General features: G+C 35.6%; 5 protein-coding genes across 5 annotated transcripts; 2 read left to right on the top strand and 3 right to left on the bottom strand.

Moving 5' to 3' along the window:
• The first annotated feature begins 13,569 nt into the window (after positions 1 to 13,569).
• LOC122303217 lies at positions 13,570 to 15,270 on the top strand. The gene has a single exon (XM_043114866.1). The coding sequence runs from the start codon at positions 13,730 to 13,732 to the stop codon at positions 15,131 to 15,133; it is 1,404 nt and encodes a 467-aa protein (XP_042970800.1). The 5' UTR covers positions 13,570 to 13,729; the 3' UTR covers positions 15,134 to 15,270.
• A 4,463-nt stretch (positions 15,271 to 19,733) lies between these two features.
• On the bottom strand, positions 19,734 to 20,730 carry LOC122304467 (protein FAR1-RELATED SEQUENCE 9-like). The gene is made up of 2 exons (XM_043116741.1): positions 19,865 to 20,730; positions 19,734 to 19,779 (listed from the first exon to the last, which is right to left on the bottom strand). The coding sequence occupies exons 1-2, from the start codon at positions 20,728 to 20,730 to the stop codon at positions 19,734 to 19,736; spliced, it is 912 nt and encodes a 303-aa protein (XP_042972675.1).
• A 177-nt stretch (positions 20,731 to 20,907) lies between these two features.
• Positions 20,908 to 22,725, bottom strand: LOC122304466 (protein FAR1-RELATED SEQUENCE 5-like). Its single transcript, XM_043116739.1, has 2 exons — positions 22,714 to 22,725; positions 20,908 to 22,179 (listed from the first exon to the last, which is right to left on the bottom strand). Exons 1-2 carry the CDS (start codon positions 22,723 to 22,725, stop codon positions 20,908 to 20,910), a joined length of 1,284 nt encoding a protein of 427 aa, XP_042972673.1.
• Positions 22,726 to 33,603: 10,878 nt separating this feature from the next.
• On the top strand, positions 33,604 to 35,185 carry LOC122303216 (heat stress transcription factor B-2a-like). Its single transcript, XM_043114865.1, has 2 exons — positions 33,604 to 34,128; positions 34,257 to 35,185. Exons 1-2 carry the CDS (start codon positions 33,883 to 33,885, stop codon positions 34,911 to 34,913), a joined length of 903 nt encoding a protein of 300 aa, XP_042970799.1. The 5' UTR covers positions 33,604 to 33,882; the 3' UTR covers positions 34,914 to 35,185.
• Positions 35,186 to 48,496: 13,311 nt separating this feature from the next.
• On the bottom strand, positions 48,497 to 52,806 carry LOC122303215 (leucine-rich repeat receptor protein kinase EMS1-like). Its single transcript, XM_043114864.1, has one exon. The coding sequence runs from the start codon at positions 52,621 to 52,623 to the stop codon at positions 48,736 to 48,738; it is 3,888 nt and encodes a 1,295-aa protein (XP_042970798.1). The 5' UTR covers positions 52,624 to 52,806; the 3' UTR covers positions 48,497 to 48,735.
• Between the last annotated feature and the right edge of the window lie 8,142 nt (positions 52,807 to 60,948).

Here is a 60,948-nt window from a genome sequence, read left to right as displayed (position 1 = left end):
TGCAGTTTTGACTTTTGTGACGTAATATTCGTCTTACAGAAGTGGTAGATTACAAAATCTTGGCTCAGTCAAAAGATGGATGCAATCAGCTTGGAAGTTTCTTCGAGATCAATCACCTTGCTTCTCCTTTGCTGCTTGGAAGTTTCTTCCCTCTAGCTCTTTAATCATCATGTTGCTTGCAAGATTACACCTATGTATAGGGAAGATGTTAGTGAAATACACAATAATATAATAAAAATTATAATAAAATTAACATTTAAATGAAATCAATTTAGATTGAAATACGGAAATATCATTCTCTTTAAGAAATTTTTTTAAACTTTTTCAAATATTTAAATTTTTTATATAATCATTATAACTTTTCTAAACTTTCAAATAAAACATAAAAGTTAATTCAACTTTTTGAAATTTAAAAATAAAAATAATATTAAAATTTGAATAATATTTTAAATTTATAATATTTTTATTTATTTTTTTCTCTTCTTTTTCAAAATCTTATAAAATATATTAATTTAAATAATTTTATTATTATTTACAGATGATATCTTCAAATCTCATTTTCCAAACGAAATGTTAGATTTAACTGATTTTTTAATCATTGTTACCGCCAAAATCTCTAATTGTAAACTACTTCTTCAGCTCTTCACATAAAAATGAGTGTATATTAATAAAAGGGAGTGCCTGATAACAAGATTAGGTGTTTAATCATGAGATGACGCGTATGAGTTTCTTGTGAAATAGAATTGATTCCAAGAAAATAATTGATTTGGTAGCGACTTTCACCCCTCTCCTCACCCCTTTCGCCTCTCTCTCTCTCTCTCTCTCATTCGAATATGAAACAATTTAAGCACTGCATTACACTGTAAAGTTTTCCATTTGTCAAGTCCTATACCCTAGTCCGATTTCTGGGGGAAAAAAAAAAAAATTCTTCATCTTTAGATGACCATGAGCTACCTAGATCCATTGCTGTACTCTGTCGCCGATGTCAAACCCATTGTCGGAACTTTTTGATATTGTTTATGAGGACCTAGATACTACTTACTTTTCACATTGATTTTTCTAGCACATTCCGATAAAAATCACAGGTTTCTTGGGTTTTGATTTTTTATGAGAACAAGAAGTTTTTCAGTCTAGTGAATCTAGATCTAGTTGATTACACTTTTGCTAGAGATCAATCCCTTGAGCTTTAGCAGGTGCTAAACTTTTGGGTTGCAACAAAGTTTTGTTCCTTGTGTGAAAGTGAATAAAAAAGGTTTTAACTTCTCTTTCCCCTCTTCTCTCTCGCTCTATGCGTGGTTGTCGATGTAGATCATTAAGAGAGAGAAGCTTCACAAGATGATACAGAGAATGGAAGTAAGAGAAAAACCCAAAGGAAGAAAATCGAACGGAGAAAACCCTTCCTCCAGGAGAATGAGACGGAAACAGGAGTACTAATCTAAAGTTGCACCCACGGTAAACAAAGTGAACTTCTTACGTGTTCCCTTTCTATTGGATGGTGTAAAATAGAAATTTACACCATCACCGATTTGAAGCTTTCCTCTTAAAAGGAATTTGGAATATAGCCTACTTCTAAAACTAAAATAAAAAAGGACGTTGCTACGTCCACGGATAAGTTTTACAGAAGATTTTTACCGATCATTTAAAATTTTTTTTTTCTTTCACTATTTTTTAAAATTATTTAGATATTTTTTAAAAATAAAAAAATTATATATTCATTTAAAAATGATTACTTAATCACTAAATAAATAAATAAATAATCGATCTAGTGTTTTCCATGAAAAAAATAAATGAAAAAAAAAAGAGGTTTTGGCATTTTACACTCGAGAACTATTACTTATTAAATTGAGGAATATTCAATTATCCTTAGATGGGTCACATGTCCTAATTTACTAACAGAGAAGTGCTAGTGTCATGGTCGCAATGAAATTTTATAAGAGTATATTAAAATATTGACATAAATTTATGTGATGCGTTATATTTATTTTATAATAAAAATATTTTTATAATCCGATGTATTCCATTAATTTACGTCAATTTATAAATTTATTTTTATTAAATTACTTTGTAGTTAAAGAATTTCTTTTACTTATAATATTTTCTTTAGATTTTTAAACAAACTTACATCCTACTCTTTTCAACAATTAATTTTGACGTGTTTGACATGCGATGCCATAAAATCTCATACACAACCCTGTTTTAAGGCTCGGTTTTTTAAGGTTTGGGTTAGATATAAAAAGTGTTTTATTTTATTTTATTAAAATAATTTTTTTAAATTTTTACGTAAAATATAATAAATAATTTATTTTTTTAAAATTTTTAAATAATAATAATAATAAATAATATTTTATTTAACTTTTATTTCAACTCAACTCACTATTTAAATGGCACTTAAATTCATTATCTTTGATCATATTAATTGGTTTAATTTATAATACACGTGTAATCGATTTGTAAAAATTTTTCATTTCATTACATCTCATATCATTTATAAACATCAATTAAATTAAAAAATTTTAAAACTAATCATTACAACCTTTTCAAACCTTAAAATAAAAATTATATTATAGAAATATTTTAATTTCTTAATATTTTTTATTCAATTTTTTATTTTTTATTTTTTAAATTTTAATAAATACTTAACTCAAATTATCTTATTATTATTCACAAATTTTCTTATAACTATTCATTAAATTCTCGTATCATTCTCGGGTAATCCTAAATGCACGAGAATTTTTACAATCAATTCCAATCCCCTTCCACCCAAAATCCTCGTATATTAGTGAAAACGAAAAGAATTATAATTTCTTTTCTTTTCTGTGCAGTCGATAAAAATAAAAGAGCGGCTGTAACAGCCCGCTAGAAATTCAATTGTAGAATTTCTATTGACTTTAGGAATCTCGTGAAGATTCTATAAGTTTTCACGAATCCATTAATCATATAGGTTTTAGTCTAACCACATAGTTAGTGTTATTATTTACTATGGTATCCGAAGTGTGTCTTTAATTATTGGAGATAATCAGAAGTGTCAAAATGTATTATGGCTTATGCCATTAGACTCGGAGGGTTATTTAAGGTCTTATGGCGCAATAACACTTTTTCATATTTTCGAACGAAACGTCTACTCAAAACTATAGATATTATTAGATAAAAATATCTTGAGCTAATTTTTGTAGATATTATTGGATAAAAATATTTTAAACTAATTTTGTGGATATTATTGGATAAAAATATTTTAAGTTAATTTTGTGGATATTATTGGGTAAAAATATCTTGAGTTGATTTTTATAGATATTATTAGGTAAGAGAGTCCTACACTCCACTCTCACTTCGGGTAAGAGAGTCCTACACTTAACTCTCACTTCGGGTAAGAGAGTCCTATACTTAACTCTCACTCCAGCCTCATCTCTTCCATATCTCATCCATAAGTATCTCCAGCCACCCCTCCCCACGAAATTATCTCATTTACACTTTCCATTAAAAGAATATCAAACACTCTCTCTCGGACAGCTTTTAGGAGTTCTATTGCACATCCATTTCGAAGCTCTTGTAAGTGTTTTATCATAAAGTCTCCTTCATATAAGTTGTTCCTTTTTTAGTCTAGTTTATGTGGATATCTTATTTGTCCAATTTGAAGATCATTTGGTCGGTCAAATATTATGTAAACTATAGAAAGGTCATTCTAGAAGATAAACTGGAGAATATGTTATAGTTTGGAGTTTTTGACCAAGCTAATGGATAGATATTGGTCCGAAATTTTTATGGAGTATTGTTAACATGTATATATGACTATTGGTTGAGGATTTTTGCATGATTAAAGGTTTTTATGAAAGATTTCTTAGATTTAAAAACTTAGAAACTGGAAAAGGAAAAACAGTTTCTGTTTTGAGAAAGTTTAACTCTTTGGTGGTCTAAACCTATTCCAATGACTTTGATAATTATATTGGAGGATCATAAGCATTTTATATATATGTTATATTATTATTTTGAAGATATTTGATATTAGTTTCAAAGATATGAAATTTTATGTAAAGAGATATTCAGATAAGCCAAAGTGTGGATGTTCTTGGCTAAATTTATGTTTTGGTTAATTTTTAACCATGTGATCTTGAATTAGAAGCTTATATATGTTTTAGGACATCTTTTTAAACCATGTGATGGTTTGATTTGAAGATCACATATTTATAAGTCATAGATCAAAAGGTTGATCAAAACAAGTTGGAAACAAAAATCAATAGAAATAGCATATGAGAATTTCGGCCCTATGGAGTTTTAATAGTTGTGATTAGTTTTAAATTTTTCTAAATTGATATTTGAATTGAGGATAAAATTTACATGAGGCATGTAAATTTTGGTGACTTTTGGAGTTAGTATGCAAAATCCTTAAGTTATGGGTAAAACGATCATTTTCCTACATGCAGAGAGTAAAATAGAAATTTTACTCTTTAAGTTAGTATTTTCTATATTTCAATTTATTAGTGATTTAGTGCTAACTTTTAGAATCACTAATTACAGTTCCTTGCGATCGCGCTTAAGGTTTTGTAAGAAACGCGGAGATCGAGGTAAGTTAGCTTTTAACTTACTAGCAGTCTACTGTGTATGTGTGCTAAGTAAAGGAACTACAGTGTATGTATGTGTGTTATCATATATGTCATGCCATCCCAAATTATCATGTAATTGTCTATTATACAGAATTTATTCTGTCATCAATTTTTATCTGTTACATAATATATTCTGTCATGTATTACTGTACCTTACAAGTACGTCATGCTAAATATGTCATCTATTACATATATGTCAAGTCATGTAATATTCACTGTTGCAAGCATGTCATGTTAAATATGTTGTCTATTATATATTATGCCATGTTAAGAAATGTTTCTATCTCAAGTTGGTCATGTATTTCAAGTTATGTTCAAGTCACGTTATGTTACGTCAGGGCTTCAGTCATTTCGTATTCCAATCACGTTTCATCTTGATTACTTATGTATGGGGTCACAGCAATTGTGACGTATACACTACGTGAGACACAGCAATTGTGACACGTAGAATACATGGGGCTACAACAACTGTGGAGTATGTATTTAAGCAGTTAAAGAATAAGTTTTCGTAGAATACATGAGGCCACAACAACTGTGGAGTATGTATTTACACGTAGAATACATGGGGCCACAACAACTGTGGAATATGTATTTTTCATGTTAAGTCAAGTTTGTGTAGAATACATGGGGCCACAACAATTGTGGAGTATGTATTTACACGTAGAATACATGGGGCCACAACAACTGTGGAGTATGTATTTACACGTAGAATACATGGAGCCACAACAACTGTGGAGTATGGATTTTTCATGTTAAATCAAGTTTCATAACAAGTTCATGATAAGTCAAGTTTCATATCACGTTCATGTTAAGTCAAGTTTCAGAACAAGTTCATGATAAGTTAAGTTTCATATCATGTTCATGTTAATTCAAGTTTCAGAGCAAGTTCATGCTAAGTCAAGTTTCAAATCAAGTTCATGTCAAGTCCAGTTCAATTCATGTTTCAATTTAAGTTATGTCAATTATGCTATGTTGTACGCCAAGTTATACTTTAATTACTTATGAATTTGATTATGCATTTATGCTTTTACTGTCATCCATGCATCATTAGCTTGTGTGGAAGTTTTTTTGTTAACTTGCTGAGATTTGTAATCAAATCTCACTTTGGTAGTCCCAACTACCATTCCCCCCGAATGGTAGATCTTGTTACAGGACCTGAAAGAGAATCAGGAGCTGATCAACTAGACACAGTTGACTAAGCGACGGTGCGACATCAATGTTAATATAGTAATTAACGTAAATTACTACTTGTACGATTGAGTTGCATCTCTAGTACTTTTTGGATCATAACCATTTTGGACTAGTGTTATGTTCTTAGTTGTTCAATGGGTTTTTATATATGAAGTATGTTTTAAGCATTTAGGATATTTTCAATTCGGTGTATAGTATTGCTAAAAAAAAAATTTATCCGCTTCGAATATTGCATATTGTTATATGCATGTTAGGAACATTGTATCTTATATGTCATAAACGAGGGCATGGAACCTTGTGTTGCATGTCTCGATGCTTCAAATGTCCGTCCGATCCCAAATGAAATTTGGGGGCGTCACAAGGTGGTATCAGAGCAATACATCTCTGGGCAATAAATCCACATGTCCTTAAGAAATGCACCAAATATTAGGCTTGAAATTTTTAGTCGTCAGTAGGCTTGAATTTCTTAAGGTATGAAAAGTAGTATGTGGTTTTAATACATATACTCGTGTGTTTTAAGAAGGAACACATGACTCATGGTAGAAAACCTCGGAATCTTAAGGGAGATAACAATCAAGAGGATCAAAATTCTCCGATGGATGAAGGATTAGCTAAGGTGGTAAGTTTGCTGACCAACGTGTTTAGACATCCACAACTACGGCAAGTGCACATATCCATTGGAGTATATGCTGTCACTCAGAGAGATGTAGATGCTGGCGCTCCAGGAACTGCAGGAGCTGGTATCGTCACTGGTATTTTACTAGGACCTATGTGTGGTTAAACATAGTTAAGGTTGATCTTATTGCAATTGATGGTAGTATTGCATTATTGTTATTTTGGAGTAGGTCAAGTCATTGGGATTGGTAAATTGTACATTGTTTGATTCAAACGAGTCATTGTTTCTATTAATTGTGGTAGTGCTTGAGAATTCAGTTTGGAAGCTGAATTGTTACCCTAGTGGTAAGAGTAACAATTTTCATTAGAAGTGTTATTGTTCATACCAATGTAGATATAGAATATCTTTTAGTAATATGAGAAATGATATGTAGGATTGATGAATGGTATTCCACATATTTGGAGAATTGTTTTAATTCTGAGAATACGATAGAAATTGTGTTTGGAAGAGTAATTTAATTAGGAGAAGCTTTAGCTTTAGTAGGATTCATTTATAATAATAGTATTACCACGCCGCCAGTAAATGATTTCTGGCAAATCACTATCTTTATGGATACATAGATCGATCTTCTTTTGAAGACTATTATATGGGGAGTAAAATCTTGGTCTTGAAGATTTATGTGAACATTAGGAACAAATCATTTAGAGTTAGAATAATTGATAACTCATGATGGATAGAAGAGTTATGACAATCATAAGAGAGAAAGTTTCAAGTTTAAGTTATTAACTGGTCAGTTATTGAAATACCACCTAGGAAGATGACTGATTGTTGCGATTATAAAAAAGTAAGTTAGTCTTAGACCAGTAGAACTCCTTGAAGTTTTTATTAACTTGAAGATTACTGAGAGTTTGGATATGTATGATTAAATGCATATTTATATGAGTCATTGGATCATGTCATATATATGAAAATCCCTGAAAGAAATAAAATGGAGCACATAAAATATCTACCAGAAGATAGAAACACAAATATGAATATTTGTAAAGTATTATTTTATTATCATAAAGTAAAATTACAGAAATTTGAGACTCTTTGCCTTAATCTTTAAACGCTCTTACTCTTCAAAAATCTGCATGCCTTTCCTATCTAAAGGAGTAGCCACTCGAAAAGAAGAGTTAAGCAAAGATTTTAAATCTCTGTTCTCTCGCTTTACTGCTTCTATCTTCATGTTAGATTCCATAAGAAGCCTCTGAAAGATAGAAATATTCTCGTGGAGTTTGTCAACCCCACCAGTCCTGGATTGCAGTCGCTGAGAATATGTGACAATGGCTGATGAGTATTGAGTACCGAGACTCACAAGCTCGTAGATAAGTTCATTATCCGACTTATTAGTCAGATCATTATTGGATTACATTATAGCACCTACGGAAGAAGTATAAACAACTGGTGAACGAGGTGCAGAATACCTCATGTTTTAGTAATGAGAAGATTGCTGAGCCATTGCAAAGTGAGTAAGCAGAAATAGATTGCAGAGTAAGAATGCAGATTAATTTCAGAAAAGTGGAGAAGATGAGATGTGAAAGAAGATGAACTGAATAATTCTTTTATGGAGAAAATTATGACGAATCATCTCTCGTGAAGCATTTCTCTACAAGAGACAAGAGCAATATAGTATCATAACTGCGGTGCCTGACAACTACTGAAGAACAAAGTAGTGTCATAGCTATGCGGCGCCTGACAGCTACAGAAGACCTATAAAAATCATGCGGATCAGAGTTGTCTGGTCTAAAACAGAGGGCCACAGATTTTGTTAAAAAAAAAAAACAAAATGAGAGAGAGAGAGGTTAACGGCTTAATTTTGATGAATTCTCTACTAATTATAGTATATATAAGAACACTTAAAGTATATCGCCTATGTTTTTCTAAAGAAGAGTTTCGGAAGATTATTTACTTGAAGTTTTTGGTTTGGAGAGTGTGTCGATACAATTTGGCCAACCTTGTGGAAAGAAGTATAATATCATTGTTGATTAAAGTAAGAGAGTTAAAAAAAAAATGGCATAATCTCAAAGGTAGATATATACGGGACAGACAGCAGGTTGGTAAGCAATACATATTCCTTAACTTGTTATTTCTTACTTACTTCGATTTCGAGGACGAAATCTTTTTTTTAGGAGGAGAGATTGTAACAGCCCGCTAGAAATTCAATTGTGGAATTTCTATTGACTTTAAGAACCTCGTGAAGATTCTATAAGTTTTCACGAATCCATTAATCATATAGGTTTTAGTCTAACCACATAGTTAGTGTTATTATTTACTATGGTATCCGAAGTGTGTTTTTGATTATTGGAGATAGTTAGAAGTGTCAAAATGTATTATGGTTTGTGCCATTAGACTCGGAGGGTTATTTAAGGTCTTATGGCGCAATAACACTTTTTCATATTTTCGGACGAAATGTTTGCTCAAAACTGTAGATATTATTGGATAAAAATATCTTGAGCTAATTTTTGTAGATATTATTGGATAAAAATATTTTAAACTAATTTTGTGGATATTATTGGATAAAAATATTTTAAGTTAATTTCGTGGATATTATTGGGTAAAAATATCTTGAGTTGATTTTTGTAGATATTATTAGGTAAGAGAGTCCTACACTCCACTCTCACTTCAGGTAAGAGAGTCCTACACTTAACTCTCACTCCAGCTTCATCTCTTCCATATCTCATCCATAAGTATCTCCAGCCACCCCTCCCCATGAAATTATCTCATTTACACTTTCCATTAAAAGAATATCAAACACTCTCTCTCGGACAGCTTTTAGGAGTTCTATTGCACACCCATTTCAAAGCTCTTGTAAGTATTTTATCATAAAGTCTCCTTCATATAAGTTGTTTCTTTTTTAGTCTAGTTTATGTAGATATCTTATTTGTCCAATTTGAAGATCATTTGGTTGGTCAAATATTATGTAAACTATAGAAAGGTCATTCTGGAAGATAAACTGGAGAATATGTTATAGTTTGGAGTTTTTGACCAAGCTAATGGATAGATATTGGTCCGAAATTTTTATGGAATATTGTTAACATGTATATATGACTATTGGTTTAGGATTTTTGCATGATTAAAGGTTTTTATGAAAGATTTCTTAGATTTAGAAACTTAAAAACTGGAAGAGGAAAAACAGTTTCTGTTTTGAGAAAGTTTAACTCTTTGGTGGTCTAAACCTATTCCAATGACTTTGATAATTTTATTGGAGGATCATAAGCATCTTATATATATGCTATATTATTATTTTGAAGATATTTGATGTTAGTTTCAAAGATATGAAATTTTATGTAAAGAGATATTCAGATAAGCCAAAGTGTGGATGTTCTTGGCTAAATTTATGTTTTGGTTAATTTTTAACCATGTGATCTTGAATTAGAAGCTTATATATGTTTTAGAACATCTTTTTAAACCATGTGATGGTTTGGTTTGAAGATCACATATTTATAAGTCATAGATCAAAAGGTTGATCAAAACAAGTTGGAAACAAAAATCAATAGAAATAGCATATGAGAATTTCGGCCCTATGGAGTTTTAATAGTTGTAATTAGTTTTAAATTTTTCTAAATTGATATTTGAATTGAGGATAAAATTTACATGAGGCATGTAAATTTTGGTGACTTTTGGAGTTAGTATGCAAAATCCTTAAGTTATGGGTAAAACGGTCATTTTCCTACATGCAGAGAGTAAAATAGAAATTTTACTCTTTAAGTTAGTATTTTCCATATTTCAATTTATTAGTGATTTAGTGCTAACTTTTAGAATCACTAATTACAGTTCCTTGCGATCGCGCTTAAGGTTTTGTAAGAAACACGGAGATCGAGGTAAGTTAGCTTTTAACTTACTAGCAGTCTACTGTGTATGTGTGCTAAGTAAAGGAACTACAGTGTATGTATGTGTGTTATCATATATGTCATGTCATGCCAAGTTATCATGTAATTGTCTATTATACAGAATTTATTCTGTCATCAATTTTTATCTGTTACATAATATATTATGTCATGTATTACTGTACCTTACAAGTACGTCATGCTAAGTATGCCATCTATTACATATATGTCAAGTCATGTAATATTCACTGTTGCAAGTATGTCATGTTAAATATGTTGTCTATTATATGTTATGTCATGTTACGAAATGTTTCTATCTTAAGTTAGTCATGTATTTCAAGTTATGTTCAAGTCACGTTATGTTACGTCAGGGCTTTAGTCATTTCGTATTCCAGTCACGTTTCATGTTGATTACTTATGTATGGGGTCACAGCAATTGTGACGTATACACTACGTGAGACACAGCAATTGTGACACGTAGAATACATGGGGCCACAACAACTGTGGAGTATGTATTTAAGCAGTTAAAGAATAAGTTTTCGTATAATATATGAGGCCACAACAACTGTGGAGTATATATTTACACGTAGAATACGTGGGGCCACAACAACTGTGGAGTATGTATTTTTCATGTTAAGTCAAGTTTGTATAGAATACATGGGGCCACAACAACTGTGGAGTATGTATTTACACGTAGAATACATGGGGCCACAACAACTGTGGAGTATGTATTTTACATGTTAAGTCAAGTTTCGAAACAAGTTCATGATAAGTCAAATTTCATATCACGTTCATGTTAAGTCAAGTTTCAGAACAAGTTCATGATAAGTTAAGTTTCATATCATGTTCATGTTAATTCAAGTTTCAGAGCAAGTTCATGCTAAGTCAAGTTTCAGATCAAGTTCATGTCAAGTCAAGTTCAATTCATGTTTCAATTTAAGTTATGTCAATTATGCTATGTTGTACGCCAAGTTATACTTTAATTACTTATGAATTTGATTATGCATTTATACTTTTACTGTCATTCATGCATCATTAGTTTGTGTATAAGTTTTTTTGTTAACTTACTGAGATTTGTAATCAAATCTCACTTTGGTAGTCCCAACTACCATTCCCCAAATGGTAGATCTTGTTACAGGACCTGAAGGAGAATCAGGAGCTGATCAACTAGACACAGTTGACTAAGCGACGGTGCGACATCAATGTTAATATAGTAATTAACGTAAATTACTACTTGTACGATTGAGTTGCATCTTTAGTACTTTTTGGATCATAACTATTTTGGACTAGTGTTATGTTCTTAGTTGTTCAATGTGTTTTTATGTATGAAGTATGTTTTAAGCATTTGAGATATTTTCAATTTGGTGTATAGTATTGCTAAAGAAAAAATTTATCCGCTGCGAATATTGCATATTGTTAGATGCATGTTAGGAACATTGCATCTTATATGTCATGAACGGGGGCATGTAACCTTGTGTTGCATGTCTCGACGCTTCAAATGTCCGTCCGATCCCAAACGGAATTTGGAGGCGTCACAACGGCTCTCATGACCACTAGTCAATTTTTTTTTTATATTGTTTTAATAGAACTGCTACATACTCCCGAGGAATAACCCTGCCGCGGCCCCGGGGCTGACGTGCCAATTAAAATATTAATAAAAAAAATAATAATTAAAGAAAAAAAAACTGGAAGTTTCTCAACTTCTCACTGCATCTATCTCTCCAGCCATACGATTTTTCTGCTCCTCATCTCCTCAAGCGATTTTCGTGCATATGAGAAAGGGGATCACTCAGATTCATTTATTTGCCTACACTTTCTTGAGAAATAAACATATATTTTCCAAACTTTTCAATTCTTTTCTGATGGAGTATACATTCGTTTCCCCACTGTTTCTCACATATTTGATTGTCACTCGATATTTCCTTACGGCCATGTCCAGTGAGCTCTGCAAAAGCATCAATTTTGATGAGGACGTTGCAGACATCATGTCCTAATGTTTTTTTCTTTTTGGGTCTCATTTTTTTTCTTTCTGTTTGTCATTAAACCCAAGCTTACGTTCTCCCTTCTATTTGACTGCTTTTATTTCATCCATTTGTTTCCGATCTAATTTTCAACAAATGAAGCAATCAAAGTAATAGATAATCAACAAAACTCAGTAACGTTAATCACTTTTTTGCCAAACCACAACTATTTTTTTCCAACCACATGCACACGGAGACACCACACGAAGCCGATGAACGCACGAGATCTACCAGTTGTTGTCTCAAAATCTCATATTTGTAGGATATGCGTGATTTTCCTCTATTTTCTCAGCAACCAAACATACTGTTATGGACCATTGCAAACTATAGCGTGATTTTTTTCTGTTTTCTCGGCAACCAAATAGGCTATTACAAACTATTTTCAGATTTTTCTCTGTTTTCTCGGCAACCAAACAGATTTTCCTTTGCTTTCCTCTGTTTTTCTCAAGGTTTTTTTGTCAGGCTTCGAGCTTGTCTTTGAGCTTGATGGGATGAGAATGCAGTGGAAATTCGAAGGGAATGAGAGGTTACAGAGGTAAAGAAGGAGAGGGAAAGAAATAAAGAGAAAAGAAAAGGCAGAGGAACTCGAGGGAGGCAGATGATAGAAGAGAGAGATGAGGGAAGACGGGGATGATGCCAACATTGAATGCGAGAGAGGAGAGAGATTTAGCCAAAATCAAAACGACACCGTTTTGATTATTATGCCACGTAGGCCACGAGGCCGCGGCGGGGTTACTCCCCGGGGGCATACAGACTTTTCCTTGTTTTAATAGATTTAAATATTTTTAAAAAATAAAATTAATATATTAATATATTTAAAATCATTTATTTAATTATTAAGTAAATTTTTTTTTTTTTGCTTTAAATGAGCGGTCAACTACAGCGATCAAGTGAGACGGTGAGACGGCATACAAATGTTTCTGAAAACAAAATAAAAAGGACGCTGCTACGTCCACAGAAAAACGCCACCGAAGGTGGCCACCGAAAAGGCAAAACAATTTTTTTTTTTTGTTTTTCATTTTTTATATGTATTTTTTTAATATATTTAAATATTTTTTAAAAATAAATAAAAATCACAACATCATTTAAAAACACTTCCTTAATCACTAAGTTAAAAAATATATATTAAAAAAATTAAAAAGTACAATCGGTGGCCACATTCGGTGGCCACCTTCTGTGGATAAAGCATTATCCAAATAAAAATCCATGAGACGTATTGCAGACTTTTTCCTAATGGAACGATCCAAATACCGGATGGGTCCGGTGTAAATTGGTGGGTCTGACCCAAGCACGCAAACCAACAAACAACGCATCCATTGTCGTTGACGACTCCCCAAAATTCCATTTCAAAACCTTTTGAGATCTCATCTCATCTCTTGAAGTAACCCTACACAGTGTTTGTACCCCTCCCCGAACCAGAAACCTTAAAAAACAATGCTCCAGTTCCTTCTAACCTACAAGAACCCAATCCTCCACACCTCTCTCTCCCTTTCCCTCACTTTCCTCCTCTCCTTCTTCAAGATCCCCTCCCTTTTCCTCCATGGCCTCCACACCTACATCCAACCCGAAAACCTCCACCAAGACGCCAGCCGCGCCGCCATTAGACGACCCGAGAGCACCAATCCAAGCTCCACTCTCCAGGGCTACCAGCACTTGTCTTCCAAACCCAACATTGAACCCCGGAAGAGGAACAAGTCCAAGGAAAAGTCCGAATTCGATGAGAATAACGCCCAGATCTTCCGGATAACGCTCGACCACAGTCGCATTCAATCCCGGCTCTATTTCCACGAGTATCGCAGAGTTTTTACTCTCTCATTTGTGGCTCTTTCTTCTTTACTGCTTCAATTTTACTTGGGGGTTTCTGAGAGCTCTGGATCCTTTATAAACGGGACTTTTGTTCCCCTTCTGTTTGGATTTATCCTTCTTTGCAATCTAGTTTTATTGCTTGCTAAGGTTTCGTTCGAGAAATCTGCGTCGAGGAAGTCGGAGAAGCAACTGAGTGTGCTTCTTGGGGTTTTGGGGTTTACGCTGGGGCTATTGATTTGCTTTGAGATTGTTCCTTGGGTTTTGGATTTCCGTTTTGAATCAATTAATGGGGTTTTGAGGGTTTTTCTTGCTGTTTTAATGGGCTTCATCGCTGGTTTTCTGCTTATGCCGGCATTAAAAATTGCAAGGTCTTTTTGGCTTGGAACTGATCAGCTTCGAAGCAATTTATCGATGATTCATTGTGGATGGTTTTCTAGAATGATTCTTTATGCGAATACAACGTTGAGTATGCTCACGGCATTGCTTTGGATTAATCCATTCGTTGAGATTCTTGTTAATAAGAACATTGATAATGCTAAAGGAGCGCGTTTAGCTAGTGAAATTGGGGATGCTGAGAGGTTGGTTGGCAATGTGGGCATGTCCCTTTCCGATTTTAACAAGCTCAGGGTTTGGTGCTTGTTGCTTTTGGGTTTATTGCAAGTTGTGGCTTTAAGACCGAACTTGCAAATGTATCTGAATGAAGCATTGTTGTCTTGGTACCAACGGTTGCACGCCAGCAAGATTCCGGATTTGGACTTTAGCAGGGCGAAGGTCTTTTTGCACAACCACTACTTATGTCTTGTAGTTTTGCAGTTTCTTGCACCTCCGATTCTTGTGCTTCTCTTTGTTGGCTTATCTCAGATTGATGGTAACTCCTTTTTGAGTTCCCAATCGATATGTAGTCTACAGCCATGTTCTTCTTTTGTTAAGGAAGTGGCGTTGTTTTTGGCTTGGTGGGTTGTCTTTGTTTGGGCTGTTTTCAGTTCAGGAAGCCTTGTATTGTATCGTCGTGGCATTTTGTATATGTCTTGATGACTGATTTTTGGTTTTGGCCTCCTACCCCTGTTGGATTTTTGGGTGAAGAGTGTCATGCTTGCAATGCGATTTTTCAGAACGGTGATGTTCACAATTCGCCAAACCACAATATTATTTCGGTACTGTATTTTTCACCCCATCTGTCCAGATAGGTATGCATTTTATATTTATAGTGACTAAAGTGACTTGAAACGTTTCTGCAGTTAATTTAACTTCCTTGATTTCATCATTTACTAAAGTGTCAGTGGTTTAGTCAAGACAAGCTATAGGCATAATCAAGCACAAAAGCGAGTCTTTCCCCTTTCATTTTCTGTTCTTCAACTGGAGAAGTATGGCATCTAATGGGAGCAACAAAGCCTTATCATCAGATTAAGCAAGCGTATGGTCTATTTCCCCATTGGATTCAGGTCTTGTCTAAATGTCATATTCATATTGACATCGTACGCTGCAATATTAAATGTAAATCTTATGTTATCATTGTCCTTATGATATACTTTCATGCAAGACTATGCAGAGTCTAAAACATGACTGCTTCTCTTAGGTGTATGATTAATCACATTTTGAATCCACACTGTTAAGCAAATGTTGGTCCCTCCGTATCCGTTTCTTATATGGCACATGAAAATTCATCTTCACAATATTCTAATCATCACATTTTGGCGTTATTAGCATTCTACGATTGTCAAATGCAAATTAGATACTTGCATACATATTCTCGTTTTCTGCATCTTCTTGATTTGTTCCTCCCCCCTTCAGTCAATTTGTTTTATGGGAATGGAATGTTTTATGCATAAGATAAATTGCTCATGGTTTTGTGTCTATATAATACTTTTTGCTACAATAAAGATAACGACTGCGTGTATGTACAAACAAAGACCAACTTGATTCTCTAGGCCTGTCCAATTTTCTCTCCCTTCCTAGCTAACTCCGATCTTAGCTGAGAATTCAGATAACTTCTTTTAGTTACGTGATATTTAATGTATTCTATTTTTCTTATGATCATCCTCAGGGTTTAAAATACAGAGAGAACTTGTTTTGTGTTAATATAGATGCCTATTTCATAACCCCTTTTAAGAAGCTGATATGTAACTGTACATTTTTCTGTTTGTTGCTGTTATCTATTTTTAGAGATATTCTCTATTAAAATCATTTTGATTATATCAATAAAATGCAGTGCATTCTCTTACAATAGTGGTATTATCAGTGCGTTTTTTGTTGGGGCATCGCCATTGTTGTGAAAACTATTACATAGATATTTTTATTTGAGATTCATGGACTTAACATGCTGCTTGCATCTCAGACGCTCATTCAAATATATGTGCGCTCGGCCTCTATACATAGGACCAATCACCATTTGCTGCTTTCAAGTGAATTGTGACGTAATCTTAGTAGGATTGGCACTCTTGTGGTGCATAATGATTAGAAGGTTCTTGCTTTTAGATGAGTCATATGGTTATTTTCTTTTGGCTGGGTATCAACATATTGGAAAGTATATGTACTTCTGGTTTAGAATTTGTACCCGTTGCTTCAACCTGAAGGTAACCTACTCGTGTTCAGGTTGGATCTAGGTTGATCAGGTGAAGCTTAATCTGACTTTTTTCCTGTGATAATACAATAGGGTTAGCTCGTGTCGGCCGATCCTCCAAAAAAAAAAAAAAAAACTCTTGGTGCTAAAATATAAGGGTGGCACTACAGCACCGAGTAATCCTCCAGATAAGTGCACTCTCATTTTTTTATGTATTTTTTTAATCCACTTAAACAATTTTTTTAAGGAAAAAAATCACATCATCAAAAAACAATTCTTTAATCATTAAGAAAAATAAAATAAAAAATAAAAACTATCTAGACCCATGTTGGGACCCATTATCGAGATCCCTAGAATTTTCCAAAATATAATCTGTTGTTTCCCACCCTTCTACTTTCATTGAGCAGCTTTTCGTGCTAATAAGCTTTCTGAAACGAGGGGATGGGCCTCCTGCGATTTTTATTTTGTTTGATTGTGGAGGAGAGGTTGGAACTTGAATCTATCTATTACAATGGGGGAAATCCTTAAGACCGGTCGGGCTGTTTATACTCAAATAACAGCCCGTCAATCATCTTATGCCACGTAGGACTTCCACCGAGTAACTCGTGGACCAGCATCTGATGGAAGCCCCCTGCCCTCATTTGTAACTAAGGCTGGTCTCCTCGTTCACCCTGAAGCCCTTCTCCCGAACGTGGAAGTCCCCTCCCCTCGTTCACGTTGAAGCCCTAAGCTTCTCCCGAACGCGGTTGAGTCCCCTGCCCTCCCTCACGCTGAAGCCCTAACCTAACGCGATTCCCGAACGTGGTTGAGTCCCCTGCCCTAACGTGATCTCAGCTTGTGATTTCTCCAATATTTATCTTCGATCTCAGCCTGTGAAACCACGAAGCAATCCCTCACGTTGGCACGACCGGACCGATTAACAGCCTGCCATCGCTCGCCATTTCAGATCGATTTCTCAGCCCTCGTGATTCGGAAGATTTTCGGTGATGTTATTTACTTAAATGATTTTAACTTCATATTCATAGCAATGATTTTCTATTCTTTTGGTTTCAAACAAAATACATACTGAAAATATTGGATTTGTTTGATGGTATTCATGGCAATGAAATATATCTCGCCCAAGTTTGAGTGGATTTGTTTGATGGTATTGGTAGGAAATCTACATTCTACATTCTAAATAACTGGATTTGTTTGTTGTAATTAAGGGTAAAAGTAACTAGTACATATATAGGTTTTGTTTGATGTCCATCTGCTTGCCAACTGTTTGTGTATATGACTAAAAGAGGTTGGATTTGTCCACATTCAGTTACAAATAAAAATGCTAGCAGATACATAATCTGTGACCCTAAAAATGTTCTAAAGAGCAGAAGGTTGGGCTTTAGAAATCATTCTTTGTGCTAAAGGTAAGCTTGTCATGAATGCTTTTCCATTGATTCTGATTGTATGATGCAATCCTTTAGTTGAGCAGATTCTGTTTGAGGACTTGATGTGCATGTTTTTCCAGATAGGATTGTTCACTGGAGTTTTCTTGTCTGCAATTCTTGGTGTATCTTTTGGTTCTTTGGCCACCTTGTTCACCAAGTATTCCTGAAGTCTTAGGAATTGTTAAAACTGGGGTATTGGTACGTAACCACACTTATGTTTTAAAATTTGTTCAAAATACTTTTTTAGCTTTGAAAGTTGATGCAACTACCAGTGCCCTTTTGATATTTCTAATGATTTTATCTAAAACTTGTCACAGTTTGTCAGTGCTAGTCAACCTTTGAGAAATCACTTGCTTGCCTGACAACTTAGAAGGCCTCCCTAAACCCTAAACCCCCTAAACCCCATAAACCCCTAAACCCATAAACCCCTAAACCCCAAACCCCAAACCCCATAAACCCCATAAACCCCTAAACCCCTAACCTCTAAACCCTAAACCCCATAAACCCCTAACCCCCAAACCCCCAAACCCCTAACCCCATAAACCCCTAAACCCCGAACCCCAAACCCCAAACCCCATAAACCCCTAAACCCCTAACCCCTAAACCCTAAACCCTAAACCCTAAAACCCTAAAACCCTAAACCCTAAACCGAAAACCCTAAACCCTAAACCCTAAAACCCTAAAACCCTAAAACCCTAAACCCTAAACCGAAAACTCTAAACCCTAAGCCCTAAGCCCTAAACCCTAAACCCTAAACCCATGTGATTCTTTTAGTTCTTTTATTTCTTTTAGTTCTTTTGACTAAATTTAGTTCATGTAGTTCTTTTAGTTCTTTTTACTAACTTAGAATTCCTCTTAATTATTGTCTAATATATGCTGATCTGATTATGTCCTTTTTAGCAAATGAGTTCTGCTTCTCATTCTTGCACAAGTTTGGAGAGACCACTTTGTTATTGTGGCTGCCAAGCAAAGTTACGGATTTCTAGAAAAGCAAATACTTTTGGTAGAAGATTTTTCAATTGTCCAAACTATAAGATGAATAAACAATGTGGTTTTTTTGAGTGGATTGATCTTCAAAGTTAGCAAAACAATTGCTGTAAGATGACATTGGAGTTAGCTGAACGGAAGCACGAGAGGGTACTTCATGAGCGTCTACGCATCGAAGAATCCAAATTTAAAGCATTGGAGAAGAAATACATGAGAGTGTTAAAAGTATTAATCTTGACATGGTTTTTTTTAATAATAGCTTGTAGTGTACTTTTTATGAATCCGCTAAATTATAGTGTATCTCGGCCACTGCTACGACTCATGTAAGCCGTTGTAGTAAATGTAGTAAATGTCTCTTATGTAATGAGAACATCCTATGATATATGATGCTTTTGAAATTTCCGGACCTTATTCTGAGATCAATTGTAGAATGAATTTGGAATGTATTTTGACTTTGGTATAGTTTTTTTTTTTTTTTTTTTTCCGTTGTCCAAAACATGCTATAAAGGGCTATCATTTGGAAGGCATAATTGAAGAAATTATGAAAAAAGGTAAAAACCTTCTATCAAAATCCCATTACAATAATTTCAAACAAAAATCTTCAAACAAAAATCCGAAAACCAATAAAGTGCCACAAAATCTTCACATGGGAAGCCATCAATCATTCTAAATGTATCGATGTGTTGTCAGTTGCTTGCCCAAAATACCTACATAAACAACAACAAAACATAAACAAAACTAATTTCATATCATGATAATAAATTGATAAAATACAACTAAACAGGAATATACCTCACTGAAGGACAATTATTTTTAACATGTCTCTCATTCTTGCAAATGCTACAACGTCTTTTCTTTGTTGTCTGTGTTTCTTTTGGGTTTTTCGATCTTAACGATTTTGGCCGTCCTTTTGTTGGCACCCTTGGAGGATCTTGGACTGTTTGTGAAAAATTCGATACAACTTGACTTCTTTCGTTTTGGATAATATTGGTTGACTCCCCTCTTTGAGAGCATGCTACATGATCTTCCATTGCAAGTAACTCTTTATGAACCTTCTCCAATGCAAGACATAGATGATTGTGTTTTTCAGCTGACTGTGAGCCAAGTTCAACAATGTCATAAAGTTGAATCATCAACTTGCTTTTTCTCATCATAGGATCATCTTGTCCTACCTGAACTTGCCCTTCCATTAATGGTATGTCAGGAATGGGTCGAGCCTTAGCATTAATAGTCCATCTTTCTTTCACCCAATGCTGTGGCAATTTATCTAACATCGATTTCTTGCCAAAAACACACAAGATATGCCGACAAAGAAGCCCCATAAACTCCCACAGATGGCATGTACATGTTGTCTGTTCTTCACCATTCTCCAATGTCACATGATAAAGTGGTTTCTCTTGACCACTTATTACCACTCCATATGTCTTTCTTTCACCCTCTTTGGATAATTTTGTAACTTTGTACCGTAAACTATTGAACAGTTCATCTTGGAAGATCATGAAAGACTTTCTTGTATAAACCATTGACGCCTCCTCTTCAATTTTAAGAGGTGTCTTCAATATAGCCCGCGTAGATCTTGTCCGCACATCCTTCTCTTTTTCTTTAAAGTAACGTGCATCTATTGCCTTTTCATACTGATACACAAAGTCACTTACCATAGTGCTTGAACGAACGTAATCTTTGAAAAATTTGTTCATGCTTTCGCTCCTTTGAGTTGTTGACATGCCAGCACAAAATGTCGAACGCAAGTAAGTCGAAACCCATTTATCCCGTCGGCTATAAAGATTCTGCAACCAATTATTTTCTTCTAGTTCATACTTCTCTAATATACAGCCTCATTCTTGCTCGAACTCATCAGTTGTAATTGTCTCATGGATGCAATGACGGAAATCTTTGCCAAAGTCCGGGAATTTGTTATAAACATGGGCCAAGTGTTCAGGAAACTTTTGTAAAATATGCCACAAACATAACCTATGAGTTGTATTCGGGAGTACCTCTGCAATTGCCTTCGCCATTGCCTTGTCATCGTTGGTAATAATAGTTGCAGGAGCTTTACCAAGCATTGCCTCTTGCCATGTCCTCAATAACGATGTATATGATTCAGCTGTTTCATTAACCAATAACGCACAACCAAACATTATGGTCTGATGATGATGGTTAACTCCAGAAAATGGCACAAATGGCATCTTATACACATTGGTCAGGTATGTGGCATCAAATGTAACAACATCTCCAAAATACTGATATGCAGCTCTTGATCGCGCATCAGCCCAAAAACAACTTCCCATACACCCATCCTTATCAACTTGCATGGAGTACACAAACCCAGGTTCTGTGAGTTGTCGCTCAAGAAAATAAGAATATAACCTTTGTGCATCCCCCTCTTCAAATACTTTTCTCCTCTTGTTTCCTAAGTAGTTTTCAACATCCTTACCAATACAGCCAACATTGAAGTCACCACCTGATTCTTTACTCAACACTGACATAATCTTTCTTGTCGGTACATCGGACTCATTCAAAGTCATGATAAGTTTTTTTTGGACTTTAGTAACCTTTCTATTTCCGCAGAGCAAACTAGCACTCCTTGGTGTAAGTAGAATGTGGTTATGTCCAACCACAAACTTGTTCACCATCCACTTTTCACCATCTTTTTTTACTCCCATAATTACTTTACATCCAATCTTTGTCTCAGCAATCTCAGGAACTGTTCTTTCTTTTTCTTTTCGACTTACCCGTCGAAATCCTTCCCTTGTGCAAACATAGTCTACTACACAAAGTTTTTTGTCATCTTTCGACAATCGAGTATGATTTGTCCGAATTGCAAAACCTTTCCGTCTTGCATAAGCTTTGTAAAATGATTGGGCGTCTTCCACATCGTCAAATATCCTACCAATAAATGGCTCCAAAGCCCCACTACTCGAATCTTCCACATTCACTTGTTCTTGAAGATTGACTCCTTCTTCAACATTCAACCCATCTTCGACATTCACACAATCTTCAAGAGTCACATTACGCTCATCATCCACCCCATCTTCAGCATTGACATCAAATTGTGCATCTACACTATCATCATCGACTTCATCACTATTAACCAAATAACTTTGTTCCTTTCATAAAAAAAAAAAACCACATCGTAAATTCAATAGTTATTAAAAAACAACCACAACCAAATTATAAATCTATCTAACATGGCTCAACACCACCATGTTTGAGAAAAAAATTAAAATCCTCAAAAAGAGTGGAATGTAATATATGATCTAATGACTAACAAAAAGTTGAATAAATTTTTCTGATAAATAATTATGAAGATATATGCACATGATTGTTGCTTATATAACATATGGCTTTAGAATTGATATTCCCTAGTGGTTTTCCAGCTACTTATCACAACGTCATTAATTTGTTGGTATTATAAATAGGAACCCACAATGGTTGGAATATCATTGGCCAATGAAAAAGGGCAAAACAAAAAGCAAATCAAGATTCAAAAAAAAAAAAAAAAAAAGAATCCAAATTTAGAAACTTCGAGTACGGCTAGAATGGGTCATACAGAATGGGTCATACATAACAACTTCCCATGTCTACTTGTTTCAAATTCTTTCTTTTAAGAGGCGCAGGATGTTTCCTTTCCATCTACTAACCAATTTGTCCATGTTGCCAGAGTTGAGTGGTAGTATGCTTTAGTTTTTTTTTTTTTTTTATCTAACATTACAGACATGATGCCTTTTTTTTGGGTGATAAGGGATCAATCAATACATGGCTAAATTGTTCTTCATCTTCCAAGTTTGATGATGTGCTTAAGCCATGCGAAGATCCAGATTTAGTAAGAGCTTTATTGTAACAGCCCGTTAGAAATTCAATTGTGAAATTTCTATTAACTTTAGGAACCTCGTAAAAACCTCATAAGTTTTCACGAATCCATTAATCGTATAGGTTTTTGTTTAAGTATATAGTTAGTGTTATTATTTACTATGATATCATAAGTGTATTTTTGATTATTGGAGATAGTTAGAAGTGTCAAAATGTATTATGGCTTGTGCCATTAGACTCGGAGGATTATTTAAAGTCTTATGGCGCAATAACATTTTTTCATATTTTCGGACAAAACGTCTGTTCAAAACTGTAGATATTATTGGATAAAAAGAAATATCTTGAGGTAATTTTCGTGAATATTATTGGATAAAAATATTTTGAGTTGATAGATATTATTAGATAAAAATATCTTAAGTTGATTTTTTTTTAGATATTATTGGATAGAATATTATAAGATAATCATTTATAGATTTTTTTTGGGTAGGAGAAAACTACACTCAACTCTCAACTCCAGCCTCATCTCTTCCATATCTCATCCATAAGTATCTCCAGCCACCTCTCCCCACGAAATTATCTTCATTTACACTTTCCATTAAAAGAATATCAAACACTCTCTCTCGGACAGCTTTTAGGAGGTCTTTTGTACACCCATTTCGAAGCTTTTGTAAGTGTTTTATCATAAAGTCTCCTTCATATAAGTTGTTCTTTTTTGAGTCTAGTTTACATGGATATCTTATTTGCCCCATTTGAAGATCATTTGGTCAGTCAAATATTGTGTAAACTATAGAAAGGTCATTCTGGGAGATAAACTGGAGAATATGTTATAGTTTGGAGTTTTTGACCAAGCTAATGGATAGATATTGGTCCGAAAGTTTTATGGAGTATTGTTAACATGTATATATGACTATTGGTTGAGGATTTTTGCATGATTAAAGGTTTTGATGAAAGATTTTCTTAGATTTAGAAACTTAGAAACTGGAAGAGGAAAACAGTTTCTGTTTTGAGAAAGTTTAACTCTTTGGTGGTCTAAACCTATTCTAATGACTTTGATAATTTTATTGGAGGATCCTAAACATCTTATATACATGTTATATTATTATTTTGAAGATATTTGATGTTAGTTTCAAAGATATGAAATTTTATGCAAAGAGATATTCAGATAAGCCAAAGTGTGGATATTCTTGGCTAAATTTATGTTTTGGTTAATTTCTAACCATGTGATCTTGAATTAGAAGCTTGTATATGTTTTAGGACATCTTTTTAAACCATGTAATGGTTTGGTTTGAAGATCATATATTTATAAGTCATAGATCAAGAGATTTATCAAAACTAGTTGAGGAAAAAGTTTTTGTTTTTGGACTAAGTGTAAAACCAAAAACTTCAAATGTTATTTTGTGATTTTGGTGACTTTAGTTTGATGATTTAAAGCATGGTTGATGTTAGGATGATATTATGAATATGTTAGAAGTAAGATTTGATTTTTGAAATTCTTGGAGATGTTTTGATTTAAGGTCAAAACTTGTGATTCAAGTGTTTGGATCTTTTTACAAAAAACATTTGGTGTTGATTATTAGCTTTTTCTAAATGGATGTTTGTTGCAAAATTTTGGTTTAAGCATGAGTTTTGAAGTTGGAAGGAATTGCAACAAAAATAAAGGGAAATGGCCTATGGATGTTTCGACCATAGTGTGTTCTTCATAGTTGTGTTTTGTTTTAAATTTTTCTGAATTGATATTTAAATTTAGGAAAAAATTTACATGAGAAATGTAAATTTTGGAAACTTTTGGAGTTAGTATGCAAAATCCTTAAGTTATGGGTAAAACGGTCATTTTCCCACATGTAAAGAGTAAAATAAAAATTTTACTCTTTAAGTTAGTATTTTTCATATTTCAAATTTTTAGTGATTTAGTTCTAACTTTTAGAATCACTAATTACAGTTCCTCGTGATCGCACTTGAAGTTTTATAAGAAACGCGGAGATCGAGGTAAGTTAGTTTTTAACTTACTAGCAGTCTACTGTGTATGTGTGCTAAGTAAAAGAACTACAGTGTATGTATGTATGTTATCATATATGTCATGCCATGCCAAGTTATCACGTAATTGTCTGTTATACAGAATTTATTCTGTCATCAGTTTTTATCTGTTACATAATATATTCTGTCATGTATTATTATACGTTACAAGTACGTCATGCTAAGTATGCCATCTATTACATGTATGTCAAGTCATGTAATATTCATTGTTGCAAGTATGTCATGTTAAATATGTTGTTTATTATATGTTATGCCATGTTACGAAATGTTTCTCTCTCAAGTTGGTCATGTATTTCAAGTTATGTTCAAGTCAACTTTATGTAGAATACATGGGGCCACAACAACTGTGGAGTATGTATTTAACTGCATTGAGTTTGTGTAGAATACATGGGGCCACAACAACTGTGGAGTATGTATTTACACGTAGAATACATGGGGCCACAACAACTGTGGAGTATGTATTTTTCATGTTAAGTCAAGTTTATGTAGAATACATGGGGCCACAACAACTGTGGAGTATGTATTTAACTGCATAGTGATGTGTAGAATACATAGGGCCACAACAACTGTGGAGTATGTATTTTTAATGTTAAGTCAAGTTTGTGTAGAATACATGGGGCCACAACAACTGTGGAGTATGTATTTTTCATGTTAATTCAAGTTTCAGAGCAAGTTCATGCTAAGTCAAGTTTCAGATCAAGTTCATGTCAAGTCAAGTTCAGTTCATGTTTCAATTTAAGTTATGTCAATTATGCTATATTGTACGCTAAGTTATTCTTCAATTACTTATGAATTTGATTATGCATTTATGCTTTTACTGTCATCCATGCATCATTAGTCTATGTGGAAGTTTTTTGTTAACTTGCTGAGATTTGTAATCAAATCTCACTGTGGTAGTCCCAACTACCATTCCCCCCGAATGGTAGATCTTGTTACAGGACCTGAAGGAGGATCAGGAGCTAACCAACTAGACACAGTCGACTGAACGACGGTGCGTCGTTAATGTTAATATAGTAGTTAAATTACTACTTGTACGATGGAGTTGCATCTCCAGTACTTTTGGATCATAACTATTTTGGAATAGTGCTGTGATCTTAGTTATTCAATGGATCTTTATGTATGAAGTATGTTTTAAGTATTTGGGATATTTTCAGTTTGGTGAATAGTATTGGTAAAGAAAAAAATTATCCGCTGCGAATATTGCATAATGTTAGATGCATGTTAGGATTATTGCATCTTATATGTTATGAACGGGGGCAGGTAACCTTGTGTTGCATGTCTCAACGCTTCAAATGTCCGTCCAATCCCAAACGGAATTTGGGGGCGTCACATTTATACCCCTAAGAAATAACAAGATTTTTTATATTAATATTCGCCACTTTTTACGTATCTATGGAAATTCATATTTCAAATGTTTATTCTTTTCTGTCTATCTCAAATATTTCAAATGTTTAGCCAAAAATCCAACCGGAATATGTGAATATAACATAACAGAGGCCTTTGTGACATTTAATCAAATACATACCGTGTCAGCCATGACAACTCCTTCTGGGCAACCGGTTGTGTCGGCCAATAATATCCTAAGCTGCGTCAGCGTTGGACTGATATACAGGCGGTGCGAACAACGGTAGCTGAGCTGGTTTCGAACTGAGAAGGGCAGCCCGATTCGGAAGGGTGAATGGTTTCAGACTCAAATGGTTCAGTCCCCGATTTACTTCGGCGTCGGTTTCGGACTGCGATGATTGAGTCGGCGTCGGGCTGAGATACTTTCGTCGGCGACGGGCTGCGATTTTGGTCATCCGTCGGCGTCGGGCTGAGGCAAATGGCAGAAGGGAGAAAACCCGTGGCTCGCGATTGTGGGAAGGGCAGACGAAAATGCCAAGCTGAAGCCTTCTGATTCCCTGCTTCACGGTCTACGAGCTGTTTACAGCTTTCTCCTATGTGGCATCAGATGATTGGCGGGCTGTTATTTGAGTATAAATAGCCCGACCGGTCTGAAGCGTTTTCCTACAATGGTTCTCATGAGATCAGGCATATTCACTGTGACTATATCCTGTGAGCTCCATGGCTCAAGATCATGCAACTCTAAAACCAATTGGGCAATACTTCAGCCACCATTTGATTATCAAGTTTGAGAGAAATTGACTAAAGAACATCTAGTCTGTCAAGCCAATCAATTCAATTTTCTTTTTCTTTTTTGGCTTGGACAATAAAAATGATATCGTTAATCAAGAAGAAGGGAAATAAGAAAATACAGAAGTTTGTAAAAGAAGGGACATACATTGAGCTAACTTTCACAGAAACACACTATTCCACTAGTAATAACAATAGCCCTGTATTAGAGCATTGACATTGGTTTAGTCAAATTTATCTTTAAATTTGGTCAATATCAACACTTTTTTACATTTGTCTATTCTATCAAAATTCAATCTCCACATTGGATTAACCATTAATTCTCTATATAATAATAAAATATTATTAAATTAATAAATTTTTTATTTAATTTATTTTCTCACATTTTTTAATTCTACCAATTAAATGTTAATAATAATTATATTCTAATTAAATTAATATTACAAAAAATTATTATTAAATGTTAATAATAATTATATTCTATTAAATTAATATTACAAAAAGTATTATTAAATTTTAATAATAATAATAATATTATATTATATTAATGTTAAAAAAATTATTATTAAATGTTAATAATAATTATATTCTAATTAAATTAATATTACAAAATTATTATTAAATGTTAATAATAATAAAAATTATATTATATTATATTAATATTAAAAAAAGTATTATTAAATGCTAATAATAATTATATTATATTCAATTAATATTAAAAAATATTATTAAATGTTAATAATAATTATATTCTAAATGTTAAATGTTAATTATATTCTAATTAATTTAATTTATTTGTTTGGAATGAAAAATTAATATTTTAATGTTGATGAATGAATAGTAGTCTTCCATCTTTAGCCAACTATTGTAGCTAAAGTCTAAATTATTTTAAATTTACCCAATCCAATGTGAAAGATTTTTGAGCCAAATTTTGTAAAATTTGGTCAAGCATCTCATTTGGCTAAGCCAATGTGGATGTCCTCATCAATCAATCGATTGTGTTAGGCTCTATTTGAATAGTGAAAGTATTCTATTTCATATTATCTTATCATTACAATTTTTTTAAATTTTCACATAATATATTATAAATAATTAAATCTTTTTGAATTTTAAACTAATAATAATATTAAAAATAATATTTTATTTAATTTTTAATTTTAATTTAAAATGATCTCATTTTACTACTCAAACTGTACTTTAGCTGATCTTACGTTGGGTTCATAGAAAGAAAAAGGATAGTAGAATGATATTTTCTTCCATTTTGAGAAATAATTGTAACAAAATAACAAAAGAGCAGGTTTCCTTTGCAGGATAAAAACTAATATTTTCTTCTTCTTTTTTCCTCCAATAATCTTAGGATAATGCAAGCATTGTGAGGGCAAAACTTCGTATTCGAAAATGCAGACATGGTTCTAGGCGTTATGGGGGACCGACTAGGAATGATCCGCCCCCGAAACAACTGGATGCCAGGAAAGTAAATTTTTTTTTTTTTTTTTTCCCTTGCAGATTTGGCCTTTCTCTAACAAGGTTAGAAGGCAGAAACTAACCACCGGCACCCAGGTCCCAAGCACATAGTTCCAGATAAAGAAAGGTTTGGCCGTTTTGGCACGGATGGGAACCCAAATCAAATTACTGGAATTATCTAGCCAGAAGCCAGGATAATAATAATAATAATAATAACAATAACAATAATAATAATAATAATAATAAGATAACAGAAAAAGAAAAAAAAATGTAGCCTGCATAAACATAAACTAAACTAAAAATATGTAGTCTGTGATGCCTCATGAGACCAGGTTTGCTTATTGATTTTATTGGCTAAAAAAGATAGATATTTGATTAATAGTAATACTATTCTTCATCTTGAATTTTATTACTCTTAATCATACTGATTGATATGACACATTTGTTAGCTTTTACTCCTTTTCTTTGATTCCACATGGATTAGAAGTGAATGAGAGCAAATGCATTCTGCTTATATAAGGAGGTTAAGCCTCTTTGATTTAAACATATTAGTTGATAAATTATCTAGTAATTTTTTATTTTAATTAAATTTATCTGTTGACCTATTTGTGCAAAAAAGAAAAACGTAAAAGTTAAAGTTTTGTTAGTGTAGAAGTTTTGTGAGTGTATTTGGGTGAAGAGAAAAATTATATAATTATAACAATTTTTTACATAGTGAATTTTTCTCCTCTGAGTTTGGTATTTTTTCCTGTTTAGGTATTTTCACATAAAATTTTGTTGTTATTATTTATCTAGTTTTCTTATTATTCCTATAAAGAATAGATACTAGGAGGGTGAATTTGGAAGGTCTGAATTCCCATCAAGTGGTATCATAGCTATTAGATTCTTTTTGTAGGGTGAAGTTTTAGTGCGGTAGTGTAGATGCGTATAGTCTAATGAAGTTTTGTCTAGAAGATTGAAAATTTTAAGTATGTCCATTATAATCCTTAATCTTTAATAGGAATTTACTTAGTGAGGTACTATTTATTTTTACGGTACATTCATCAAAGCAATATCAGAAAGTAAGGTTTCAAATCCTATCAGATTTGAGGTGGATAAATTTGATGGAAGAATCAATTTTGACTTGTGGCAAGTACAAGTTAAGGATGTCTTGATTCAATCAAAATTACACAAAGTATTGAAGGGCAAACCAACACCTAAAGTCAGTAGTGATACTAGTGTAACTGGTGAAAAAAGCAGATCTGGAATGAGCAATGAAGATTGAGAGAATCTGGATTTGAGAGCAGCAAATGCAATACGTCTGTACCTGGCCAAGAATGTTTTTGTAAATATGTATGGAATATTTACGACAAATGAATTCTGAGAAAAGTTCGAAAAGTTGTATCAAACGAATGGTATCTCAAATAGGATGTACATGAAAAAGTAGTTTCATACATTGCAAATGAATGAAGGTACAACTATTTTAGATCATTTAAGTGTTGTCAATGGCATTGTCTCTAAGTTGGAATCTATTGAAGTTAAAATTGATGATGAGGATCAAGCCTAGAGACTCATCTGGTCTGTTTTATCTTCCTATGAGCATATAAAATCTATTTTGATACATAGAATGAGAAAATAATTTTTTTAGATATTATCAGTAAACTCTTTTATGAAGAGAGAAGACTAGGTGGTGGAAGAAATTGTCCACCTGAAAACTTAATAATGGTAGCAGCTGAAAATGAGAAGATGAAGAACTCCATGAAGAAGAAAGTAGTTTGCTAGGGGTGTGGATAATCTGGGCACGTTAAGAAAAATTATGCAAGAACTTGAGCAGGTTCTGCAAGTGGCTCTAAGTCAATAAATGAAGATACTAGTAATGATGCTGACAATGTGTTTCTCTCCATAAAAGATGATTTCTTATAAAAAAAAAAAAAAAAGACATGTACATCTTAATGGCATCTTGCTAATTTTTAAAGTTGCCATGATAGATGATGTGTTAATATTAGCCAGTTCACAATTTTGCACATAGACATTGGTTTGGCATTGATACAGGGTGTATGGTGTCAATTTCTATCGATGACTAATGAATTTCTAGGAAAGGTAAACGTGAAAGTTATCCCATAATTTTCAGTAAGGCTGTTTTCGACATGGACTGAAGTAAAATACTTGGAATTGATTTATTTTGAGTGGGTATGCTTTTATAGTGAAACATAATAGCAAAAGTTATGAAAATATTCATTGAAGTGTAACTTGACTGTGGGACCAGTCAAAGTCGTATAGTGGAGATTATTGACTTTTGCTCATTTTCTTTAATCCCACATGGATGGAAAGTGAATGAGAGCAAAGGCCTGGAGCCTATATAAGGAGGTTAAGCCTCCTTGATTTAAACACACAAGTTGATAGTTTATCTAGTAATTTTTTAGTACTTTAGTTAAATTCTTCTATTGACCTTTTTGTGTAAAAAAAAGAAAAATGTGAATATTATAGTTTTGCTAGTGTTGAAGCTTTGTAGGTATATTTGGAATGATGCGAACAATTACATGATTGTAACAATATTTTACATGGTGATTTTTCTCCTATTTAGGAGTTTCCACATAAAATTTTGTTGTTATTATTAATATTTTTTTGTTATTCCTGCAAAGCATAGATTCTAAGAGGGTGAATTTGAGAGGTCTAAATTTTCAACAATATTTTAAGTGTTTCGTAGATCAATTATTTTAATAAAAGACAACTAATAAAGATAGATAGTTGATCAATATGACTGTAGATAACAAAACCTACGATAAAATTTAAGAGAGAGAGAGAGAGAGAGAGAGAGAGATATCTTGTCGATTAAACCTTCAGAAAATATACATAAGGACGAAGACACTCATTCAACTAATATTCACCAAAAAAAATCCAAAATTCTTCTTCGTATTCATCACTACAAGAGCTGTGCAGGAATAGAGGAAGTACTTCGACTTTACTTGGACCAAAAAATGGAATTAGGAATTTTCAAAGGGGCCAAGACGCAAGATGTAACAATATTCCTTCTAATCACCTAGCTTTTTTTCAATATAGGCTGCAAAACTGATGACAAATCTACAAGCTTGGCCCAAGAGGCAAGTTTAAAGGAGTAGCTGTCATGACTCTTGAGGATTTTCCTCAAGGTAGGGAAAAGTTTACAGGAAAGTAGCCCAAAATTTGGACCTAAAAGAAAAAGTGGAACATAAAAGAGCCTTTGACTCTGTAGATAGATATTATATATGTATATTGGGTTAGGAGTTGGGGAGAATTGGAGAAACAAGAAAGCTGCATGTAGGACATACAACTTAGATTATTCACAAGAACACATGCAATTACGAATGGTATTAAGTATGTTCATAGAAAAAACTTGAGATAGCCACTGAAAGAGCCAGAAAGAGCCAAGTATTTATATAGGAAAAGGAAGAGAAAAATGCGAAAACGCTTTTCCAGTATATAATATGGCCCCCCGAGAAAGAACTTTAATAATGAGAGCAACTTTAGCAAAACAAAACAAACGGCGGTACCTGCGAATCACTGTATTCGGCAGTGGTCGCATGCAGATTGGAAGGGTTGAAAATAAACACAAAACCACATACGTACGTACCATTGATGTCCCACTATTATTAATATTCATGTCCTTCCTGTTAATATATAATAAACTGAATAACCAGAACACAATGTGTCGGCCAACCTTGATTTACCTAAAAATGGTATTCATCGTTTTTTTAATAATTATTTTTTCAACATCTTATAAAATTATCTCGAGTAATGAAACACGATAAATAATTTTTTTAATAATTTAATACTACATGAGATGATAAATCTATATATATATAAGAATAATAAATATCGTTACTTTTATTCGCCTTGCTGTTGGTGCAATATTTGCAAAGAAAAATTTAATTACAAGTATAATTGTGCACTAATATGTGCACTAATCTAATGTGATTGGTCAAAAAATAGATTTTATTGAAAATAATATTAATTTAAATTTTAAATATGAAAAAATTAGTATTGATATGCAGATTATATAGCATGTGACTTTACTTAAATGCAACAAAACTCTCTTTGCAAATACCAGCCACGCAACAAAATAGCTTTGGGGTAGAACAAATATTAAGAGCATGCATTGCAAGAGATCTCGTAAAGATGTTTAAGGTGGGTTTGTGTCTGTAAGTTAGGAAAATGATAGTTAAACGATTTTGTAAAAGTCACTTAGATCTATTAATAATCAGAAGAAATAACATTTTGAGAGTATAAGTAGAATATGTATGTAAAAAGAAAATAAATTGGTATATATATTATTACTTTTTATCCATAAATTTAGAGAAGTGTTATAGCTTTAAAGAAATTTAACAAAAATAAATTTATAAATTGATGTAATTTTATATAATACATATGTCATATTATAAAGTTGTTTTATTATAAAATAAATTTAATAAGTCATATAAAAATGATTTGTGAGTTTAATTTTAAGAAATCTATTTGTGAATATTACATTTCTAGTAATTTTATTGGTTTTGTGTGGAAATTCCAAATAACGAAAAGTGGAAAAGGAAAAAAAAAAAAACGTTGTGCATATATATTGTTTGACACGTAAATACCTAATTAAATATGATATTTGGCTATTGACGATAATGCAACTTAATCTTTTCGTTTTTATTGGTATAAATTTGAATAATGAGTCTAATGCGAAGAATAAAAATAATTAAAAATGGGAGTAAGAAAATGTTAGTTTTTAAAAATAAATACATAATCTCTTTATAGGTCATAAACAAGTTTTATAAAAATAAATTTATAGATAATTTAATAAGATAAATTAAATTGTAAAATTATTTAGATCTAATATATTATATAAAAATATGTCAATTTAAAAATTTATTTTTATAAAAAAATTTTATAATAAAAATATTTATCAATTTTAGTATATAATCTTTATCCTTTTAGTTTTTTTTTTTTTTAAGAGAATCTTTATCCTTCTAGTTTTAAGAAGAAGGTAAATATAGCGCATTCAGTCAGACCCACCAAGTGCCACAGTCGCACACCCACACGCACAGAATACGGGTAAAGAGAAGGCTGCACACGGAACGAAGCTTCCCGAGATAAGACGTAGCCTAGTAGCTTCTCGTTCTTTCCTCTCTTTTCGCTCTCCCTCTCTGTCTCTGTCTCTCTCTCTCTCTCTCATTCTATCTTCCTTCGGTTTCATCGTTGCTTCTCTCCCATGCTCCTCTCCTCTCACCATTAAAACCCACCCCTTCGAACTTTCTAGAACTAGATCCTCTCTCTCCATATTCTCAGGCTAAAAACATTCTCTAGTTTCTTTCTCTGTTTCTTTCTTTTTTTTTAGGTTTTAGTTTTGGCTTGTCTAATTAGGTGGCTTTCATATGTCTCTGCCGGTGGAGCAAAACGGTGAGTCCACCAGCAGCGACTCTCAGAGATCTCTACCTACGCCGTTTTTGACCAAAACGTATCAGCTGGTCGACGATCACACCATAAACGATGTTATCTCATGGAACGATGACGGATCCACCTTCATCGTCTGGAACCCGACCGTTTTCGCCAAAGACTTGCTCCCTAAATATTTCAAGCACAACAATTTCTCCAGTTTCGTCCGCCAGCTCAACACTTATGTAATATCTCTCTCTCTCTCTCTCTCTCTCTCTCTCTCTCTCTCTCTCTCTCTCTCTATTTATTATCGATTATAAAGGTTTTTTTTTTTTTCCCAAGTTTTTGACGTTTTATTTTCCTTTTTTCGTAGGGATTTAGAAAAGTAGTTCCCGATCGGTGGGAATTCTCAAACGAATGCTTTCGCCGTGGTGAGAAGCACCTTCTGCGCGAAATTCAGCGCCGAAAGATTACATCACCTGCCGTCGCAGCTCCGGCGCCGTTGACGATAGCTGCAGTTCTGACCGCGAAGCCGTTAACATCGCCGTCAAATTCCGGAGAAGATCAAGTGATGTCCACTAACTCCTCCTCAACAACGGCACCGGCCGATCTCATAGACGAGAACGAGAGGCTGAGGAAAGAGAACTTGCAGCTGAGCAAAGAGTTGGCGGGAGTGAAATCGCTCTGCAACAATATCTTCTCTCTGATGTCGAACTTCGCGAATAATAACCCATCAGAGAGTGCCGAAAAACAGCTCGATTTGCTGCCGGCTAAACGTTTCGCCGGCGAGGGGGTTACGGACGCTGAGACGAGCGCAAGGCTTTTCGGCGTGGCGATCGGTGGGAAGAGAGCGAGGGAAAGCGACGGTGTTGCGGCTGAGCGCGAGACGGAGTTGAGGCTTCAGCAGCCTGGAGCCGGGGTGGCGAAACCAGAACCGGTTGATTGTCAGAACGATGTTGATGATCGAAAGTCAACCTGGATGAACCACTGCCACTGGGATAATCGTAACAATCAGAGCGTGTGTAATTGATTAGTTGTTGGCGGAGGTTGGGAGTTGTTAGATTGGATTAGCGGTGAAGCACTGGATCCGAGTCTCTACGGAACAGGCATGTGACGAAATGGATCACGTGCGTTGTCAACCCAATGGGACCCATTTCAAGAAGTTTCTTAGAACTTTTCTGCTCCACTCTTTTAAGATTTTGTTTTTTGCACCCCCCCCCCCCCCCTTTTTTTAATTTAAAATGGAAATAATGCCTTAATTTATCCCCTGTTATTTTAGACTTTTTAGTTGTTGCTCCGAAAGTCCAACTCATTATCTATTTTTTGTGTGTTCTTCTACAAATACACGTTGTTGTACTCATGATAAGCGGTTTTTAATTAAATATTTGACATAATTAATTGTAAAACATATATTATATTATTTTTTGTATTTTTAGGAATTCTGTAGCCTTATTTAAATAATAAAAATATTTCATTTTATTTTATTATTATAATTTTTTTAAATTTTCATATAAAATATGATGAATAATTTAAAATTTTAAAATAATAATAATATTAAAAAATAAAAATTTAACAATATTTTTATTCAAATTTTAATTTTAATTTAAAATTATTTTATTTCACTATCCAAATTCTACCTAAATCTTGAAGAAAATATATATTGTATTATCCAAGAAAGAATAGAAATTAGTCCTGAGCTTGCTATGTTAAGTAAAATTAGTTTTACATGTGGTTCATATAATTGTTATCTATTTAATGTTTTTTTTTAGTGTATGGTTTTATTATTAATTAAATTGTGGCAATTGGGTTACTTGGAGGTATTTATCAAGTTGTAGAAAAAAGAATTAGAATTAAAGTAATATGTTATGCAATTTTAAAGGAATGATAAAATCTTTATAAGTTCCTAATATGTTGTTAAAAAATTTCATTATCAATATTTATTTTTAATAATAAGACAATTATAAATAGTAAATAAGAAAATATTCTAGTTATATAGAAATTATACAAAATAATTTTATAAACTGACGTGAATTTGACTCTTCAAATAACAGTACGACTCTTAAAATAATGAAGGTAAAGTTTATTTCGTTTTGTAATAAAATGATGTTATGTAAGGCCTTATAAACGTTGTTATTTCATGGGATGGTAAACAACTAAAAAAATATTAACTTTTAAAAATTTATCCATCAACCATTTATGTCGTTGAAATAATAATTAAATATAAGAAATAATATAATTTTTTTTAGAAAAAAAAATACTCACAATAGTTTATATGGTATGTTAAATTATAAAAGTATGCAAAATTATGTGAATAACTGTTTCTCTTTTTTATACGACAGCGTTAGCGACAGCTTTGGTCCATCACGTTGAAAACGTTGGTAGCTTGTTGGTTGTATAGTTTCAATAGGAGTGGATTTCGTTGATGCAGCTGGAAAAAAGACTGCATCTGTTACTCCGAAGGTAGTCATAGAATAAAAGTCTAATTAGTCGACTGTGATTTACCTTTTGGTTTTGTCAAAGGAAAAACAAAAAGAAAAAGGAAAAAAAGGAAGGTTGGTCCCCGCCATGCAAATTGCAATTGCAACATGAAAGCTAACTTTCGGATTGCTCGCTGACATACATACATGCATAGTACTGTTGCAGGTGCAGAGTCTTTTCTTACTTAATTTGCATTCATTTCCGGATGTATTACGTCAGTTCCATAAAAGGATAACTTATTTTCTTGCCTTGTTTCCTTTCTTCCTTTAGAAACAAGGAAAACAATTGAAATTTGAGTTGTTGTATATTTATTGCAACAGCCTTTGTTGAATCCATTGTTTTTTCTTTATATCAGGATGTTTAGATTTCAAAAGTTGGTTAGAAGAAACTCTCTCTCTTTTATCACTTGCAAAAGAAGAAGGCCATCATTTTACCTTTTAGCTTTTACATTCCTCTCACTGAAACATTTTACCTAATTTTACATCTTTCTTTTCAATAATCAAAATTTTCATCGCATTTGTCTCTCCAAAATGAAGATCATTTTTAGCGTTAATTTCTCGTTTTTTATTCAAAGTAAATAATTAAAAGGAAATCTCTTACAGTTTTCATTCTAAGCACTGTTTACAATGCGAAGAGATAAGCACAAATATATGAATCTCGTAGTATTAAATTAGCATGCAGACATTGTTGAACTTAACATTAACTATTGTGGAATCCATAGAATGTATTTATCACTCATAGAATTATAAAAAGAAAAATGGGTCAGAAAATTAATAACCAAACACTACATTTGAGAGAGGGACAGGGATGCTCAGCTCTGAATTACGAACATGGGATAAAGGCTTTCTCATGCAGGGCTGAAAGGTATTAATGGACCTGGCCCCTATTACTATTAGTTCAACCAATGCAGCCTGATATCTAAACCAGCACCTTCGACTGCATAGACTACACATATATAGACATGTATAGATAGACAGGTAGATAGAGAATAACATCAATTTGTATGACTTTTTAAACCTGTGCAGGTCTAAACCAATCCATCGAGGTGCAGTAGAGAATTAAATCGATCGGTGATGAGAGAGCAAACATGGAGACTTGAATGAATCACGTTATTGCCTAGCTTATCCCAATCCATCGAGGAGATGGTGGTTAGGAATGTGGAAGAACAAGTCAACATGACCAGTTTAACTGAAAATACAAAAGCTTAAAACTTCTGCAACAAACCTCTTATCTGTAAAATCTATTAGTTAGGCTTGTAATCTATTTTTGAATTCAAATCAAATGATGTATAGGCTACTGAGTTAAAAGTTGTTATTATGTAACAGAGCTAGTTGATCTGAACTCTTTTGAAATACTTTTGTAATTCACAAATGATCAAGAGTTTTCCAAAACAGAGCATTATTCTATAGGGTATCAATAAGCCCGAAAAAAACCAACGTCTTATCCTCCTCTTTTTTTTTCTTTTTTCTTTTTTTTTTTTTCTCTTGACATCTGATAGCCTCCTCTCCCCCTATTCCCTCTCTCTCAAATTTCCCTCTTGCCCTCAGTATCAAACTCAACCACTCCAATTTTCTTGTGAGGAAAGCTTAGGCCCTCCCATATTTCCATGGTCAAGCTGTCTTTGGCTATCTCGATGGCACCATTCAACCCCATCCACAAGAGATCGATGCCCCTCATCCCACCACAGGTGCCCTTACTAACATACCCAATCCTCAATATGACTATTGGCTTCGTTAGGATTCTTTAATCCTTGCCACCATCAATACTTCTTTTGCTGAGGATGTTCTCTCTCAAGTCATGTCCTATACCACCTCTCGTGATGTATGGCTTGCCCTTGAACGAAAATTTTCCTCCATTTCCTGTGCTAAAGCCGTTCAACTTCGTACTCAGCTTGCCACTGCACGTAAAGGAGCTATGACTGCCAAGGATTATTTTCTTTCCATCAAACGCATGGCTAATGAACTTGCGCTTGCTGGACAACTTGTCAAGTCTGATGAAATTCTCACTTATGTTCTTGCTGATCTTGGTCCAGAGTATGACTCCTTGGCCTCTACCATTACCTCTCTTTCTGATGCTGTCACCTCGGAAGAGCTTTATTCCCTTCTTCTAGTTGCTTAGTCAAGGATCAATCAGCATCATGACACCATTCAGGTGTTATGAGTGGAGACAAAACGGTGAACAATGAGTCATGCACCGTTTCTTTCCTTAGCATATTAGGCACTGTGCGTGTCTGCAGCAAGTGACACCTTAGACTCTTGCATAAATCACTGCACCGAAAAAAATTGTAGGCGGCTTTCTCCTATAAATAGGAGAGAGCTCAATTGTGTGTCTGCGAACAGAGTGCAGCAGAGAGAAAACAGAGAGTGCTGCGTGTGTGCAGATAAAGTGTGGGAGAGTTTACAAGAGAGAAAGAAAGTGGGTGAGAAGAGAGAGTTTTTTGAAAAAATTATTTCATAGTGAAATTACAGTAGCTGTGGACGTAGGCAATTGCCGAACCACGTTAAATTTCGTCTCTCCTTTATTTATAATCATCTCTATGTCAGAACAGCTCCCAACAACTGGTATCAGAGCTCTGGTTCGAGCTGTCTGAAAATTCAAGTTGTTCAAAATCAATTTTTGACAACTCCACAGTGTTCCTCACGTGGAGACGAATCCGTTGCCGCAAACGGAATCGAAAACGAAGGTCGTACAAGCCTACACGCGCCCCTAGAAGATCGGCGCATGCATCTGCTGCAACCCACACGCCCCCACGCGCTCCAAAGGTTGAAGACGCGTGATCCACACGCGCCCACCCAGCCTCACGCGCTCCAGAGGTTGAAGATGTGTGACGGACACGCGCCCTACAGAGGTTCGGCGCGTGTGTCACACATGCCTCACTCTCTCCCACGCGCACACAGTGCTAGCGCGTGTAATACAAGCGCCCACGCGCCGCCCACTCGCACTGTGCAGCTCGTGTATCCCACGCGCCAGACAGATCAGAACTGTCCGTTTTTCAGATTTGTTTTGTGCTAGATCTAAACCATTCGGTGTCCGATTTCAACGATCAAATAGTGCTTTCCAACTATTTGGATCATTCCGGACTCATCCGTACGGTCGAAATTTTGAGATTCGGCATTAGTACATTAGATCTGAACCATCCACGTGTTGCAGATCATTTTGGGCTAGATCACGCCAGTTAGAGTTCTATCGCGACGATCAAATAGTGCTGACAAACTATTTGGATCATTCCGGACTCGTTTCCAGCTAATTCGAGTCTTTCGGACGTAACGGTGATCTTTGTTTGTTTAAATTTGAACTTATTTGTAAAGTTATGGCTGGAGAAGAAGCTAAAGGTGTTGGTATCGAGAAATTTGATGGTAAAGACTTTGCCTACTGGAGAATGCAGATAGAGGATTATCTCTATAGGAAGAAACTACATCTTCCACTCCTAGGAAGAAAGCCAGATGACATGAGTAATGAAGATTGACGTTTCCTTGATAGACAAGTGTTGGGAGTCATTCGACTAACACTGTCAAGATCAGTTGCACACAATGTGGGAAAGGAAAAGACCACAGCGGATTTGATGAAAGCTCTATCAGACATGTACGAGCAGCCATCAGCCAATAACAAAGTGCATTTAATGTACAAACTATTCTACTTGAGAATGGCAGAAGGAACTCCAGTTATTCTGCATCTGAATGAGTTCAATACCATCATCAATCAATTAGCTTCAGTGGGGATTGAATTTGATGATAAAGTACGTGCACTAATTGCTCTAGCTCAATTGCCAAAAAGCTGGGAGGCCATGAGAACAGCTGTTAGTAATTCTTATGGCAAAACAAAGATGAAGTATCAAGATATCTGGGACTATATTCTTACTGAGGAAGTTCGCAAAAGAGATACAGGAGAAGCATCAACTTCCAGTTCTGCCTTAAACCTCGAGACGAGAGATAGAGGAGCTAGTAGAAGTTCAAATCGGGGAAGATCGTAGTCCCGAAGAGGCAGAAGTAAATCTAGATCCGGAAAACAAGTACAGTGCTGGAATTGTGGCAAGATTGGCCACTTCAAAAATAATTGCAAGGAAGCAAAGAAGAAGAATGAGCATGACTCTGCTAATGCCACAACAGAAGATCTCCGAGATGCCTTACTCCTTTCAGTCGACAACCAAATTGAATCTTGGGTGTTAGATTCAGGAGCTTCATTCCACACTACGGCACACCGAGAAATCATGCAGAATTATGTCACTGGTGATTTCGGGAAGGTGTACTTAGCAGATGGTGAAGCGTTGGAAATCGAAGGCATGGGAGATGTACCAATCAATCTGTCCAATGGAAGTGCATGGTTGCTACAGAAGGTGCGACATGTTCCTAAGCTCATGAGGAACCTGATTTTTGTAGGACAACTTGATGCTGATGGGCATTCGGTACTATTTACCGGTGGCACGTGTAAGATAACAAAAGGAGCTATGGTAGTAGCTCGAGGCACAAAAACAGGTACTCTATATATGACTTCAAGTATTAAAGATACTGTTGCAATTGCTGATGCAAATGAGTGAGAAAGGCTTGGTCACATGAGTGAGAAAGGAATGAAAGTACTATTATCCAAGGGGAAGTTACCAAAGTTGGAATCAACTGATTTCGACATGTGTGAAGGTTGCATTTTTGGGAAGCAGAAAAAAGTTAGTTTCTTGAAAAATGGTAGAACTCCAAAATCTACAAAGTTGGAGTTGGTGCACACAGATTTGTGGGGGCCATCCCCAGTCTCTTTTCTTGGAGGATCGCGGTACTATGTTTCATTTATTGATGACTTAAGCAGGAAAGTATGGGTTTATTTTTTGAAAAATAAATCTGACACATTTGATACTTTCAAGAAGTGGAGAGCCATGGTTGAAAATGAAACAGGTTTGAAGTTAAAATGTCTGAGATCAGACAATGGCGGAGAGTACATTGACGGAGGGTTCAAAGAATTCTGTGCTGCAAATGGGATTAGATTTCAGAAGACTATTCTCGGGACACCGCAGCAGAATGGCATAGCTGAACGCATGAACAGAACTCTCAATGAACGTGTCAGAAGCATGAGGCTGAATTCAGGATTGCCTGAATGTTTTTGGGCTGATGCAGTTAACACTGCAGCCTATTTGATTAATTGGTGACCTTCAGTTCCCTTAAAGTTCGATCTACCAGAGGAAGTCTGGAGCGGAAAGAAGGTAAATCTTTCCCATTTGAAAGTTTTTGACTGTTTATCATATGTTCACATAGATTCTACTGATCGTAACAAGTTAGAAGCCAAATTTAGAAAATATTTTTTCATCGGTTATGGTGATGAAGAATTTGGCTATCGATTTTGGGATGATAAAAATCGCAAAATCATCAGAAGTAGAAATGTGATATTTAATGAGCAGATTCTGTACAAAGCTAAGTCACAAGCTGAACCTGAGGAACAGCCAAAGAAACCTGAGGTTGTTGATTTTGATGTTACTCGAGTCAACACTGATCAGAACGAGGATCAAGAAAATGATGATACACAGATCGAACAACGTACACCACTCACTGTTATTCGAAGATCTTCAAGGACAATCAGGCCACCACAGCGGTTCTCACCATCTTTACACTACATCTTGCTAACAGATAGTGGTGAACCGGAAAGTTATGATGAACCTCTACGAATAGAAGATTCAATCAAGTAGGAGAAAGCCATGCAAGATGAGATGGAGTCACTGATGTCAAATCAGACATGAGAGCTAACTAAGCTTCCAAAATACAAGAAGGCTTTGCACAATAAATGGGTGTACAGAATTAAGGAAGAGCACAATGGTAGCAAGCGTTACAAAGCCAGAATGGTCGTGAAGGGGTTTCAACAAAAGGAAGGTGTAACTACATAGACATTTTCTCTCCAGTTGTAAAATTGACAACGATCAGGCTAGTGTTGGCAATTGTGGCTGCAGAGAATCTACATCTTGAGCAGTTAGATGTGAAGACTGCATTCCTTCATGGTGATTTGGAGGAAGACATCTATATACACCAGCCATAAGGATTCTCAGTGAAGGGACAAGAGAATCTAGTTTGCAAACTGAAGAAGAGCTTGTATGGCCTAAAACAAGCTCCACGACAATGATACCGGAAGTTTGACAACTTTATGTGCAGTAATGGATTTACAAAACTGCAGGCTGACCATTGTTGCTATATGAAGAACTTTGACAACTCTTATATTATCCTATTGTTGTATGTGGATGATATGCTCGTTGCAGGGTCAAGCATCGAGGAGATCAATAAACTGAAGAAGCAGTTATCAAAGCGGTTTGAGATGAAGGATTTGGATGCTGCAAAACAAATCCTTGGTATGAGAATTATTAGAGACAGGTCTAATGATATTCTCAAGCTCTCGCAGGAGGAGTATGTAAAGAAGGTGCTCAGAAGGTTTAATATGGACAAGGCAAAACCAGTGAGCACACCCTTAGCTAGTCACTTTCGACTAACTAAGGATCAGTCACCAAAGACGGAGGAAGAGCAAGAATGCATGAACAGAATACCCTATGCATTTGCTATTGGTAGTCTTATGTACGCCATGGTCTGTACAAGGCCAGATATTGCACAAGCAGTGGGAGTTGTAAGTAGATACATGAGTAATCCAGGAAAGCAGCATTGGGAAGCAGTCAAGTGGATTTTAAGATATCTACAAGACTCTTCAGATACGTCACTATACTTTACAAAAGCAGGTTTAAAACTACAAGGATATGTAGATGCTGATTTAGCAGGTGACATTGACAGCAGAAAAAGTACTACTGGATTTGTGTATACGCTGGGTGGTACAGCTGTATCATGGGCTTCTAAGTTACAGAAGATTGTTGCTCTCTCAACTACAGAAGTGGAATACGTTGCTATAACTGAAGCAGAAAAGGAAATGGTTTGGTTGCAGTCATTCTTGGAGGAATTGGGAAAGAAGAATGAAAAAGGTATTCTGCACAGTGATAGTCAGAGTGCTATTTTTCTTGCAAAGAATCCAGCCTTTCATTCCAGAACAAAACACATACAGTTGCGATACCATTTTATCCGATCTCTTCTCGATAGTGGACAGCTGATACTTGAGAAGATTCGAGGAACAGAGAACCCAGCAGACATGTTCACAAAAGTAGTTATTACTGACAAACTGAAGCTGTGTGTAGCTTCAGTTGGTCTTCGTACTTAAAGGCATGACTTGAAGTTGCTGTAATGGTCGCTATGAAGATATGTAGACTCATTTGTCTTCAAGTGGGAGATTGTTATTAGTGGAGACAAAACGGTGAACAGTGAGTCATGCACCGTTTCTTTCCTTAGCATATTAGGCGCCACTTGCAGATATGCACAGTGTCTGCAGCAAGTGACGCCTCAGACTCTTGCATAAATCACTGCACCGAAAAAAAATTGTAGGCGGCTTTCTCCTATAAATAGGAGAGAGCTCGGTTGTGTGTGTGCGGACAGAGTGCAGCAGAGAGAAAACAGAGAGTGCTGCGTGTGTGCAGACAAAGTGTGGGAGAGTTTACAAGAGAGAAAGAGAGTGGGTGAGAAGAGAGAGTTTTTTGAAAAAATTATTTCATAGTGAAATTACAGCAGCTGTGGACGTAGGCAATTGCCGAACCACGTTAAATTTCGTCTCTCCTTTATTTATAATCATCTCTGTGTCAGAACAGCTCCCAACATCAGGTTGCTGCGTCAGTCAATATGGCCACAAAACAACCTCATCTTTTCCAATCTTGCCCTGGTAACACCTATCCACTCTCTAACCGAGGTCGTGGTAGTAGCTATCATGGCAAAGGTCAAGGTGGCAGCTCTACCAACCGTGATCAGGGTGCACATAACTCTCTCATTTGTCAGGTATGCCTCAAACCGGGTCATCATGCGCTTAAGTGCTATCATTGTTTTGATTTCTCTTACCAGGATCAGTCCCAAAATCGACCACCTTAAGCTTTTTTTGCTGCCCAACATCAACATGATGATCATGAGTGGCATCCCGACACAGGAGCCACCCATCATCTAACAAATGATATGAACAACATCCATCTTCGAGATGAGGACTATGATGGCCACGATCATATTCAAGTGGCAAATGCTACAGCTTTGAAAATTTCTCGAAGTGGTACTTCCATTATATCTTCCTCATCCAAATCCTTTGTTCTTAACTAAATACTTCTCGTTCCTGATATTCAAAAGAATCTTCTTTCAGTTCACCGTTTTTGTCAAGATAATAACGTTTTTTTTGAGTTTCATGCCTCTTTCTTTCTTGTGAAGGACTACTTGGGGAACGTCCTGCATGGAGGACCACTTCGTAACGACCTTACAATTTTTTAGTGTCGCTTGCTCATCTTCAATCGCAAGCTCTTTCTAGTATTCAAGTCTCTGCCCCTATGTGGCATTGGCGCCTTGGCCATGCTTCATTTCCTGTTATTAATAAGGCAATTTCCCTTCCCATTATCAATAATAAGAGCTCTATTTGTTCTCATTGTCAAATGGCCAAAAGCCATGCTTTGCCTTTTCCCAATTCGCATATTTCTATTTCGAAACCATTAGAATTATTATATTTGGATGTTTGGGGGCCAGCACCTATATTATCTACTACAGGTGCACGTTATTACATAAGTTTTTTAGATGATTCGACCAAATTTTTATGGCTTTTCCCATTAAAACTCAATTTATGGCTGCAGTCGAACGTCAATTTAATACTAAAATTAAAGCCATCCAAACCAACTGGGGTGGTGAATATCGCAACTTAAATCAATTTCTACAAACTCAAGAAATTACTCACCGAATAACATGTCCTTATACGCATCAACAAGTTGGCGCTATTGAAAGGTGTCATCGCCAAAGTGTGGAGGTTGGACTTGCCTTACTTGCTCATTCTCATTTACTAAATATTTTTTGGGAAGATGCCTTCTTAACTGTTGTTTATATAATTAATCGTTTACCTACTCCTATTTTACAGAAAAAATCACCTTATGAAATGGTCAATCACTCTAAACCCAATTTCAATTTTTTACGTGTATTTGGATGTGCTTGTTGGCCCCACTTACGCCCATATAATAAACATAAAATGGATTTTCAATCCAAAAATTGTATCTTCATCAGCTATAGCATTGGCCATCGGGGGTATAAATGCTTAGATGTCTCCACTGGCAAAATATATGTTTCTCGTCATGTTGTATTAGATGAGTCTCTCTTTCCCTATCAACCACCACAACCTGTTGTTCCTACCACTCATGAAACTCCTGTCATTCTACCTACAAACCTCTAATTATTATATGCTTGTTCAAGTCCTTCTACAGGTCCTAATTTTCAAACCGAAGCACCACTTCCATGGAATATGCCGGCACCACCAGAACCTCAATTTGATCATGATGGTTCTACAGAGACTTTTGTTCGAGACCTCACTCTGTTCAGCATGCAGATGAACCACCACCTCCTTTTTTAGTTCCTATTCCTCCACCACAAACTCAGAATACCCACCCTATGACTACTTGTAGCAAAAATAATATCCACAAACCCAAACTACCTTCAGATTCTCACATCAGGTACCCTCTTCCAAAAGCTTTTATGGCCCCCATCACAAACAATGAAGCTGAACCAATGTATTATTCGAAGGCAATTAAATATCCCAATTGGAGAGCAGCTATGAACAAGGAGTTCGATACCTTATTGCGAAATGGTACTTGGACTGTAGTTCCTTCTCCTCCTAATGCTAATATTGTTGGTTCCAAGTGGGTGTACCGAATTAAAAGAAAAGCTGATGGAGGTGTTGAATGTTTCAAACCTCGGCTCGTCGCTAAAGGTTTTCATCAACAGGAAGGTGTTGATTTTTCAGATCCAGTCCTGTTGTAAAACCTACAACAATCCGCATGGTTTTATCACTTGCTATATTATGTGGTTGGCATCTTCGTCAAATAGATGTCCAAAATGCCTTTTTACATGGCTTTTTGCATAAGGATGTTTATATGACACAACCCCCCAGTTTTCTTCATCCTCAATACCCACAACATGTGTGTAAACTTCATAAATCTATATATGGCCTTCGTCAAGCACCACGGGCATGGTTCTCTCACTTAATTGACAAATTGCAGGCCATTGGTTTTAAAGGATGTCAAGCATATCACTCTCTTTATGTTTATAAGCATGGTTTTATTCTTCTTTATTTTCTAAGATATGTCGATGACATTATATTAGCAGGTGCTAATCTAAATTTCATTAATCATGTGATAATCCTATTGCAAACTGATTTTCCAATAAAAAATCTTGGTGAACTCAGTTTCTTTCTCGGAGTAGAAGCTATTCGAAGTGATAAAGGCCTTTATCTATCTCAACGTTATTACATACTTGATCTTATTCTTTGAAGCAAGATGGACAAGTCCAAACCTTGTGTTACCCCTATGTCCACGTCCCATATTTTGAACAAATCAGATGGTGCCTTCTTTCATGATCCACATTTGTATAGAAGTATTGTGGGAGGACTTCAATATCTTTCTTTCACCAGGCCAGAGCTTGCATTTGCTATTCACAAAGTTAGTAAATATATGCATGATCCAAAAGGACCTCATTGGGCGACAGTAAAAAGGATCTTGCGATATTTAAAAGAAACTATCTCCCATGCCTTTTTAATTCAACTTGATCACCTTCTTTAACTTCAGACTTTTAGTGATGCAGATTGGGTATCGGATCAGGATGATAGAAGATCAATTGGTGCTTATTATGTATATCTTGGCAAAAACTTAATTTCATGGAGTTGTTAGCAGTAACCAACTGTTGCGCGTAGCAGCACTGAAGTGGAATATAAAGCCTTAGCAAATGCTGTTGCCGAAATTCAATGGATCAAAACTTTACTTTCAGATCTTCATTTTTCGGCTATACACCCTCCAATTCTTTGGTGTGACAACATTGGAGCCACTTATCTCACAAGTAATCCTCTATTCCATGCACGTACGAAACATATTGAAATAGATTTTCATTATGTCCGTGATCAAGTTCTCAGTGGTCAACTAAATGTTCGGCTCATCTCCACCAAAGATCAATATGCAGATGCTCTTACAAAGCCCTTGACTTCTTAGCATTTTCTACTCTTGCGTGACAATCTTAGGGTCCACTCTTTACCTCTTCGATTGTGGGGGCGTGTGGAAGAATAAGTCAACATGACCAGTTCAACTGAAAATTCAAAAGTTTAAAACTTCTGCAACAAACCTCTTATTTGCAAAATCTATTAGTTACGCATGTAATCTATTTTTGAATTCAAATCAGATGATGTATAGGCTATTGAGTTAAAAGTTGTTATTCTATAACAGAACTAATTGATCTTAACTCTTTTTAAATACTTTGTAATTCACAAATGAATTATCAAGAGTTTTCCAAAACAGAGCATTATTCTACAAGGAATAAAATATCACAAATACCAATCTTTTAGGGAAAGGAAAAATTGCTTCATATGCCAAAACTTGGCAAGAATTTCATATTCTAAGAATAAAACAGGTGTTTTTGTGTCTACATTCTGATATTTGTTATTGTTCATGAACACAGGCAAAAGTTGAGGGAATTCTGATCGGGCAAAAAAAGTAGGCCACGTCCACTCCTACTTCTAACGTGTACTAAATTTTGATTTTGGTTTTACTCCAAACCTCCCCTGCCTTTGAACTTAATCTCAGTAAAGCTTATTAATTATTGTAAAATCTGCATAATTTATCAATGAAAATGCAATGAAGAAGATAACAATGGTTAAGACACTAATAAACAAAAGATTTTCCAAAAAAAAAAAAAAATTAAAATAATAGTCGCGGACTGTCTTTGTCCATGGTCTTCATGACCTCCATTGTAAATACGAGCAATCCTCCAAGACTCTCAAAGGGTCACCTTTGAAAGAAAAAGCTTTAAATACGTGCTTACTTGACAAGCACAATGCAGGCTTGAGCTTCCAATCGCTTCGATAACTTTCAGGCTATGGATATTTTCAGGCATCGGCACCATGGCTGGCAGCAAGAAACATAATTTTATCATTTTGAAGACCATGCTTGAGTCCCTGTCATAAGGTGCTCTAATGGTACAGTAATAGGCACGTGTGCAGGGTGGGCCTGGGGTTAAAAGGAAAGATTCATACATGGGGTCGTAATCGTTTGCCGAAATAACAAAACAAAAACAGAACCGCGGATGCACATCAATGGGCCCTAGCATAACTCAACTTCCATGCTCATTTTGTGCTGCAAACGTGACAAGCAATTATTAACACTGAATAAATACGTAAACCTTTTTACATGAGATATCATTTAATTCGCAATCATGTTTGAAACACTAAATTGCAAATAGGTTACTAAACTGAAAATCTCCCAAATCAAGATCCTAACTTCCCCTGATAGGTTGATAGTATTATTGTGAGAAAGAACTCTATATCTACTCCTCTTTGATCGCTTTCAGCAACTTCAGTACTTGAAGCATGGTAGGCCTATTAGCAGGAATGTCAGACAAGCATATACAAGCAATCTGCAGCATCTGAAGCATCTTCTGCTTTGAATCAGCATTGAGAACTGTAGGATCGAGAACATCAACAGCCTGCCTCCTATTGATCTTCTGAAACACCCAACCAACCAGATTCCCGCCTTCAATCTCTTTAAAATCAGGTCCAGTAGGCTCTTTCCCGGTCACCAGTTCAAGTAAAATAACACCGAAACTGTAAACATCTCCCCTTGAGGTGGACCTTCCACTCTGCCCATACTCCGGAGGAATATAGCCAAATGTTCCCGCAATATCAGTGCTAACATGAGTCTCACAAGCACTGATTAATCTTGCCAGCCCAAAGTCCGCAACCTTTGGTTCAAAGTCTTCATTGAGTAAGATGTTGCTGGCTTTAATATCTCTGTGAATTATGTGGGGGACGAACCCATGATGAAGAAAAGCAAGCCCACGTGCAGCACCAGTTGCAATCTTGATGCGTTTATCCCAGTCAAGGACTTCAAGGGCCCCTGTTCGATTTCTCAGCCAGAGATCCAAGCTCCCATTGACCATATACTCATACACAAGGAGCTTCTCCTCACCGAAGGAGCAGTACCCAAGCAATGGGACGAGATTTTGGTGCTTAACCTTCCCCAAAGTTTCCATTTCAGCCATAAATTCTCGATGACCCTGTGTTTTAGCTTCGCTCAGCTTCTTAACTGCAACTGTTTTTCCATTTGGCAAGGTTGCTTTGTATACAGTTCCGAAACCTCCATCTCCAATTATGTTTGTCTTGCAGAAATTGTTAGTGGCTTCAAGAACATCAACCAAGGTTAGTTTCAGAAGAGGCTGCTCAAACATGGCTACATTGATGCTCAAAGGTTCCTTCGATCTGCTGCTGCTTAAGAAATAAAGATTTTGATCTTCAAAACTATTTAGTTTGCTTTCCTCTATCTCCTCAGGATCATTCCGCCTGCAGTTCCCAGTAGTCCATCTCCGTAGAGCAAAAGCTACAGTAAGAATGATAAGTGAAACCGCTACGACAATCCCAGCAAGTCCCCAAGCATTTAACGGTGATGATTTCTCAAAGCTTCTAATCTGGCAGTCTAAACCCGTAATTTTCCCACACAGATTTTTGTTCCCGGCAAGTGAAATTCTTGATAGGTTCAGGCAAATCCCACTTCTGGGTATAGGCCCCTCCAATCTATTTTCATCTAAATTCAGGAAAAACAGGTTGATCAGGCCGCAGATTTTCTCTGGTATATGTCCAGAAAGCCTATTCCTTGAAAGATCAAAATACTCGAGCTGCATCAGGTTCCCAAGGTCAGGCGGAATATCTCCAGCAAACAAATTTCCATGAAGATCCAAATGTGTCAAGTAGGACAAATTGCCCAAAGATCGTGGCAACTCCCCACCAAAGAAGTTATCACTCAAATTCATACTTTCAATCTTCCAGGACATGGAAATGGAGAAGAGCTCATCGAGCTGACCAGAAAGCCGGTTCTTCTGAACATAAAGACCCACAAGGTTCAGCATGCTTGATAAAGATGCAGGAAGCACACCATCGAGCTTGTTAGAGCTCAAATCTAAGTGGGTCAGCTCTTTTAAGCTCCCCAAACTCATTGGAAGTGAACCAGATAACTTATTACCAGTCAAATTTAGCTTAACCAAACTACTCAAACGACCTAAGCTTCCAGGGATTGTGCCTGTGAGCTCGTTATTTCCAAGATACAATCCTTGAAGCTTGAGGGAATTGCCAAACTCTGGTGGAATAGAGCCAGTTAGCAAATTCCCTGACAAATCCAAGGTTGTAAGATTTGTTAAGCAAGAGAGGGAGCCCGGAATTCCTCCAGAAAGCATGTTGTTACTCATTAAAAGATCCACCACCACCACACAGCTCCCCAGTTCTTCAGGTATTGGACCAGACAACTGATTGAAGGACAGATCAAACACACCATGGTGTTGAACAAAACTCAAATCAGGCATTGTGGCCCGATGAAAATACAATGATGGCTTTGAAGGAATGGACCCAGATAGATTATTATGAGAAAGGACTAGGCATTGTAATTGAGCCAGGCCGGCTAGTTGCTCCGGAATAAAGCCATAGAGAAGGTTGTTTCCAAGGTCCAATGTGGTGAGTGCGTTGCAGTCTCCAAGCTCCGTTGGAATAATCCCTTCCAGAAGATTCGAATTTAAATTTAGAACAGAAAGGGCTGTGAGATTTCCAATCGCCTTTGGAATATTGCCTGTCAACTGATTATTACTAAGAACAAGCCTTTGCAAAGCATCTGCATTGCCAATCTCCATAGGAAGAGAACCCATTAGCAGATTATTCCCAGCAGAGAATTCCATCAAACTCATCGAATCCCATAGACTCGCAGGTATTGTACCCGTAAAGTTATTTGAGTCAAGGTCGAGCACCATCAGCGGAAGCTCAGAAAGGTACGCTGGTATCGTACCAACGATCTGATTATTCGCCAAAACCAACTGGGTAAGATTCCTGCACTTTAGAAACGTGTTCTGAATCGTCCCGGACAGGAAATTACTATCAAGATCAATCTCCGCAAGAGACGCGGCATTGCACAACTCCTCTGGTATGGAACCCGTCAAAAAGTTATTACTCAAACTAAGGTGGCTAAGCAGAGAGCAATTCCCAATCTCGGAAGGTATTTTCCCGGAAAACCGATTGCTTGAAAGCAAAAGAGAGTCCACCATTTGCCACTTTCCAAGCCAAGAAGGCAGCGGCCCCGAAAGCTCATTCTTTTCAGCAGAAAATGACAACATGAGGATCTCAGAAAGTTCCTCTGGCAATGACCCGGACAACGAATTAAACGAAAGCATCAAAGTTTTCAAGTTCCTACAGTTTCCAAGCTCTGCCGGGACCGACCCATTGAGCTCAGCATAGACAAGATTCAAAATACTCAAATTCTGCAACTTCCCAAAAGCCTTTGGGATTGAACACCTTAATGGGTTGTATGAAAGGTCAAGTTTGCTCAGTGACTCTAACTTTGAAAACTCCTCAGGCAATGGACCCGTTATGAAACAGGACGGTGAAAAAAAGTTTTCGAGCTTTCGTAGCTCGCCAATTTCTTTAGGAAACTGACCAGAAAACTTGTTAATGCCAATATAAAGGTCAGTTAGGTTCTTCAAGTAACCAATTTCAGGTGGGATTGTGCCAGAAAATGAATTGTTTGATATGTCCAAGGAACTTAATGACTTGAGCTTTGGGAAAAGTGTTGGTGGGATAGAACCTGAGAGGAGGTTGTTTCCAAGGTCCAAGAACTGTAGCCAGGTCAAGTTCCCGATCTGGGCCGGCAAGTTGCCAGTGAGTGCGTTGGCCGAAAGTTCGAGAGTTCGAAGCTGAGTTAGTTCTCCGAGCTGTTCTGGGATTTTACCAGCGAGAGAGTTGGCTCCGAGTTTGAGGGTTTGCAGTTGAGTTAACGCAGTGAGTTGAACCGGGATCCCCCCGGACAGCTGGTTGCAGCTCAGAGAGAGCTCCTTCAGGCTTTGAAGATTGGATATTTCAGATGGTATTTGGCCGTAGAGGGAGTTGGTGGAGAGGTCGAGAGAAATGAGGCCGGAAAGAGAAAATAGAGAGGGAGAGAGTGGGCCTTTGAGGGACCGAGTTGACAGGTCGAGTTGGGTGACTCGGCCATGGTGGCAGGAGACACCGACCCAGTTGCAGAGTGGCGTTGATGAATTCCATTGTGATAGAAAATGTGGGCCTTCAAGTGAGCTTTTGAAGGCCAGGAGAGCTTTTCTTTCTGGGTTTTCCTCATTGCGGTCTGAAATGGCCAGAAGAAATAGATGGAGCACAAAGACACTGAACAATTGAAGCTTGAAAGCCATTACCCTTAACAGCAAGAGAAAGAGAGAAATGGAGAAACTTAAAGACGAGAGAGAGAGAGAGAGAGAGAGAGATGGAGAAGCTTAAAGGCAAAAGTCCGTCCAAGAGTGGGAGGGATTGAGGTCGTGGGAAAGCTTGAAAGCCATAGCCAATAGACCCCTCATATACACAAACACAAAGGGAGCGAAGATCCTGTGCCAATAGCCCAAAAGAAGTTACATGTGTCAGAAGAGGGCACGTAGCTCACGTGAGTGAGGATTTGTAACGGCAATTTTGGACTTGGTTTTGCAAGAAAAACCCCTCAGGCTTTGCCATTTGTCCTCGGAGAAATGTTGTCGACAACTTTAAATAGATAAATTTTATATAAAATTTTATAAAAGATAATCGAAAAAGTGCTCAAAAATAATTTTTTATTAGTATAATCTATTTTTTTAATAAAATGCTTATATAAAATTTGTCTATTTAACAATTATACCTAACATTACTATTATTCTTTAACAACAAAATTTCATTGGAAACATGACAATTCACATTGCTCCCCTATTAAGAAAAATGATAGTATAAGAATTGAATATATCCATTAAATGTGCCTATTCATATATTTTTATTTATTTTATTTTTTTAATAGTTAATGAAATGATGATTTTTTTTTCTTATTAGTTAAAGTAAAAAATAATTAAAGAAAAATAAAAAATTCATTGGTGCTAATGTATATATTTGATATCAACATTTGATAATGACCCTAACACTATCCAACAAAGAATCCTCCAACTTGGCTTGACTTAAGCAGAAAACCCAAGACTTTTGTCTATCTTTATCTTTTTTTTTTTTTTTTTGGTTGGATAATTGTTGCTTTTGTCTCTATCACTTTCTTCTTTTTCTTTTTGTTCGTGCGTTCATGAATACGCCGGTCGCCTTTTATATATGAGTGATTCCTGCACCTTGCATGGTTATAGTTGCAAGGTTGAGTAGGATCTATTACTGCCCCCCATCAGCTTGCTTTTATAAGTTGATTCTTAATGCTTTAGGACGATTTAATATGGTAAAGAGGAATCTTGTCCCATCAAAGTATGAAAAATCTCTACGGTGGAGAAGTCACCACATTTTCTATCTTTATCGTGCCAACCTAGATTTTCTGTTAAAATCCCAATGCACTGTTGGGTTGGCGGTCTTTCCCATTTATTTAAAGGGTTTGCTGTATTTCCTTCTCCTCATCTGCTATATGATATTAAAAGTTTTTATGATTCTCATGTGGCCCGAAATCATTCGGCTCACAAAAACAATTCAACAGGATGGAGCTAGGGTTGAATCTTGAAACTGAAAAAGTGGAACAAAACCATGCTTTTAGTTTCAGATGTTCAACGTGAGATGCGTGAGTCCGTGACTGTCCTTGAGAAAATTATAAGGAAGATAAAGGGCTGTATGCTGAGCATGTACGAAGGTACAGTCCAGACTGTAGAGAGTCTGGCATAATGAAATCGTTAAGATGAGACAAATTATAGGATTATCTCCCAAGGAAAAAGATAAAGAAAAAGAGCTACCATTGATTGCCACAAAAACCAGTTGATCTTTCTTTACTTTTGTTCTGAAATTATATGCTTTATCAAGAGACAAGAATCCTGTTTTCCACTAGATCATCTTAGAGGTATTCATGAAACTCTTCCTCTTAAATCCTTTATCCCGCATTTTAAGTGATTTTAATTTATAAAATCATCTTAATTGTGATACATGAGTGATATTATTGTATACAGTTACATGTTTAACTGTCATTTGGAACTAAAAAACTGTCATTTTGAAGAAATTATTATTGAGTTGTCAGTTTGGTCCCACCCTAAACACAAAAGAAAAGAGAAGGAGCAAGCACGTCTATATTGCCCGTAAGCAAAATCCAAAATTTCTATCCACCTTTACCCGTAGCTGATTAGGTTCCATCGTGCAAATATTATTGGGCCCCAGGAAGTTCGAATGATGTACGGTCACTGTCAGAATCCCAAAAAATACAGATTTGGAGCCCAGGAGTCCCGAGAATTGACAGGAAAGTATCCGCAAGCGACAGGGGTGAGGGGATGGGGTTTTGGCCATTTGCAAGTTTACACAAGGCGTGCGAATGAATCATGATAGTGAGAACAATAGGGAAATAATTTATAAAATAAAAAATAAAGGCAGGCAATCTGACACCCACGTCACATTTGATAAAATTTCAGACGAAAATTTTTAATGTAGGATTAATGCGGGGGTTGTTTCGTCATTGAGGATGGATTTTGAACTTCACTCTGAGTATCAGGGACAGTGGGTTTTGATGAGACTTGAGAAGAATAACCCTACGGGACCTCGGACGTATGCCTGTGGCCGAACATTTACCACACGCAAAGACATTATTATATCTATTTAATATTAAAATTTATTTTAAGATTCAATATGGAATAAATATATATAATCTGCTATACAAATAAAGAAAAATATAACATATATATTTATCAATTGCTGACCTGTAGTTATTAATTATAAATGAAAGAACCAAGAAGGGCTGCTATGTAGACCCCAAAAACACAATGGACAGATATTGTTCAATTACGCACTACATTATTAGCTTGTTATGCATTAAAAGCCCAAAGTCAAAACCAACATAACAAAAAATAAATATAGTGCGTAATTGAACAAATAATTTGCTTAGCCAAAGGAGTTATTTTTGGTTGAGGATGTTGATGGGAGGAGGGTGCGGTATTTATTTTTGGTTGGGTGGAAAGAGGGCATAAAGGAAAAGGCCTCAGGCACCGGCTGCGTGGGACCTGCATTGCGGTGATCTTAAGCTCATAACCGAGCATGTTGCGGTGGTTGAGATGGTATTATGCAGATAGAAAAATTGTACCAGGAAACATTAAATCAAACATCTTATGCGCACGATCCGATCCAGCCCAACCAAGCAATGGTAACATGGTAGACCTCAGAGCATCCATATCCATACCTGTCCCCTACGTACTTACAGTTGTGGCCTTGATTTGGGAAATCAATCCACGGCCCAGCCATGGCTGGGAACGGTCCCCCCCGTTTTATTTGTATTATTTCTCAATATTAATTGGAAGAAAAAAAAAATTATTTGAAACCAGTTATTAAATGAAATATAAGTTAAGATCTTTTAAAGGTGACATGTTTGGGTACAAATATTTGTTGATTTTAGAAACATATTCAATATGTGTTATCTTTATTCAATTCTGGAAAAATGCCGACCCACTAAAATTAGGGGGCAGAAACAAAAAGCTACCCAGTTAAAATCGAGGGACAAACGCTATGGTCTTTGGAAAAATGATGGGATTCTTGAAGCAGTGGGGAAAGAAAAAACAAAACAAAAATACACAAGAATGGAAGATTGAGAAGGATAGCGAAATGACTTTGCGTGACTAAAGTAACTGACCCAAAATATTCTGCTTTTCAGAGTCCCTCTCTCCGTAAGAATATATTATGGCATCTTTAAAACTCAACCAGAAAACTGGCACTTCAATGCAGTGTGTGATACATCATTCATTAGAGATACAGAGACGGAGAAGAAGGGAGATGCAGAGATTCCTCTCTCTCTGTTGGGATTGATTTATATCACGATTCCTCGGGTCAAGTGCAGCCCTTTCTTTTTCCTTTTTTTTTTCAATCTAAATTTTCGTAAATAGTTTTGGATTCCAACTCTTCATTTGCTTCTGTTTTAGTCTTTTTTTCCTCCCAAACACACACCCAACTAATTTCTCCACGCCAATCAATAGGTGTTCACCTAATTTACAACAACTCACAAGGCATCATGACCAACAAAACATGCATAGTTATACAACACAGCAACAACCAACCACTTCATTCAAATTAAGATATGGGTTCTGTTTGGGACATTTCATTTCCCAGACATAAATCCAGTAATCTTTGCACTGACTAATATGGTACTACATCTAAAAAAATGAACCATCACACGAACTAGAGGTAAACTCCAGCAAACCAAAGAAAGGAAACAGAGTTGTAATATCTTAAGCAGTAGACTAGGACGTAAAGTACAAATCTCCGTTCCAAAAATTACCTGAGTATGATGATACCCGGAAGACCTAATTCCCAAAAGCATGAGATTTTTCTCCAGGGTTCTTTAATCCTAAAGTCGCAGGGTGAGCTTGGCGCATTATGATAGTCGGGAAAACCTACCTGGAAGTTGCTACGCACTGTTATCAGCGAGACTGTGTGAGAGAGAGAGAGAGAGAGGGTGGTAATATGTTATAAGATCTGTCATCTCGTAAATATAATACGATAATAGCGAGTTAGGATTTAGTTTTAACGGATTCGAGTTAAAAATAGATTGACCCGTTAAGAGATAATTATTTAATAGATTGATAACGGTTTAACCTGTTATAATCCGTTATGAAAGTTAAAATTATAATTATACTCTTATATCTAAAAGTAAAATTGTTAAAATTTTAATTTCGATATTTTTATTATTTAGATTGTAATTTTAGATTTATAGTTAGTTTTATAATTTTTATAGATATTGTGATTTTAATATTTATATAAAATTTTGCTAAATTTAATCAAGTCAAACGGGTTAATTTCGGACATATTCAACTCATTTACATAAATAATTTGAAACAGATCGTATTGTATCGTGTTAAACTATTTCGTAATATTTGATAATAGATCAAAACAAGTTGACACGACACGATTCGTTATATTAATAGGTCGTGTTAGGGTTTGAGATTTTGACACGATAAGCTTAACGGGTGGATTAGAGTTGACCTATATAGTATAATATACATGTTTTAACACAACACGAACACGATCCGTTAACACGATTTGACACCCTTATTCGTGTGTTGGGCTTGGACTAAAAACAGATTATGAAAATCAATCATTGGGCCTTGATGGCCCAAAAGCATAAATCAAGATATAGAATCACTAGCTATCGGCCTGCTATCTAGGCATCTACTTTCAGGCTTCGCTCATGTATTAACGGGCCCGCATTTCATATCTGGCTTGCATACAATTAAGCCAGCAATATATATTGATCAAAAGCTCTCAGCATTTTGTTTTCTTTTTCTTTTGTATTTTTTTTTTTTTTTTTGTAAAGCATAATTGGTATCAGCAAGGGTAAAAAATTCCAAAATAATAAATCTAAACAAATTTCATCACTTTGTGAGGGAATTCCTTATTATGAGACTAATTCCATAGTAATTGTAGGAAGGGGATGCGGGGTGAAGTTTGGGTTATGTTTGCTCAAGTAATATTTGTAATTTTTTTCTTTTTTTAAGTTATTCAAAAGAGAAAAGCTTCAAACCATAAAAAAAATGATACATGAGAAATTCAAGTTATTTACTGTGGGTGTGCGTTTGGAAATTCCACCCCCCCTCCCCCCCGCGGGCGTCTCTCTCTCTCTCTCTCTCTCTCTCTCTCTCTCTCTCTCTCTCTCTCTCTCTCAACAGGTCACGATTGGAATCCATCTCTTTCAGCCAAAGCAAGAACGCAATTTCAAACCCATCTTCATCTTCAAACCCATTTCTAGATCTTCCCTCATCTCCATATAAGTGGTCCAAATCTTTCTCTCTGCTAGTCTACTAGATATTCATTGCCTGATTCGTCTTGTTGTACAGAGTTTTACCCAATTCAATTGCAATGAAAACACACCCACAAATAGACATACCTCCCTTTTGGCTCAACTCCCTAGTAAAATGAACTAATTAAACGTTAGAAGTTTAGTCCTCTTTCAATTTTGGTCGGCTAGTTCGGAAAATGCAGAAGAACTTAATAAATAGAACAAAATTAATTAACAAATCCTTGTTCGTAGGCAGCCACCCTACAAGCTAGAAACATTTGGACAAAACATCCATGTTATTTTCACTCGGATAAAGACTCAGAATCCAAGTTTTTTCAACTTTGTTGAACAAATAATATAATTAATTGGTTAATATATATGGCCAAAAGACGATTCTGAGAGAGGCAAGAAACACATGATATCTCGAGAGAGGGGGAACGATGTCGATTTGTCCCCTACAAACAATTCTATTTTACATTTGTTAATATCTATACGTGTCAAACGTTAATTGGGTGTTGTAAATCTAATATAATTACCATATCCTGCTCCTAGGTGCTCCCTATTCAAAATTAATTAGTCATCCCCTCCTTTCATGACGTTTCTCGTATCCAACTTGTGGCCGGGTGTAATGCATTACTAGTTTCTATATTAGCTAGAGATCGACGTTGTTAATAATTTGTATAAACTACATAAATCTAAAGAATAAAAATGTAACTGTTCCTTAATTTAATTATCATATATAATAAAATTTCATGACAATATCAATATTTAATAAAAAAAAAAGTGAAAATAAATGTATATTAATAGAAGTTCGTTTGCATGCATGAAATTAAAAGGGTGTCGGGAGCCAGGTAGCGTACGTACTTGTGCATGCATGCATGAAGTGTTTTGGTTTCTTTTCTTTTCTTTTATATATGTTTTCTGGAAGAAAACTTTTATTTGTAGTCTTCAAGTGGAGACTGCATGTGTAGACCTTTTATTAAGTGAAAAAAAATATCATTTTAGAATGTATATTTTTGTAATTTTGTAAACTTTTAAAAATAAAATTGCCCAGACTTGTATTGCAGTCCCCAAATAGAAACTGTACGTAACATTTCTCTTTCCTGAATTAGTTTTAGAGCATTCCCATTTAACACCGCATCTCTTTTTTATCCTTATATTTTGAGAAAAATTTTAGGATTTTCAACAAAAACCCCACTCCATCCCGATCCCTAAAATGGGGATGAAGTTTAAATTATGGGTGCTACAGAGGTTTCTTATATTTGGGAAAAGACTATACATCCCCAAATGTTATTTTTGTTCCCTAGCCCATCATTATCCCGCGTTTCATCTCTCTCGATGGTTGAGTGCCCTCGTCCTTGTCACCCTTCCCTCGCAACACAGCCACCATCGAGTGCATCCTTTTCCTCGAACATCATTTTATAAGTCATATCTACTCTCGGTTTCCTCCATGGCTGGATTTCATTAGTTGCTAATAGTCTTTTCGTTACTATAAATTGGTCACAATTGCCCGTTTTTCTTGTAGTATTACGGGTGCTACAGAGGTTTCTTATATTTGGGAAAAGACTATACATCCCCAAATGTTATTTTTGTTCCCTGGCCCATCGTTGTCCCGCGTTTCATCTCTCTTGACGGTTGAGTATCCTCATCCTTATTGCCCCTCCCTCGCAACACAACCACCATGGAGTGCATCATTTTACTCGAACATCATTTTATAAGTCATATCTACTCTCGGTTTCCTCCATGGCTGGATTCTCTCATTTTCTCTCACACATTCTATGTTTCGGCATATTTCACGCTGGACTTTGTGAGAATTGGGATCCTTCATGGCTTTAAATCGAGCTTCTCTATTGCATTTCATATCTCTCACTCTTGGTTTCCTCCATGGTTGTATGTATTTTGAGATTTGTTCTTACTAACTCAAAACCCTAGCTTTTTTTGGATCTCCCATTTGTGAATTAACTCTGATCTTTGTGGATTTATTTTGTTATTTGCACTGAGATATTTGTAATTAGTGGTTTAGATCAAAGTTATTTGTGACATTTCTAATATGTTTAAGCTTCCTCCATTGCTGACTTTGTGAGAATCGGGATCCTTCATGGCTGGCCACTGAGCTTTAATGTTATAGCTGCAATTAATCATTCTGTAGTTTCATCTTATTTGCACATAACACACAAACCCATCTGTATGCTTTCTGGTTATTGTTCTTGATTATGCTATTTTTTTATTTTTTATTTTTTATTATAGAAGCCTGATTTGTGTAGTTGTGAGAATATGTAGTTGGAACCCATCACTTTGTAGGTGTGAGAATCTGGAAACTCATGCAATTTTCTTTTTGCTTCCTCCATCACTCTGTAGTTGTGAGAATCTATTGGGTTGGTTTATGTAGATCCATTACAATATGTTGTTTCAATTAATTTTTTCAATTTCAATGCTATATGTTGTTTTAATACTATTTGTTGTGATACTATGATCTGTTTCAATGCCTTCGGTTGGTCTGTGCAGACCCATTGCAATGTGGTATTTCAATTACTTTTTTTTTTAATGCTATGTGTTGTGTCATTACTTTTGTGCAATTTGATTGCTATGTGCACTTTTATTGCTCTTTTCAAGGTAATTTATTTCGTGTTGGTGGGTCCTTTGTAGTGTTTGGTATTCTTGGAGGAAGGAGGCTGTTATTAGGTTATGATGATGGTGTTATAGTGTGAGTTAATTCACAAGTGTTAATGGGGCCCCATCGATATGGCTGGGTAATCCTCCCCCCAATGGCCATATT

The sequence above is a fragment of the Carya illinoinensis genome, chromosome 3 (assembly GCF_018687715.1).
Source record: "Carya illinoinensis cultivar Pawnee chromosome 3, C.illinoinensisPawnee_v1, whole genome shotgun sequence".
Lineage (NCBI taxonomy): Eukaryota > Viridiplantae > Streptophyta > Magnoliopsida > Fagales > Juglandaceae > Carya > Carya illinoinensis.
Note: the sequence above shows the minus strand (reverse complement) of the source record. Positions and strands in the feature narration are given on the sequence as shown.

Bases quoted from the DNA above. Each gene is read 5' to 3' on its own strand.
- LOC122303217 (XM_043114866.1), top strand. From the start codon at position 13,730: ATGCTCCAGTTCCTTCTAACCTACAAGAACCCAATCCTCCACACCTCT.
- LOC122304467 (XM_043116741.1), bottom strand. From the start codon at position 20,730: ATGGTAAGTGACTTTGTGTATCAGTATGAAAAGGCAATAGATGCACGT. The intron at 19,780-19,864 runs GTATATTCCTGT...TTGTTTATGTAG, and splicing joins AATAATTGTCCTTCAGTGAG to GTATTTTGGGCAAGCAACTG.
- LOC122303215 (XM_043114864.1), bottom strand. From the start codon at position 52,623: ATGGCTTTCAAGCTTCAATTGTTCAGTGTCTTTGTGCTCCATCTATTT.
- LOC122303216 (XM_043114865.1), top strand. From the start codon at position 33,883: ATGTCTCTGCCGGTGGAGCAAAACGGTGAGTCCACCAGCAGCGACTCT. The intron at 34,129-34,256 runs GTAATATCTCTC...CTTTTTTCGTAG, and splicing joins TCCGCCAGCTCAACACTTAT to GGATTTAGAAAAGTAGTTCC.